Genomic DNA, 70,747 nt, shown 5'->3' on the forward strand with positions numbered 1-70,747 from the left:
ATCAACACTGGGCCTAAGTCCTCCATGATTGTATCAGGTGATTGTTCCATTGATTCTTTTAGTAATAACTGTAAAATTCGGTTGAAGGATTAGTGAAAAAATATTTCTGGAGGAATTCCTATCTTTGGAAAAAAAAAACTCGGGGTATTCCCTGAGGAAATAAATAGAGGTGAATCGTTGGAGTACCCAAGGTCTCTATGCATCCTTTGCAAAACCGCTGGAAGAATTTCTCAAAGTATTGGTAGAAGAATATCCAGAAAAAAATTAAGAGGGATCCCAGTATGAGTCTAGAAATTTCTGAAAAAAATCACTAGATGATTGCTTTAAGTTTTTCCATGAGACATGTGAGAGGAAATGTTTAAAGAACCTGCTGAAAAGCTGAATTAAAGTCTTTGATATTTTTTCTCTGGAGCCCATAGAATTTTGCATCAGGATTCACTGCAATCCGAATGAGAGAAAAAGAGACTCTTGAGAGCATTTTGATTAAAATAGATACCTTAGAGATCTTTTATTAAAAATAGAAACTATTAAGAGACTAGCTTACCCGCGTGGCTAGCCACGTTCCAATGGAATTTTAAAGCGAAAATCAATATATAATCTTTCAAAGATTGATAATGTCTATGTTCAACTGCAAAATGATGACATGGAAAAATAAATCTCCCTGCTTTTAAATATGCAAATTGTGTATGAACAATAGGCTGAGAAGCAGACTCTGTTCCAGTAGAGATGTAATGTTAGAAGTAGAGGATAATGGTTATAATTTCATTAACATGACCCTCAGTCGTCACGCATTACATTAATGAACAAAAAGTCGCCTAAATTTATGCTCCGCCCAGTGATGGAGTGAACATGTCAATGTAATGCTGTTGTAATATTCTGATCTTATATTACATCCTTATATGCTGTTGTAATGTTCCTTGTGTTGTGAAACATTTCAAAAGTTCCAGAAGCTTCTATGAATGAGAGAGACGAATGCTGGACAAACATTTCAAAAGGGCACATCGACATTGGTAAATATTGACTTTTCAAGACGCTGTCGAACCCCATTCAACTCGATCACGCTCACCAATACCACTATCAGGAAGAGTTAACACCGATCTTTCTGATATTGGTGTTAGTTTGTGTGGGCGGGCTATAAAGGGCTCAACAGCTACGTTTCTGAAAAAAGGCTCAAGACCTCTTGGGCCCATTTTCAAATGTTTGTCCAGAATCTTACAGAATATTCCGCTAAATAGCTGTTCCAGTGATCTATAATTTATTGTCATCTTTCGAAATCACAGTTTTAATGAAGGGACCATCGACCCATGGAACAGAAATGCTTTGTAAAGCCATTTCAGGGAACCAGCATTGTAAACATTGTTTGTTCACGAAATGATGAAAAATTCGAAACTATTTTACAAATCAGAAAGAACAATGTTCCAGATAGCTCTAGAATATTCTGTCAAATAGCTGTTGTAGTGCTCCACAATTTGCAATTGTAATGATCTAACAATAAAATTGACTGTCGTAGTGCTCTTAAATTACTGTTGTCGTGCTCAGTGAAACATTTCAATGAATAATTTCAAAGCGTTACTGACAGACAGACAACTCTGGGATTTTATATATATGATTTTCATTCATATAGAGACCTATAAGAAGAGAATCAACAAACAAATTTTATTGTTGACGAATAAGACCTAAAAAAATGAATTTAACCTGTTAACATGTAAAATCTACTAAGATGTATTATTATGCTTCTCGAGAATTTTTAGCATTTCGATCACTTTCTCTTTACTTTTTGTGTTGCGCGCCAGGGTCTGGTACTAGTTGGGCACTTTGCGAATCTTTTCTGAAAACCGCAGACCCTCGAAAAAGTTGCGCGCTTATCGATCATGCGCCGAGTTGTGATCAATCTAAACCATTTAAAACGGTTGAAACTTGAAAACAAGATGGTACGAACATTTTTATTACATATGTTTTTTAATGATTAATTAATTATGCTCGTTGTCCAGTTTAGGACTGAAGCCCTAAAAGTGATTCACTTCCTCGGCGAGATATTTTGACATTTCTTTATTTACTTTTTGGCTGGCGCACAACTCGGCGCATGTGCCACCGGTGCGCAACTTTTTGGACAGTCTGCGGATTAAAGGAAAGATTCGCAATAAGTTAATATAAAAAACATTACCTACATTCAGGCAAAAATCGTTGCAATCTTCTATTGCCACGATTAATGAGTTATATGTTTAGGTTAAGTTAGGTTAAGTATATTTAAAGCGTTTTTTTTTCTCTTATAAGCAGGTGAAATCAACTCACCTGTAAAAAATCTGAACTGCAACGGCAAATGAAATGTTATATGTTGTTAACAAAATGTTAATAAAATCTTAAATTTGTTTTACCAAATTAGGATGATAGTGTTGTCTTATAAAAAAAAAAATAAAATAAAATAAAAAAAAAAAAATAAAAATAAAAAACATTACCTACATAAATTTAAATTTAAAATTGGTTTACGTTCGTAGGCGATTTGAAGTATTTTTTAACGTTATAAAATAATTTGACTCTGATAATAAAAACCTTATTGTAGGGATCGTCCATCTTCCCGCAGCCGAATCACGCACAATCGCACCACTCACAACCGTACTGGTTAACATCGAACTCAAAACTGAAGATTCTCCAACGGTTTAACTTCCAAAGCCCATGTTTCCCATCCTTTTTCAATTTTCTCTCTATCTCTCTTCGTCAGTTCAAGCTAAAGTTTTTTAGACCAAGCCTGAATTTTTAGACCAATATAGGCTGTTGCAATTGAGTATATATGCACTCAACAAATATTGATAATACATTTTAACGCTTATTTGTAATTCATAATACCTACACTTATAAAAATATTACAAATATCCAGTCTATGCTAAAGTATCAAAATGTTTTGTTCTGGGAAAAGGGCCCCCACAAGATAATGGCCCCCGGGCCCCCACATTTGTAAATCCGGCCCTGTATAGGAGTGAGGTAATTTAATGGCAGAGAGACTTGTTGTTTGGTTAGCAGACTGCCTATGTATCAGGCGTAAGGAAAGGCGTTCTATAATGATGGATGAATGGAAGCGTAGGGTAAGGGTTTCTTGTCCGTCTCTAGTTCTAGCGATTCCTAAAAACAAATAGTTTGAGTGTGATATATTAAGAGAGGAAGATAAAAGCAAGCGAAAGGATATAACAACAAAGTACAATTAAAGGGACGGGAATTGAACCTATAACATTTTGCTGAAGGTATGCCCACAATCTCGCTCTTCTCATTTTGAGCTCTCTGCTGGTGCACAGAGCGGATAAAATGTAACACATCTTCTGTGTTTTTTTTCTATGAAGTTTTGATACAGTATTCTATGCTGTACTAACTATTTTCAACTTCGAAAAAATGCATTAGCTTTAACCGCGAACTGGTCTTTATGAGAATATTGTATCGTACAGAAATTCTCGTATAACAACATACCTGTATAGGGAAAGTGTACCAGTTATGGACATAGTGGTTCCCTATTTGGCCATATGCGAAATTCGGATAGCTTTCACATTTTTAATCTTTTTGAATGTTTCAACATCAAGATATATCCTCTATCTTACTGCTAAAACACAAAAAAACTTTTCAAAATGTTGATACATTCAAATTATCCCGTATGGCGAAATAGGGAACCACTATGGCCATAACTGGTACACCTACCCTAATTATCTTTTTTTTTTTTTTTTTTTTTTTTTATTTTTTTTTTTTTTTTTTTTTATTATTATTAAGGCACTTCGTGCTCGTGGCCACTACTGTGCCGGAATCAGTTTTATCTGTATCTGTATCTGTATCTTCCTTACCGATACAGTTCTATTTTTAACTAATCTATATTTACATTTGCTTTCACTCTCTTCTGCTCTTTTGCTCTCACACCGAGCAGGTAGGAGAGTGCTCTGCTGTTGGTCCAATCGATTTCCATAAGCCATAGTCCGTTGCTCTTTTGCGGTGGTTCGTTTTGCCGTTTTCCTGAGTCGTTTTGAGGCTAGCTGCCTGCGAAGTGGGTCAATTTGTCTCAGTCACCATCTGATACTGACAGATGATGGATGTGCTCCCCTATGCACGGTCCTCCGTGCGGCGTCTTCTGGTGGCTGGACGGTTTATTTTTTGGAGGGGCTGGGAATTGAATCCATGACCTTCCGCTTATGAAGCGAAAGCGTAACCTCAAGGCTACGGACCCCCCTCAATGTATAATTATCTTGATTGTCAAACAGAATTTAGGATCATCAAGAGTAATCTTCAGGTAATACGACGCTACATAAATTGTGCTAATTGAAATCGAATCATGGCTTTCTTGACAGTTTATAAATGTGGGTACGTCAATGATCAACTTCTTCCCACTGATCAACTACACCCCGATTTATTAATCTGGAATCGTCCCCCTGATACGTGATTCAAATATTTTAATAAGGACAAAAAATGTCTTCGACTCGCATATCCAAAGAATCATAATACAATAACTTATGAACTAATGAACTAATAATTATGAACATTTAAAAATATTTTCTTAAATATCGGTAACCTGGGCTGTAAATTATAATATCAATTTTAAAAATATCTTGCGTACATTACAAGCTACTGATTTAGTCGGTAAAAGTTTGGTCTAGTTTAAATTTAACAAATGTAATGTATTCATAGGCGACTTGTGACGTAGTTGGTGGCAAAGTTCTCCAAAACTGAACCAATTGCAATGTTTTCCAAGCAAACGCATTTATTTATACATGAATCTGTCAAATTTGGGTGAACTGCAATTATTCTGTTCGCAATTGAGAATGGTACACAAATTATGTCATGCTAAATTTTAACTTTTTCGATCCCCCTTTATCACACTTTTTGTATGAGTCCTCCGAAAATTTGGTAAGGCTTGTCACGGAAGGCTCGACCCCCCCTTTCTTGGAGCGTGACGTAATTTGTGCATGACCCCTTGTTCGTGTTTGAAAGAACTCACCCCGTGAATTGTGATTCATCTGCTATTTCTAAAATTACTTGAATAATTTTCAAAATTGTGAGAAATTAATGCCTGACGTTTCTTACGCTTTTCTTCATCCAATCCAAAAACCCTGAAAATTATATGAAAATCTAAAATGTTTTTAACTCATATATCAATTCAATTTATCAAAAGGGTATTCTTCACAAAGAAAAACTCGATTTTTTCGTGCGTTCTGTAGGTATAATACCAACGCATCCCTGACATTTCTTCAAATCTTTTTATAAATAGAGTTTTTTTGTCTTTAGCATCGCTGGAACGCGATTTTTGCGGGCTAAATTTTCTAAAATTTGTTTCTTAAATTATTAAAAACATCACAAATGCTATTGTAGATTTTTTTTTGTAAAAACTGGATACCAGAAATATTAACTTCCAAACCTTTAAGTTCTCATACAAAAAAGGTCCTTCTATATATTGGGCATCTGCAAAATCTCGTGAAAATCTCAAATGCTGACCATTCTTAAAACTCACATGATATTTTAAAAGCTCAATGAATAACACAAATATTTTGTGTTTGACAATCATGTAATGTTGTCTATAATAATTTAAAAATTACAATGATTAGAGATAAAACGATCTATGGTAAAATAGTCCTGGGAATATTTAAGTTTGGAATTGATTAGCCTTCAGATGTGTGTCCTCCAAAGGTTATGAGTAATTATTTTCAAATGCTCCCATGTTAGCTTTTTCGCCCCCTTTCTGGATTTTTCGCCCCCCAAATTCTGTTTTACAAATTTTCGCCCCCTTGAGCCTGAAAATCGCCCCCAGGGGGGCGAATTCGTCTACTTTGGGAAGCACTGTTCTAAGCTGTTAGGTTCCTACATGGGTTCCTAAGATATTCGCAAAACAAAACATTCATGCACACTAGTGCCACCTGGTGGCGGAATTTCGAAACTCAATAACTTTATCTATATTTAATCTAGATCGCGAGGAATTTCATGTTGAACATGAAGAACCAAGGGTATTGTACGAAGAACAATGCGCGACTACTCGTGTTATGAAAATTCACGCCACAACCGAAAGGTTAAAGTACCACAATCGATTCGTAGTCATACTGGTCATCTAAATATCAGTACATAAAAAAGTATTCAAAAAATAGCCATTGCATATCGTTACTTCACATGTTTTGAAGCAAATAAGAATCCTCCATTCTTCAAAAGCAGGATGTACCGTTTTGATTCATATTACGGACACTTAAGGCCTCTTCGAAGTGTTAGCCATCTAAAAGCATATAAATTAAATCAATCTTTATGATATCTCAGCGTTATTATGCTATCAGGACACCTACCTCTCGAATGCTAGGTGAAGATTTGAATTCCACAACTCCAATAAATTTAAATAAATAGAAATGTGTGTCCTCTTCATGATCCTTATTCCGGACACCACCTCACTTTTGCTTCTTATTCCGGACGCTTTGATTCGAATTCCGGACAGCTCGTGAAAAGCAAACTTGGAAAAGTTGAATTGTTAAATAAACACTACCAGCCGTTAGAAAAACGTCAAAACTAGTTGCGCATTGTAAATTTTCATGGATTGCTATGTAAAAATCTCTTTAAAACAAGTCTCCAAATTGTGAGCTTTTCAACGGCAAATTTTGAAACATTTCAATTGAAACCTTTCTCATACAAAGTTGAGTGTCCGGAATTTGAAGCTGTCCGGAATTTGAATCAGAACGGTATGAAAGCTTTGTCTGCAAGCTTCTGAAAGTTATTATAGTAAATGTAACTTTGGTTTGTTAGTAGAGGTATTAATTACTTCACAAATAATTACGCAAATAGTTGCAACGTATAACTAAATCTCGTTAAAATCTAATGAACTAGTCACTAAGAAGCAACGCAACTTAAAAGAATAGCTTATGATGAAAATAAGAAAGAATTGCTTGCGAAATCTTCCAAACCATAATTCCCTGTACAACATATATTAAGAAACTAAAATCGTACTAAAATACCATATCGCTGTTTGAAATCGTATGGGTAATAGCTCAAACGAACAGACGTCACACTCTTATCATAGCCCATCGACCACCCTTTTAACGGTTGATTCATATATATGGTAAGTGGTTAATCGACAACCCTCAGCGCTCGCAATGTTTTTGTTCGTGTACACTCAGAAATAAAAATAGTCACAGAATTACTGAAGTTTATGCATTATTTTTTTCTTTATCTGCCTCTCTTTCACTCCGCTGTGAATTTTTACACTAACTGACATTTCGACTAGGTTGAAGCTTAGTGATGCTTTAACCCAGGCGAATTGACAAATAGGAATAAAACTCCCTGCAGGATGGAAGTGAGGCAGATAGAAAATAGTCATAAATTATTGAAATTTAGCCATTCTGTGACTACCCGTGTTTCTGAGTGTATGACGGTTACACACTACCGCTATCTGTTGGCCTGTGGCCAAACCTATAGATTTTGGCATTGGGGGTACATGTCATAGTGACTATGATTTTGATCGTGATTTGTTCTAAGTGTTACGTCTGATTGTCTGTGATAATAGTTTCAACGTATATTGAAATCTCATAAATATCGAATAAACTAGACCATAAGAAGCAACAATACTTCGAAGAACAGCTTATGATGAAAAGAAACTTATTCTTTTGTGAAGGCCTTCAAACCATAATTTAGGTACCTGTACAATTCATATTTAAAAACCCTTTCTTTAGCATCCGTCATGCTGAATATCAAATCTTTACATCAGTAAGCAATATCTTTTATACATTGTGGAGCCGAAGACAAAAAAATTTGGGGTGGGTAATGTCTATTACATTACCGCGGGGTTGACGTAGAACTACGATGATTAATAATTTGATTTGTCATGTGTATGAATTTGTAAGTGTACTAGTTTTGTGTTGTTATTGATCGGATGAAGTTTTCAAAAGTTAACACTTTTTGGACTCATTTTGGTAGTCCTGAAAAGAACCATTTGTCGTTCTGTGGTTCCGAGAACCAGTCTTTGGTGTTCCAGGAATAATGCCAGATGATTGAATTTGTTTGTTTGGTTGTTGCTTCCTTGTGTTGCTTGGTTGGGTGATCGGTTTCTGGCTCCAGCTGTAGTTCGCCAAACTCCTCCAGTAGATTAGATGTTTGATAGCTCGGGTGCTTCGATCGTGATAATCGATAGAATCGGTCCAGTGATTTGGTCTGTAGCAATATCCATTGCATGAGCATTTAGGCTCTGTACATTGATACTCATCAATATGCAGGCTTGGCCGCTATGATCCAGTATTTCACGCAGTTCGTCTCAAAGCGTCACTAATCGATGATTGCCTAAGCGCTGCAGCTCATTCCTTAAGTCAACCCTCTTGGGAGAATTGCTGCCTTTGGCGTGATGGAACTTGAAAAAAGTAGAGTTTGTCAAAAATAGTCCTTGCAAAGAAGTAACCCACGACAAACCAACATATACCAATTGCTGATCCTGGCTTTTGTCATAGTCGTACACGACCTCGGGGAAAGTTCCACCTTGCGACTTATGAACAGTAAAAGCACAGGCACTAACCATCGGGAACTGAATGCGTTTGCATTTGATTATGCCGCACAGTTTGAAAGTAAAATACAAATTCTCTATACAGGAGTGAAATTGGAATTTCAAAACCAAGAGCCTTACGTTGGCATGAAATATTTTGAACTCTTATAACTGTTTGCTGGCTTAACGAAATTCCTTGAATGGCACCTCAATTGAAAGGCAAAACATCAAAGGGTCATGTCGTTTACTTACTGAATCCCACATACCTGTCCAAATAGTTTAATTACTGTTTTAAAAGAGAACGTTGATTTCAAGCAAATTTATAAATAGGGGTGCTAGAGAAAATTTGACGTCATTTGCTTTCCATTCTCCGCTTGGATCGCATCTCAGCAGGCAATAGATCGTCTGGCTCTGACCGGGCATGCTTCTCAGGCACAGACATCGATAGCGAAGGACCTCCCCGTTTGTCTTGCTTCGCTCAAATCAAACTGTCGAGCGAGCGAGAGAAGATGCCGTCCGAAGCCAAAGTCATCACCGCTGCTGCCGCCAAGAAGAAGGAGAAGGGGAAGCAGTCCACAGCAAAATTTGCGGTCGAACTGTGAACACGATCGGGCAAGTCATTCTCGCTTTGTGGTTCACCGCTTGTTTGCGTTCACCCAGCCATCGTCATCGCCGCCATCATCAGATTTCGACATAAGCCCGGTGATCCACTACCTGTTACTGTTGTGCGCCATCCACGCCACGAAACTTTCGGTTCGTCGTATAAGCAAATAACTTGCTCAAATTTATACATTTGAGTTGAGGATTCCCCGTTTGACCATGGCAATCAACTGATAACATCCCGCAGTGTTATTTATCTGTAAGAGCATCAAAGCTAACAAAGCCATCGGCCCTTTTCAGGGCCATCAAATTAGTGGAAAAGAGTTAAAAGAGAAATATTTCCGACTTTATATATGACTTCTAATATTCCTAAATCAATTTCACAGCTTCATACAAAATTTCATTTGTCATGAATAATTTATGACTAAACATTTTGAGACTGTAATCGCGGACGCTGCTGCAGTGCCGTCGGGGTGAGTGCTCAACATTCCACAACGATTGTAAAATAGAGTGGCATTTCCAACAGCGTCTTTGATGTTCCATATTTTAAGGGAACACTTTGATTAGGAAAATTATCACATGCAACAAAATTGCGACATATTTAGAATGCTTTTAAAAAGACATTCTCATTGAACAATTGTAATAATTTTGGCACCCATGGATCAGAAATTTACCGTCATAATAAAGAAAACTATTGATTATCAATAGCTCGTATTGAATATTTAGTTAATTTCAACCCTTCCAGCAATTCATGTTCGACCAATTTCTCACGCAATGCTAATTTGCCGCAATTTTCAAGTAATTCCAAGCCCAACACATTATTGGCACATACCCATTTCCCAGATTGGTCGATCAGAAAGCGAAGAGCACAAAAGGGAGGAGCATCATCTGCTATTCTGAGGTTATAAAACATGCTTCCGTTATAAACATGCTTGATCAGAAATATTTAAAATTTGCACGAAACCAAAACATGCGTGATTTTAATTTATTGTAAGCTGTTAAAATAATGTTGATATTTTTACTGTCCATACGAACGCACATGTGAATTTTCCAAGATATGTAAATCCCTAACCAAGACATCTTATCCTAGATTGGTCAATCAGAAGAAGGCGAAGAATACGAAAGGGAGGAGCATCGTCTGCAATTCAAATTATGTAAAACATACTATCTTCGACAGATTCGGTTCATTTAAGGGACGAATGACCTTCGGATTAAAATCCCTTTGTAACAACAACAGGATTCGGTTCATTTCATTTACACTTTCGAGCTAGTAAGAACTTCTCGTGATAAACACAGTATAGCTAGTAATATTTCTTAATGTGCTTACCACATACTTGCTATAATCTCTTAATTCATCTCGTAGCATCATACAATATCTGATTTATCACGAATAACCGATAATATGGCAATTTGAGGATGGTCCGAGAACGCTGCTGCAGTGCCGTCGGGATGCAATAACAGCATAATGCTCATCTTGTACATCCCTTGCCAAGACATCAATTTCATATAGTCTATTTCTCAGATTAACGCAATAGACAACATGTAGAAAAATCAATTCAGATCAATAGTTGCTCATTACAATTGGCCAAGAAACAGTTTATTGAACAGTATTGAAAATCTGTCGCAATTTTAATACATTTTCCAATTTCCGTACTCGAGAATTTTGGAAGCGGGGGCCATGACTGGTCCTGGCTGGAAATATTCGTGGGGAGAAACTCAACCCTTTGCTGCAGGAATTTCATTAACAACTCTTTGGTAAAGCATAAATTTTCCGAGGAAAATTCTGCTAAAAGTGAACTTTTTCAAAACAACTCTTTTGATTGGAATATTTATCAACAACTCTTTGTCAAGTAAAATCATCCTAAATAACTCTTTGCTCCATCGCCAAACCAAACCATTTCATTGAATTCATCAAGTACAAGAATATGAATGGTAAGGAGAGGCAGATGGTGTATATTTCGCTGGCGTTAGTTTCCAACAGGTCGCCGGTTGGCGCTGACTACTAATCCGTCCACTGAATGATTTTCAGTTGTTGCTTTCGCTTCGTTGCTCTCTGGTTCCGTTCGCTACTCGCACACTTCTGTGGCTTTCACGCGCTCTTCTTTGCTGCTCCGCTGCTTGATCCGTTCGTTATGCCGTTCGATTTGTGAATGAGCTGGGAGCAGAACAACCAGTGGTTTTATTTGCTCGAGCTCCGTTCATCGATGGCGAGTGGTGGGGTTCTCGCTTGGTTGTTTCGTCACTCCGTTCGCTACTCGCACGCGATTGGTTATTGCTTTCGCGCTATTTTCGTTGATGGTGTGATTCTTCGCTGAGAAAAAAAAACTGCAACTCTTTTGATTTTTCATGCAAAATGACCAACTTTGATAAACTATATCTCAGTTATTTATGGACCGATTTGAATGAAATTTTCACAGAATATCAGACATAACTTAAATTTTAACATATATTATTGAGTGATTTTTCCAATCACACGTTGAAAAGCAGTAACGGTTTGACTAAAGTGAATTTTTTGACGATTTTTTTTATAATTGACATAACTAAACATATTGAAGGAATAGCTTCATGGTATCTTCAGCAAAGTTGTAGATTTTGACGAGATGAATAAGTTTGCTGAAGACAGTTTTTGTGTAAGGCTATCAGATTTTAAGATAAAAAGTTTTGAATTTTTCTTCGAAAATTACAGTTTAGTCAAACCGTTATTACTTATAAACTTGTGATTGGGAAAATTATTCAAAAATATATGTTAAAACTCAAGTTACATCTGATGTTCTGTGAAAGTTTCATTCGAAAATATTTCCATAAATAACTGAGATCTAACTTACCAAAGTTGGTCTTTTTGTATGGAAAATTGAAAAAGTAAGAGGTTGTTTCCGAGATACGACCGCCAAGTTGACGTTGGATAACGTTAGCTTCTTCTATTTCTTGATTTAGGACCGTCACGAACTTATGAAAGATTTCTAGGTACTGACAAAAAAATCTAATCAATTTTCAAACTATTTGTTGCATGTCAATTCTGATCTATTATGGACAATGAGTGTTATGATTTGGTTGGTCCGGTTAACACTTCAACACCGATAGAACCGGTCGATGGAAGATGAAGCATGAGCGGTAACTTTTGCTCTCCAAACAAATATACCGGTTGAACGTTAGGTCCATTCATGATCCACTAAGATTGGTTGCTTTAGTGGATTCCGAAGCCAGTTTGAGGTTGAGGCTCTTGTCCATGAAGTCCGCTAACTCTGTGTTCTCCTCTTTGCTCAGATCGATGTTGAAATTACCTGTCACGATGAATGGCATGGTCTCCTTTTGATACTCGAAGAAGTTCCGCGCCATAAAGAACTTCTTCTGCTTCATTGTGGTATCCGGAGAAATGTAGAAGCAAACCAGTAGAGCCCGACAATTCATTATAGTGATCTCGGCAGCGCAAATATCACCATAATCATCTGACAAGCCCAGCTCCACATCATAACAGGTGCAGAGTTTGCGAATCTTGTGCGCCACAACAATCGTTGTTGCTGGCGGTGAAATCGATCAGGACTTCTTGATTAAGGCCACGGGACGGTGTTTTAATCACTCTCTCCATTTGAAAAGTTAATCTCAAGTACCACTCAATATATCGATGCGAAAAATGTATCACTAGCATTATATATATGTAGTGCACAACCCATTAAATTTTCAGTTTAATCGGTTCACTAAAACTAGAGATTTGCTTCTGCAAAGTTTTGATGATAATTGTTAGAGTGAGACAAAAGATAGGGAAAATAACACGGTCTCCCGTGTCACCTTAAGACCGATCTGCGATTCCAGAGGTTTGTTTGAGGATACCAACCTGTACGCGATCCACGCCAAGCGTGTCACCATTATGCCGAAGTAAATCCAGCTGGCTCGTCGTATCCGTGGCGAAGGCGCTTAAATTGCATTGAAGCACAATTTCAAACAACCCTTTACAGGGCCACTATTGAATAATTAATATTTAGTTATCAATTGTAATTTCGAATGATAAGTTTTCAACGGAGATAAATGTCAAACAAAGTTTTATCTAGGTTCCCGGGCAAAGTTTTATCCAGGTCGGGCGGCGGTAGCATTTTTGCAGTCTTCTCTGTGAGTGTATTTCGATTCGATCGACAATTTCTTACCAAATCAAAACGTTGCTGTTGCTGATAAGTTTTAGCTCTTTGTTCGCCAAGTTGATAATGATCGCTCTAGCATGCGACGACGACAACGGCATCATTCAATCATCACTAATTGCGAGGCAAACCGTGATGGATTCTTAATTCAAGTGCCGTTCGCGATTTACCTGACCGCGCGCACAATGGGAATTTTATTTCTTGACACTGTGATTCTCGAGAAGCATTATGTAGCCGTGATAAATGATTGCATGCAAATTACTGACCAAAATCTGAATCAATCACATCCAATCACCAGTAATGTCACTCTTCACGGTAGAAAATTCTCACAACTCTTTCAAAATGAAATGGTCGTCCTGAAAAGGACGGTTGGGGCTAGTCACCGTCGATCGAACTGGGTTGTCAATCCATTGTTAGACAGAAACACAGCACAAGATTACCGAAGACGATTAAATCGAAATGCGGTCGGTAATTTTGTGCTTCGTTGTTTTCGTTGGTTTGCTCACTCCTTCGACGGCAATTTTCAAGGTTTCTAGACGAGTTCTCCATGAATTTGATGGTCTAGCTGGATGCCCATGGCCATGATGAGCGATTTCACGGAACCCGCAGCATTTAGCTTGGGTTGAGAATAAACAAGAGCAGAAGCAGCGGCAGCGACGAATGTGTAAAATTTATTCCGATAGGAGTCCTTCTCCGGTTGCTGGTCGACGATTGACTGATGTGCGCGGGGCTCATTGAAGCTTGGTTGGCTTCGACTGAACACGATAGAATAAAGAGGAGTAAGAAGAAGACCGAAAGGGGCGTTTCCCTTTGCATGACGAAAGTGGCTAAGATATCGAGCAATGATGTCTGTGCTAGGAATACACAAAAAAAAGTGCTTTTCTATGGAAAATAAGACATGCCTTGATATTTATCGATTTTTCAATAGTTTATTCATGAAAATCAATAGTTTTAATTATTGGAGTCGATTCGTAGACAAATTTCTAATATTCAATGGTTAGCTATTGATAATCAATAGTTTTCTTTTGTATGAAGGAAAATTTCTGATCCATGGGTGCCAAAATGATGAAAATTGCTCAATGAGAATTTCTTTTCAGAAGCATTCTAAATATGTCGCAATTTTGTTACATATGTTCTCATAAAATATGGCAAGTCTAAGAAGCTGTTGGAAATGCCACTCTATTTTACAATCGTTGTGAAATGTTGTGACGGCACTGCAGCAGCGTCCACGAATACAGTATCAAATTGTCGTGCCATCAATTATTCCTGACAAATTAAATTTTGTATGAAGCTGTGAGATTGATTGAGAGATATAAGATGTAATAAGGTCGAAAATATTATTCTTTCAACTCTTTTCAACACATTTGATGGCCCTGAAAAGCGCCGATTTGCTTATACGACGAACCAGCTAAATGACGTAACGTGGATGGCGCACAAGAGCAACGGATTGTTGATTACCGGGCATAAGTCGAAATCTGCAAACGATGCTTACTTTTAAAATCTTGAGCGATTTCACAAGTCCGACGCTCGATTAGAAGCAGCTCCTCGGATCAGGAACTCAGAGGGCCTGTGGTATTTCGTTCCTAGCGGGCTTGCTTCTTGACCACCGATGCTGAATTCAAAGTCGAAATCTGTAAGCGCGGATAAATTTGCGGCGGTGATGACGATGGCTTGGTCGCTTTTCCGAGTGGCAGTAGTTCGCTGCTCGGAGAAGCGCCCAAGCCATCATCATCGCCACCGCAAATCAACCTTGCGTCTTCCTCTTCCGACGACACAAATTGAACTGTGACGGCGGGAGCAAACGCAAAGCGAAAATGACTCGCCCGACCGTGTAAATTGTCCGACCGCAAAAAGAAGACTGAGGGAAGAAGCAGGACCGGTGCGCTTTTATAGTGGGAAGCGGAACCCAAAAATGTGCTTGAACGTGATTGGTTAGATAAGAAAGGGGTCAACATTTTACGATTTTTCAATAGTTTGTTGCCAATAATCAATAGTGTCCTCCATTTGAATTGACGCGTAGATAAATTTCTGATCGATTGATGTATAAATATTGAAAATCTATCGACAAATGGCTGAGTTATTAGCGGTCAAAACCTGACCATTTTTCGTTACATGCTCAATTTTTCGTTTTTTGAAATTGTATAAATTGTATGTACCCCCATTTGTTGCCGAAGGACGTTATCCAACGTCAAAAGTTTCAAATGCATGTGAATAAGTTGGGGCCTTCCTTAGCCGAGTGGTTAGAGTCCGCGGCTACAAAGCAAAGCCATGCTGAAGGTGTCTGGGTTCGATTCCCGGTTGGTTCAGGATCTTTTCGTAATGGACATTTTCTTGACTTCCCTGGGCATAGAGTATAATCGTACCTGCCACACGATATACGAATGCAAAAATGGAAACTTTGGCAAAGAAAGCTCTCAGTTAATAACTGTGGAAGTGTCATAAGAACACTAAGCTGAGAAGCAGGCTCTGTCCCAGTGAGGACGTTAATGCCAAGAAGAATAAGAAGATGTGAATAAGTTCTCAGTTTATTCGACAAACCAGCTAAATATTTCATGGGTGCACAACAGCAACAGGGTAGCGGATCACAGGGATTTAGTTGAAATCTGGAAACGTAGCTCAATTTTGAAATCTTGAGCGATTTCACAAACCAGCTTCTGGATTAACAGCTCAGCAGACTTCTAGCAGCGAGGTACTTCTCGCTAAGCAAGAGCTCTTACCAGCTCGAAAGCGGAAATGGAATGAAACGGAATCCAACGAAGGCAGCATGTTTTATAACCTTGGAATAGCAGATGATGCTCCTCCCTTTTGTGCTCTTCGCTTTCTGATCGACCAATCTGGGAAATGGGTATGTGCTAATAATGTGTTGGGCTTGGAATTACTTGAAAATTGCGGAGAATACTAATACGTGAGAAATTGGTCGAACATGAATTGTTGGAATGATTGGCATTCCCTAAATATTCAATACGAGCTATTGATAATTAATAGTTTTCTTTATTATGACGGTAAATTTCTGATCCATGGGTGCCAAAATTATTACAATTGTTCAATGAGAATGTCTTTTCAAAAGCATTCTAAATATGTCGCAATTTTGTTACATGGGATAATTTTCCTAATCAAAGTGTTCCTATAAAATATGGAACATAAAAGGCGCTGTTGGAAAAGCCACTCTATTTTACAATCGTTGTGAAATGTTGAGCACTCACCCCGACGGCACTGTCCGCGAGTACAATCTAAAATGATTGAGTTATAAATTATACATGACAAATGAAATTTTGTATGAAGCCGTGAAATTGATTTAGGAATATTAGAAGTTATAAATAAAGTCGCAAATATTTCTCTTTTAACTCTTTTCCACAAATTTGATGGCTCTGAAAAGAACCGATGGCTTTGTTAGCTTCGATGTTGTTACGGATAAATAACACTGCTCGGACCAGCAAAATTCAGGGGGCTTCTGGTATTTGCTCCTAACTGGATTGCTTCTTGACCACCAATGATGATTTCATCACGAGTCGAAATTTTGAAGCGCGGGTCAACAGCTCCTCGGCCGATGAAATTTGCGGCGGCGATGACGATGGCTGGGTGAACGCAAACAAGCGGTGAACCACAAAGCGAGAATGACTCGCCCGACCGTGTTCACAGTTCGACCGCAAATTCACCTGTGGACTGCTTCCTCTTCTTCTTCTAGACGGCGGTAGCGGTGATGGCTTTAGCTTCGGACGGCATCTTCTCTCGCTCGCTCGACAGTTTGATTTGAGCGAAGCAAGACAAACGGGGGCGTCCTTCGCTATCGATGTCTGTGCCTGAGAAGCACGCCCGGTCAGAGCAAGCCAATCTGTCGCCTGCTGTGATGCGAGCCAATCGGAGAGTGAAAAGCAAATGACGTCAAATTTTCTCTAGCCACCCCTATTTATAGATTTGCTTGAAATCAACGTTCTATTTTAAAACAGTTATTAAACTATTTGGACAGGTATGTGGGATTCAGTAAGTAAACGACATGAAGCTTTGATGTCTTATCTTTCGATTGAGGTGCTAATCAAGAAATTTCGTTAAGCCAGTGAGAAGTTATAAACGTTTAAAATATTTCATGCCAGCGTAACGCTCTTGGTTTTGAAATTCCAATTTCACTCCAGTATAGAGAAGAAAGACGTACTTCTACGTCAAAATATATGTTAAAATTCGAGTTACATCTGATGTTCTGTGAATGTTTCATTCGAAAATATTTCCATAAATAACTGAGATCTAACTTACCAAAGTTGGTCATTTTGTATGGAATATCGAAAAAGTTGCAAATGCATGCGAATAAGTTGGGGCCTTCCTTAGCCGAGTGGTTAGAGTCCGCGGCTACAAAGCAAAGCCATGCTGAAAGTGTCTGGGTTCGATTCCCGGTCGGTCCAGGATCTTTTCGTAATGGAAATTTTCTTGACTTCCCTGGGCATAGAGTATAATCGTACCTGCCACACGATATACGAATGCAAAAATGGAAACTTTGGCAACGAAAGCTCTCAGTTAATAACTGTGGAAGTGTCATAAGAACACTAAGCTGAGAAGCAGGCTCTGTCCCAGTGAGGACGTTAATGCCAAGAAGAAGAAGAATAAGAAGATGTGAATAAGTTCTCTGTTTATTCGACAAACAAGCTTAATATTTCATGGGTACACAACAGCAACAGAGTAGCGTACACAGGGATTTAGTTGAAATCTGGAAACGTAGCTCAATCTTGAAATCTTGAGCGATTTCACAAACCAGATTCTGGATTAACAGCTCAGCAGGCTCCTAGCAGCGAGGTACTTCTCGCTAAGCAAGTTCGGAGGAGCTCTTACCAGCTCGAAAGCGGAAATGGAATGAAACTGAATCCAACGAAGGCAGCATGTTTTATAACATTGGAATAGCAGATGATGCTCCTCCCTTTTGTGCTCTTCGCTTTCTGATCGACCAATCTGGGAGATGGGTATGTGCCAATAATGTGTTTTGCTTGGAATTACTTGAAAATTGCGGAGAATACTAATGCGTGAGAAATTGGTCGAACATGAATTGTTGGAATGATTGGCATTCCCTAAATATTCAATACGAGCTATTGATAATCAATAGTTTTCTTTATTATGACGGTAAATTCCTGATCCATGGGTGCCAAAATTATTACAATTGTTCAATGAGAATGTCTTTTCAAAAGCATTCTAAATATGTCGCAATTTTGTCACATGGGATAATTTTCCTAATCAAAGTGTTCCCATAAAATATGGAACATTAAAGGCGCTGTTGGAAAAGCCACTCTATTTTGCAATCGTTGTAAAATGTTGAGCACTCACCCGACGGCACTGCAGCAGCGTCCGCGAGTACAATCCCAAATGGTTGAGTCATAAATTATTCACGACAAATGTAATTTTGTATGAGGCCGTGAAATTGATTTAGGAATACTAGAAGTTATAAATAAAGTCGGAAATATTTCTCTTTTAACTCTTTTCCACAAATTTGATGGCTCTGAAAAGAACCGATGGCTTTGTTAGCTTCGATGTTGTTACGGATAAATAACACTGCTCGGACCAGCAAAACTCAGGGGGCTTCTGGTATTTGCTCCTAACGGGATTGCTTCTTGACCACCAATGATGATTTCATCACGAGTCGAAATTTTGAAGCGCGGGTCAACAGCTCCTCGGCCGATGAAATTTGCGGCGGCGATGACGATGGCTGGGTGAACGCAAACAAGCGGTGAACCACAAAGCGAGAAAGACTCGCCCGACCGTGTTCACAGTTCGACCGCAATTTCTCCTGTGGACTGCTTCTCTTCTTCTTCTAGGCGGTGGCAGCGGTGATGGCTTTAGCTTCGGACGGTATCTTCTCTCGCTCGCTCGACAGTTTGATTTGAGCGAAGCAAGACAAACGGGGGCGTCCTTCACTATCGATGTCTGTGCCTGAGAAGCACGCCCGGTCAGAACAAGCCGATCTGTCGCCTGCTGAGATGCGAGCCAATCGGAGAGTGAAAAGCAAATGACGTCAAATTTTCTCTAGTCACCCCTATTTATAGATTTGCTTGAAATCAACGTTCTCTTTTAAAACAGTTATTAAACTATTTGGACAGGTATGTGGGATTCAGTAAGTAAACGACATGAAGCTTTGATGTCTTGGCTTTCGATTGAGATGCTAATCAAGAAATTTCGTTAAGCCAGCGAAAAGTTATAAACGTTTAAAATATTTCATGCCAACGTAACGCTCTTGGTTTTGAAATTCCAATTTCACTCCCGTATAGAGAAGAGAGACGTACTTCTACGTCAAAAAAGACCTACATGTCCCTTGTAGTTGCCCAAATTTTTATGGCACATAAGGTGATAGAGCAAAATCTAGAATGCCGTGAAAAGTTTACTGCGATCTGTCAATCTAGGGTACCTTTTGCAGTTCCAAGGGACCAAATGCAGTACTAGAAGTAGTGTTCAATCTAAAGCCGAGTAGAACGGACCTGGTGGAGCAGAAAATTTACAATTGGGCTCATGGATGAAAAGAAGAACAACTAAAACAACTCCAAGAGACCCTGTACTTTTTTGTTAATATAGGCTGACCATAAGCTAAGCGGATAAAAACGGGACAAATGCTCATTTCTGTTTGATTGATACTTTGGAAACTTAAAACCAAACTGATGATTTCTGAGGATTGGAGTTTTTTTTTAAGTGAATTTGTTACAATTTTCTTTGTGAAATATTTCGCTTCTTTATTAGCAGAATTTGTTTTTATGGAAAGAAAACCACACATGTTTTTGTTATGTTGATCAAATCATAAACGTAGATTTTTCTAGCACCCAGGGTTGTCACATATACAGATTTATTCACAGATTTCCTTGAATGTTTTGTGATCAAGGATCTATATATACAGATTACAGATTTTTTAAAATATAAATATACAGATTCTGTACAAAAATAAAAATATATATTTTTGAAAACCTTCAAATTCAAACTTAGATGTGACAATTTTTCATTGTAGTTCATTGTACAAACTATTGGTACAGTAAACTCTCCCTTACTCGATATTGAGTTAGAGAACCATAGTGAAAATTGAGCTGAAGCTCAACTCAGAGCTTGGTCCCTTGAATGGCATTTGCATTGATTTTGAGTTCTGCAACTCCTTCCTAAATCTATTGTCCCTTGAACATTGAATTCTGGACAGTTCACTGTATTCCTAATTTAATTTCTATCTGATGTTTTAGGGATACAGATTATATATACGAATATTTTGCTCCAGTATACAGAAATACAGATAATTCGTGGAAAACACAGATTTTGATGTGGCAACCCTGCTAGCACTTTTTCTATTGAAAAATACACTCTTCAAAATTTAATTGAATCAATCAGAAAAAGTAATTCCATAAAATTTATTATTTATAATTTATACGTATTTAATGCTTAGAAAAGAAATGTTTGTTTTGACCCTTTATTTCTCAATATTAGTGCGTTAAGTTTTTTTTATTTTTAATGTTTAGGTAATACACGATATAGATGCATATTCCTCAATTTTATGGCTGTAATATCCATAGGCATTTAAAGAAGTTTTCTAATATTAATTTTAAGTTTAAAAAAAAAAAACTGCGGAAGAAGATTTATTATAGGTTCAATGGTAGGACTTAATTTCAAAATTGAATGTCCAAGGTTTAGAAAATCCGCTTCAATTCAAGGCTTTATTAATAATGTATTGAAAAAAAAAACTCTATTGAATCCGGATTATATCAGGTTTTAAATCAAGATGTAACAGCTCATATAAAATTCGAAGAATATTTATACAAAATGTGTTACGAAGGGGTGGGTGTCAGAAATGGTAATTTTTGGCATTATGAAATTTGTGAATGAACCCTTAATATAAAATGTTTAAAATAAAAAATGCTGTGCAGATTCCAAAAATAGAAGAGTGTTTTGAGAACTTGTTGAATAGTTGTGGCAAAAACAAATCAGTTATCACAATTTGAATTATTTCTTATTATACAAAAAACATGCTGTGAATATTCTCCATTTCCAAAAATACGGGATAATTTGAACATTTTCAATAAAACGATGGGACAGCTCTTCAAGGTATTGAAAACAGTACTGTCCCGTTAAATACGGTACGTATGGTAAGCCTATGTTAATACCAACAAAAATGTTAACGCTCTGGTTTGGTTATTTCTCCTACGATTGCAAATTATGCTTTATATAAAAAAATTAACAATAAAACTCTAGAGGATGTTCCATTCTGGGAAATGTAAAGGTTACCATCCGTCCTGATTTAGCAGGGCATGTCCTGATTTTGAGATTCTTTTGAGGTGTCCTGATTCATTTCTCATATTTTACGTTTTGTCCTACTTTTTCATGGTTGCCAAACACCATGAATTATCAGATTTGATTTGATTTTGGAAAGCCTATCATACTACAAATGGTAACAATCATGGGAACATAATAATGTTTTCTATTATCGCGTAATATTTTGATGCACCGCAAGGCATTTGAATGCAATCTTTTTGAAAAAAAGAATCGAATGAGAGAGCTTTACGATCATTGAAGAAAAGCATAATTTACCTTTTTTTGTGGAGATAATAGGAACTATAGCCGAAACAATATACTAAATGGGTTCCGGGTCATTTGGCCGAACGTCATTTGGCCGAACGTCATTTGGCCGAACGCCATTTGGTCGAATGCCGTTTGGCCGAACGCCATTTGGTCGAAAGGGTCATTTAGCCGAATGACCACTCATGACCATGACCACTCATAAAAGAGCAGCCTATGAGCAAAAGAAGGAAAAATCTTTTCGAAAATTTGAGCGACTGCCAATGATTTAAAAAAGCTAAACTTCCCAATAGAAATATAAGCTAAATTCTTGTCGATAGTGATAAAACCAGTATAACTCGAAAAAATAGCCTATGTTTGAAAGAAGGAAAAAATTCAGATGAAATCATCAAAGACGCTTGAAACCCTAGCACACCGTTGGTAACCCAGATGCGAATTAACCATCGGCTTAGAGTTTTGTGCAGCTTAGAGTCTTGTCCTGAATTGACGGGTCAATTTTATCGTTTTCTTGGAGCACTTATATAGTGACAAACATGGCGTCCCGTCACATCATGCAAAACAACAAATTAATTAGTTATTGGGCCACATTCAGCGTGGAGGCAATTTGATTTTTTTGTTCGTAATTCGGTCAAACGACCCGTTCGGCCAGATGGCGTTCAGTCAAACGGCATTCGGCCAAACGGCGTTCGGCCAAATGGCCGGACACCTGCTAAATGCGATGTCTAACCACGAGTCTTTTGAGAGATCCTTAATGAACGCTTCTCAGTCATAAGATCTTTTCTCCCAATAACATTAGATGTGTTTCTGTACAGACCCTTAACGAGTTTTTACAAGATCTTTACAAAAACATTAGGGAAGCTTCTTTAAAAAAAAACCATGATTCGAAGAAAAATTCGAAAAGATTTCAAGTGGAGTAGTTCCTGATCAGACACTAAGCAGATTTCATTAAAAATCATCGTTGAATTGCTGACGAGACTTTTGTACATTTTTTTTTTTTATTTCTAAATGATAGTTGAGAGTCCCTCGGCAAATATGGTTATTTAGATATACAGTCAACTCTCTCTTACTCGATATTCTGTATCTCGATATTTTCCCTAACTCGATGGAATACGCGGTCCCTTTAATCTAGCATGCTTTGATACCTCCGTAAGTCAATACCTCTCTAACTCGATGTTCCCTAACTCGATGCTATCTGTTTCAGTTTTCCATGCAAGTTTACCTCTCTTACTCGATATTTTCACGAAAAGTTCCAAATTTCCTCCATATGTTGGTAAATTTAATGAATTTGATTATTATGATTATATTGATAGTTAAATTAGGGTTTTCTGCCCATTTCTGGGTAATAAAACTTTCAATTTTTGCAGATTTTTAAAAAAGTGTCACATAGGTAAATGTGGTAAAATTGCATTATTTTTCACGTTAAAGATACTATTTTGAATATATTTTATCAATATATGAAAAGTTTAAAATTTGAAAAATATGTTTTCTGTATCTTGATACCTCCCTAATTTGACTGTTCCTATATTTTCACACATGTAAAATTAAAAGTGAAACTAGTCACCCACTTTACAAAATTTTTGGTTCGCTGGAACTACTTTTGAACGCGTTTGAACCTAGTATCCCGGCCAACCAGAAGATGATTTCCTATAGCGATCGATATCGAATCGTTTTGAATCGTTAGAGATCGCCATCGTTAGACAAAAATTCACGACTCGAGCTAAAGTGAAGTATGGAATGCACCCTAATATGAGTATAATAAAAATACTCAAATGAAAATTTTTAATAGCTTCGATAGCCTTAAGTTGTCCATAAATTTTTCGATCAATAGATATCATATCAAAGTGGAAAATTTGTTTTATGGTTAATGGTTTTCTGGCTAAAATCATTCTGGCGTATTGAAATCAATTTTATGCCTACTTCCCTTTGTCCATACCTGCAAGGTCGACGTTAGCACCAGCACTATTACAATATGTTCATTTGGTATAGATTAAAAAAGTTAAAAGACTGGCTGAGAGAGATATTTCCATACTTTTCGTACTATGGTTATCTTATGGTGAAAATAGTTTAAATCCACACCTGTAATTTTGAAGAGCACTTATCGGACGAACCATATCACAGATTTCAGGAAAGGAACAACCGCGTTTGATGAAACACCTAAATTTTACCTCCCATAACAAAAAAAGGAGCAAAACCACGGTTATTTCGCCGTTGTCCCTTCTTTCAGGGCTATGTCGCATGTAGGAGAACTAGGTGTAAAACGCGCCGTCGGGGTAAAAAGCGCCACCGCAATATATTCAAGATAAGAGGTATTTTAGTCCAATTCGTTACAGGTCCCTCAGGTTACAAAGAACAAAAGGTTAAACGTGAGTCGAAATTCGGTGATTTCGAGGTCCGCTGCTGGCCTACTACTCTTAGGGTGAATGGGATATTGGTTTCTTATTAGGTTTAAAACAGTTAACATTTCTTTTATTTTTGTAATAAACTCGTATGATTAAGGTGAATATGAATAAAAGCCACTGCTCAAATTTTCAAGATCACAAATCTAGAGAACCGAGCAAAGTTCTGTGCTCAATGTTTGATCTGTGATTAAAAGATCAAATTTTCAGCCCAGAATTGGCTGTTCCTCTAGATTTTAGCTCTTGAAAATTCACGATGACCTTAAAGTAAAAATGCATCGAAACCTAACCTTGAATTTTCTCGAGCACAAATCTATAGAACCAGACAACCGCACGTGCTCTATTTGTGTTAGCTCTGTTGGCTATTTGGACGATTTACAAATTTAAGTGTGTAATCGTTTGGAGATCTATTTACAAGAAATGCGACGTTTAATCAAGATAAACGAAACTCTCACTCCTTGATACCGTTTACATTAACATTCTATTCGAGCGAAACAACTCTATAATCACTCGAATGCCATGAGGTCGCCAATCGGAAGACGCGTGCCCAAATACACATCCTTGTTCAGGGGATCACATTCTACACGGATGGGATGAATGAAATCAATGTTGAACAATTTGGCGACTAAAGTAATGTCATTCTTCCGCATTGATAAGAGATAAGTCCGGTCACGAGCCGTCTTAGTGGGACGAGGAAAGTTGAGTAACCTACTTTTGAGATGTATTCTAAACAAACCTGGTACGTTTGGTTTGTTACATTGTCGTTGCGGAAATTGTTGCCATTTTTATGAGGCTCTCATCGCTATTCATCCATATATTTTCTGTAATTTAACATCGACACCATTTTCATGACAGCCATCAGACAGATGTTTCTTCAGGTCGCTTCAGTAATCGTACTTACATACAGACGGCGCAACGGATTGACCCTTCGCGGGGGTTAACTTTGTTTACTCTCTAGATGGAGCGTACCCTCCATTATCTCGTAGACTGGGTGCCATTCGTCGCGAAGGGCAGAGCAACTCTAGGTTATCTTGGTTGAAGGCGGGTAGGATGCTAAATGTTCCATTACAATAGTGTTTTCTTTATTTAACTTCTAATTAACATAAGTAAACGAGTTTGTTGCATTCGGAAGACAGACGTCGACTAGCTTTTGCGTATTACTGGTATCTGCTATTCCTGAGGACCGATCTCAAAGGAGGTCGGTTTTCGAAGGGATTCACCCTTGGCATCGGAGGGCTGTAGTTGGGCGTCGGAAGATCCGAGTCGTTATTGACGGGAGGCGGAGGGGCTGGGGCAAATGTCCGCAAACCATTACCCGGTCCAGTGACGTTAAAACTGTTGCGATAGTTCAGCTCCTGGGCAACCTTGGCTGCGGCAGCATCCCTTCGTACGACGGTATTCATGTTGAAGTTCTTCGGTGGTGGAGGAGGTGGAATCGGCTTTGGTGGATCGGGACGAATCTCTTCTGGTTCGGCGGAAGGCTGTCTGGCGAGAGGTTCGAAAGTGCGTGCTACGGAAGTGCTAGGCTGAGGCGTGTACGATCTGGATTGGTTGGAGTAGTCTTGCTGTGTCTGCTGTTGAATTGGTCGTTCGATGATTTCGGTCGGTTGCTCAGAGATACGATCCAACGGTCGACGGTAGTTAGTCGGTGGATTATACGGGCGGCGAACGTCTTCTTGGATGTGGCGTTGCGATTGACTGAAATTAGACTTATCAGCATATGGTGATTAAAACCTAAAAAAATTGCTGACTCACCTCATGTCATAAGCATCTATTGGCGCTCGACGCGGTCCGCCATTATCCCCGACAAATGCAGCGTTCGTGGAACCGCTCTGAAATGAGAATGAATCAATTAACCCTTCGTCTGTGTTCTGGGAGCAATATTACCCTAGAGAACTTTGAAGGGCTGTTGCTATTTTGAAATTGTTTTACATCGAATATATTACACTTTGATGTAGATGTTCTGTGAGTCTGTGCCATGGGGTTATATTGACCTCAAATTCAAATCTGGATAACTGTACGAATTTTTTATTTTTCAATTTAGAATGTCAACTATCCGGTAAAATATTACCCTTAACGCTAGTAGACCACCTTTTTGTGGTGCGTTATTGGGTAAATTTATACCAGTGAACCCTAGTCCTGACTGCTTAAAATGAAGAGAACAGGATGTTATAGTAATCAAAGGAAAATTTATTAATCCTTGTTACATTTTAAACCTTGTTGAAGTGACAATTCTCGGTTTTCCCAGTTGCCGAGAAAGATCCTGGCAAGAAAAAAATTGAGTCGAAATCATTTATTTGTTTTCTAATCTTTTTGTTATTTAGTTCTCTAGTTTGAAGGAGTAAGAACCAGGATTCTGATGCATGAACAATATCGGCTCAATCAAGAGATCCAATTTTGACTGTAAAGGAGCGCGCCTGTCGAGAGTACACACTTACCACACAGGCACAGGATGGTTCGGAGCTGAACTCATACAGATGGGCCCGGAGAGGCTGTCCATTTGTCTGCACCGGCTGATAGGCACAATCTGGGAAACAGAACAGCTACCGAAGGAGTGGAAGGAAGGGGTAATATGCCCCATCTACAAGAAAGGCGACAAGTTAGATTGTAAGAACTTTCGAGCGATCACCATTCTAAATGCGGCCTACAAAGTATTATCCCAGATCATCTTCCGTCGTCTGTCACCTGTAGTAAACGAGGTCGAGGGAAATTATCAAGCCGGCTTCGTTGACGGCCGATCGTCAACGGACCAGATCTTTACTGTCCGGCAATTCCTCCAAAAATGTCGTGAATACCAGGTCCCAACGCATCACCTTTTCATCGATTTCAAGGCGGCAGTATCGACCGCGTAGAGCTATGGAAAATCATGGGCAAGAACAGCTTTCCCGGGAAGCTCACGAGACTGATAAGAGCGACGATGGAAGATGTGCAAAATTGTGTGAAGGTTTCAGGCGAACACTCCAGTTCGTTTGGATCCCACCGGGGACTACGACAATGTGATGGACTTTCGTGCCTTTTGTTCAATATTGCGCTAGAAGGTGTTATGAGGAGAGCCAGGCTCAACAGCCGGGGTACGATTTTTACGAGATCCAGTCAATTTGTTTGCTTCGCAGATGATATGGACATCGTCGGCCGAACATTTGAAAAAGTGGCAGACCTGTACACCCGCCTGAAACGCGAGGGAGCAAAGATTGGACTGGTGGTGAATGCGGCCAAGAGAAAGTATATGTTAGCTGGGCCATGTTACGATAGACGGGGATACGTTAGAGGTGGTCGACTAGTTCGTCTACCTTGGATCCTTGCTGACGGCTGACAATAACGTAAGCCGTGAAATACAGAGACGCATCATCAGTGGAAGTCCGGCCTACTATGGCCTTCACAGGAAGCTGCGGTCAAAAAAGATTCACACCCGCACCAAATGTATCATGTACAAAAAGCTCATAAGGCCGGTAGTACTCTACGGGCATGAAACGTGGACGATGCTCGAGAAGAACCTGCAAACACTTGGAGTCTTCAAACGTAGGGTGCTTAGAACGATCTTTAGCGGTGTGCAGGAAAACGGTGTGTGGTGGCGAAGGATGAACCACGAGCTCGCCCAACTCTACGGCGAACCTAGTATCCATAAGGTGGCTAAAGCTGGAACGATACGATGGGCAGGGCATGTTGCAAAAATGCCGGACAGCAACCCTGCAAAGATGGTGGTCGCTTCGGAACCGGTTGGTACAAGAAGGCGTGGAGCGCAACAAGCTAGGTGGGCGGATAAGTGCATATCGATTTGGCGAGCGTGACGCAGAACCGAGGATGGAGAGATGCGACCACGAACTAAGTATTGTGGCGTGAAATTGTTGATTCAGTGTTATCTGTGTAGATGTTTACTTAATAAATGAAAAAATGTACACCCAAGTCGAACTCTAACTTTCTTACCGAAGGTTAGTCATGATCAAGGTTATTAATCGATAAATTATCGTTATCGCCGACTTAGTTAACGTCTTTTTACCGTTATCGTCGTCAACGATAAAGTTTTCAGACGTTCTCTTTATCGGCGATAAAACGATAACTTCTGATAACTATTGATTTATCGCTTGCTTATCCATGATTGACAGACTCACACTCAAATCCCGATCAAAAAGCTCTCCCGCGAGAGCAAATTCATTAGAGATCTGCTTCGAAAACCTCATGCTTGCTTGCAAAATCACTCAATCACACTCAAGCCATTATGAATGATTATGTCATAAAATCCCCTAAAATTCGTGAAAATCGAATGTTGCTGTTACGTTATAGAGGATTACTATAATTCTAGCGGACTAACAAGAAATCATTGCTTTGTGTGAGTAAACTGTGGAAATACGAGACAGTGAGTCAAACAGATGACTGCAGATTTACGTAATTGACAACTCAATCGTGAATTATGAGAATTTGAGTTTTTCGCAACACTGTGGTTGTCGTCAACTGAAGGTTTTCGAGAATCGTTGTGTTATCGGACGATAATATATCGCTTAACAACTCTGGTCCTAATGCCCAGAGCATTAATTTCTTTGGCGATATTTTTTAAAGAATATATATTTTTGGAGAACTTTCCGATGAAATTGTTTCCAGGATCTCAACAGGTTTTCTAAAATCACAGAATAAACCCTAACAAATCCAAGAGATACTCTATGAAAATTCTAGGAATTGCAAGACAAATTGAGCGGTTCCATTTGAATTCGAATGTCGGTTTACTTTTGTATTTTTTGATTTGGCTGAAATTTGGCATACCGTCAAACGGGGCTTCTTTTGACATTGTTTCCACATTCTTTAACTTTGAGGATTTGTAACTCTTAGAATTATTGATAGATATTGATAATTTTTGCCTATATTTAAGTTGTATATGTACGTACCAAATGTGCAAAGTATGAGGCAAATCCATCAAGAAATAACAAAAAAACTTGAATAGCGAAAAAAGTGTGTCCTTCAAGACAAAAAAGGGGCTACTTTGGACATTTTCACAATTTGCTAATAAAATGATTTTTCCTTATAACTTTCAAACTGATTCAATAGATTGTCGTCCGCTGTGATGTTATTGAACGTTTTTCATTTATTTATTTATTTATTTATTTATTGCATTTTTCACAAGTAGCGTAAGATATAAATCTTATAATTGCCACAAAGTAGTTATGGAGTGCGTCATGGTAACAATCACTTTTACTTTTACATATTACAGAAAAAAAATATACTAAAACTAATTAAAGTGTACTTTGCATTGCTTCTTAAACACTATAATTGAATTTATTTCCTTTAAGAAATTCGGCAGAGCATTCCATAAACCGACACCCTTCACGAAAAATGTACCTGAATATTGTGACGTATAATGAACTGGGATGGAAAAATTTCTGCTTCTATTACTTCTTAAGGATCTCAATTTTGTGTGCAAATATCTAGGATTTTTTGTAAGAATTAACTTATGGACTATGATACTAATACGTGCCTTGTAAAAACCATGAAAGGAGTTGTCCAACAGTGTTTGTTGAAGGTGAGAAACATGGTCCAGACGTTTTAAACCATATACAAAACGAACACTGAAGGCTGATTGGGCACGTCAGGAGTTAATCATCAATGTTAACTTCCTTTTCCCGATCAGCCTAGATAGCCGCGTAGTGTCGGTAGCGGTTGTTTCAATTGGCTAAGAATTAACACTACGGACTGCCTGTTCCGGTGGTAAAAGTCCACCTAACAGGTGACCCCTAATTCATGCGGCTTTAAGCTTACCGTGCCTAAGAATGAATGGTTAGGGGGATCTAAATAAAACCTAATCGCAAATGGAGCCTGTGGAGTACCAGGGCGCCCTCTACAGTATTATGCCCTTCCTGTGCTACCCGGAGCAATGGTGCAGGTGACCTTGTGTTTCTCCGAGATAATCGGCTGCCCTTCTTAAGTCTCAAGCCTGAGGCTAAATAAGGGTGGGATTATTAATACGTTGTAACTTAGTTTAAATTTTCACCTCTATGGTTTCGCATTATGCGTATTACACAGTGTGTTCTGTGCTTTTCGCCTTTGTCGACTTTTAAGAGATACCGATATGTTTTTTCGCTGCTGGTCTCTTTCGTTCTGAGATTGCGAAAAGCTTAATCCTGCCTAGTTTGGGTAGTGGCTACGGTTAGGATAGCTTTGTTAGACAAATCTTCAGCATAAAATATCAGCAATGATCAATCTTTGTAGACTCATGCAAATGCTACAGCTCAAATGGCGCTTGTTCAAAAACCTTATTTTTGTGATCATTTATCTAGGTAACCTTGTGGACCCAGTTTTTGCTACTTTCGGAAACATGAAATGGCAAACTCGCGTGACATGCCTCGTGCATGCGTGCTCGTAAATAGCGCTATCGTTGCTACACTCATTTCTGAGTTAACAACCAGAGATGTATGTGCTGTCACAATTGATATTTCTGTTGGTGACCTCAATAGGAAATACGTCTTTCGTTGTGTGGTGTATTTACTACATGATGAACCATCCCTAATGGATGATTTCAAACGAGTTGTCGTTTACTGCCTATGAAGAGTCCTTCTGCTGATTGTGGGCAGTTATGCTAATACTCATCACATCATCTGGAGCAGTTCAGCTATCAATTTGAGAAGCTCCAGTCTGATAAAGTGCTTAAGTAGTTCAAATCTTGGATTACTTATTTTTAGGGAATCGCCCAACCTTCATGGTATCTGCTAGAGAAGAAGTGTTAGACATGATGCTCTGCTCGAACAGAATCAGTCACAAGTTGACGAATTGGCATGTATCAGATGATGAATCATTATCTGATCATCGCTACATACACTGGGAATTGGTTGTGACCAAATTCCATGGATTCTCTCCGTCCATTGGAAATCCTGGTGATTCGGATGTTTCCACTTCCGGTGAGTTGGGACACAATTGTCCTTGCTTCGAGTGATCTCACAAGCTTGTTATCGCATGTCGAACTCAAATTGAGGAACTGAATTCAGTCAACTCTGTAAACCTTGTATGGGTACCTGGCCATTCTTCCATCGTTGGAAATGAATTGGCTGATGAGCTAGCTCGCGATGGAGCATCGCATGACTCCATTGGCCCTGAGCCGCCTATTCCAACTTCGAAGTGCTGGGTGAAGCTTCAGATTAATTCTTGGGCGGCAACTCAGCACAAGCAATATTGGAATAGTTTGGAGTCGTGTCGTCAAACAAAATTGTACATTACTGAGCCATCTCCAAGGGTGGCGAAGTATTTAACAAATCTGTCAAAGCAGAATTGCAGTCTCTTGGTCAGAGCGTTGACAGGCCACTGCCGACTCAACTATCACATGACAAATATTCAGCGTGTTGACTCATTTGTGTGTGATAGTTGTGACTCCGATTATGGAACTTCGTATCACCTGATATGCAACTGTCCAGTTTTTGCGCAAATGCGATTCCAATTACTTGGTAAACACTTATTAAGTGAGACTGAAATCAGAAGCCTGAATCTTCAGGACATTCTATTATTCTTAACCCGCTGTGGTAATGAGCTATAGGCTCTCTTTACGCTCTTGCGTTTTGCAGTGCCCTTTTTAGGGCGCTGCTCGAACCCATTGTGGTATGGAGCTACATGCTCTCAATTCGCTTATGCGATCTTCCCTCTTCAAGGGACCCCACTCCTATTTCCTCCCATCTTTCCCTTCCCTTTCCTCTCCCATCGGGTAGATGATGAAATAGGCTCAAATATGGCGATGGCACAAATCTCCCAAATGGCGGGGAACGTGCCTCTGGAGCCGGCCTTCTGATACCTGATACTTTGCATTGCTTCTTAAACACTATAATTGAATTTATTTCCTTTAAGAAATTCGGCAGAGCATTCCATAAACCGACACCCTTCACGAAAAATGTACCTGAATATTGTGACGTATAATGAACTGGGATGGAAAAATTTCTGCTTCTATTACTTCTTAAGGATCTCAATTTTGTGTGCAAATATCTAGGATTTTTTGTAAGAATTAACTTATGGACTATGATACTAATACGTGCCTTGTAAAAACCATGAAAGGAGTTGTCCAACAGTGTTTGTTGAAGGTGAGAAACATGGTCCAGACGTTTTAAACCATATACAAAACGAACACATGAATTAAGCGCTACTCTAAGTTTTTCTTGAGTTCTAGACGTTACACTGAAAAACAAAAAATCACAAGATATAAAATATGGTAAAATGAAAGTTTTGAACAATTTCAATTTCATATCGAAGCTGAACAGATTAGCCTTTGAATAAAGAGATCGTAAAACACTATAAATTTTACCGCACTGACCTAAAACGTATTTGTCCCATTTGAAAGAAGTTTCAACAGTGTACCCTAAACTGGTTGCACTATCAACAAATCTTACGGGGTCAGAACCTATTTGAATTTTTGGACATTCACAGCAATTTCCACGATTTATTAAAAGAGCATTGGTTTTTCGAGCATTCAGTTTGAGAGAGTTCAGTTCAGACCATTTCCTGATAGATTCAAGATCTTCATTAATGAAACATGCAATAGTCTCTGCATCATATTTTTTACAATTAAAATACAACTGAACATCATCAGCGAATAAATGTATAGAACAATATTTAATAACAGATGGGAGATCATTTATGTATAAACTGAACAAGATAGGACCTAGAACAGATCCTTGCGGAACGCCCGAGCTGACATTAAGAAAACTTGATAAAATACCATTAGAAAAAACGGCCTGCTTACGATTCTGCAAATATGATTGAATCAATTGCACAGATTGCCTACAAAATAAAAATTGTTCTGCAAGCTTATTACACACCATTGAATGTGATATGGAATCGAAGGCCTTTGAGAAATCCAGTAATATCATAATGACTTTATTTCCTTTATCCAAGACGATACCAATGTCATCGCAGATCTTTATCATTGCAGTTTTGGTACTGTGACCTGGACGATACCCCGATTGATAATCGGAAAGTAATTGCTTATCGTGCACATAAGCACAAATTTGCTTTTTTAAAATTCGTTCGAAAGCCTTGGACAGTGCGCTAAGAATACTTATCGGCCGCAGATTCTCAAGCGTATTGCAATTATGCTTCTTCTTAATAGGTATTACTTTCGAAAGTTTCCATGCATCGGGATAAACTGATGAGTTGATTATGCAGTTGAAAAGGAAAGTTATTGGCTGAAGGAGCAATGGTAAAATGAATTTGATGAATCTTATAGGTAGTTCATCGAGCCCGACAGCGTTGGAATTTACTTCAAAAATTGCATTAATTGTGTCGTAGTCATTGATGTTCTGAAATGTGAAACCATTTTGTGCAACACTGTGACCTCCAGCTATATCTTCAGAGGGTGAAGAAAAGTGTTGATGAAACGACTTGTTGATTTCATCTGCACTGAAGTCAATTTCAGCACTGGAAGGACGAGTGGAGAAACCTAGCTCACGTAGTTTTAACCAAAGTTGTTTCGAAGGCATTTTTACATCTAACTGACTTTTAAAATAATTACGTTTAGCTCTTAAAATCAATGTGTTTGCAGCATTTCTTAGTTTTTTGAATAGCTTAAAATCATCTTCAACGTTTGTACGCTTCCATTTCTTGTATTGTCGATCCCGATCAATCATTGCTCTTTGAACTTCTGCATTGAACCATGGATTGTGCCTAGCAACAGAATTTTTAACACGTCTCAATGGAACACATTTGTCGTGCAAAGATTTAATGTACTGATTAAATATGTTTATTAATGTAATGGGATCTGTATTCGAATAAAAAATATTCCAATTAAGTTCATGGAATTCAGCAATCACAATGTTTGGATTGATATTTTTATAATCACGATAGTAGAACTCATTTGTTTCAGAAGTTGTGTTAAAATCAACAGAGGCAAAGATGAGATCATGATGGGAGATAAGAGGGACGCTAATTTGTCCAAATTTAAGGATTTTATCTGGGTTATTACTGATAATTAAATCAAGCTGTGAGGCTCCATGAGAATGAAAAAAAGTTGGTTCTTGACCGACATTCCGAAGACCAAACGCGTTTAAAGTATCCAAAAACCGATCGGTTTTTCCACACTGTTTCAAAATATTGGTGTTAAAATCTCCCATCAGTATAATTTCATCATACAGTATCCCAAATTCAGTTAGTTTATGGCTGATTAAATCGGAACATTCCAAATCTGGATGGTTATAAAAATTACCAATTAATAACTTACTACCGTTGCACAAAACTTCACAAAAAATAAACTCGATGGTATGGTTTCCAATCAAAACTTGCGACGCTTCAATAGTTTTGTATTTCAACCACTTTTTCAAGTATATTATTAAGCCACCACCAATTTTCCCACAACGATCATTCCTTATCATGTTGTATCCATCGATATTAATAGTTCCCATACCAGTTTTGTCATTCAACCATGTTTCGTTCACGCATGCAACATCTACGTTGGATACACTCATAATTTGGCGCAGTTCATCAAACTTAGTCATATCCCTAGCGCATAGACTTTGAACGTTCAAAGACATAATGGATAATTTTTCAGCAACAAGCATAGATTTCATCACAATCCCAGGTAAACATAAATCCGTTGAGGTGTCAGAATTATGATGACTAGCCATAATCACTGGAGAGAATGTTTAAGAAGCAATGCATTGTACAAAAACAGTCTAACCAAAACATAACTCGAATCAATTAAATTCATTCATAATGACGCAAATAAAACTCAAAAAATGCTTGATAATTTCATGTGTAGCAATTTCAATAGATATTCAATATTAACATCGTAGTAGCTTCAAGACAAATGAAAGTAACTTCCCAGCAGTTCAGCCAACAGCAACAACGACAGCAGCAACAGCAACATCACGCAGTCCGCCCAGCAGTATCCATTGATGAGTTTCGTTGATAACTTTTAGGAGAGGATACAAGGAGTAACTGCAGGAAGGAGTGGAAGGACAGAGAGCTCTTATTGGATAGGTATCATGTTGTTGACTTTCAGGAAAGAAATCACGGGAGCAATCAGGAATGGAAGCAAAGGAAAAGAGAGCACTAACTAGGAAAGGTTAAGATTGATGTATTATGTTGTTCAGATGATCCACAGACGATATATGAATCACTCCAGCCTCCACCGTCTTCTTGATGCATATTTCACCGTTTCTGGAGAACACAGCTTGCAACTTGCCATCCTTTCTAGCCAGTAGTGCTTTATTTTTAATTTCTCTTGCGATCGGTGTGAGATTCTCGTTCACAAAAATCCTATCGTTGCTCTTGAACCCGATCTGATCAAGCGTTAGCGTTCTCGTGCGAATGTACTTGTAATAGAAATCACATCGTTGATTTGTTATTGCAAATTGCAGAAGGATTTTGTAGCTTTTGCCAACGGTCATAGGTTGCTTTGAAAGTCGACGGATATCCACAAGAGGTGTGCTGCTATATCCAAGCTGATTGCACCATATATCGAAGTATTCCATTAGGTTCTCGGCTTTCGTGTACGGAACGCCACTCACGATGAGATCGTTCGAATACTGAGAGCGCGAGAGGGTAGATGCTGTAGAATGTATCGCCTCCTTGTTGGCTTGGACCGATCGGTTGAGATCGCTGATCGATTTGTCCAGTTGAGAGCGCATAGAGTCCAGCTCAGATTTAATCTCCATCTTCACACTCAGCATCCCATCGTTGATTTGTTTTGCCAACTCATCTTTTGTACTGTCTAACTTGTTAGAGATCCACTGAGCGAGTTGAGCGACAGACATTTCATCGGTACTGTTGGATGTCTCGTCTGGCTTAGTGCGTTTTGTAGATACATCTCTTCTTGTGTTCATTTCGATGAATTACACCGCCAACCGGTACAGACGAAGATGATGACGGATAGATTATATCACCAGTCCTCAGACAGACAGCAATTCCGAGTTTTTCACACCACAGAAGAGTAATTGAGAAAGAATATCACAGTTCACGATTAAATAGGTTGGTTATCGAATATTTGTGCACTACACTTCAGTTTTAACATGGGTAATTATTGCATAATGGACTTATCCACGGTCTTCTTTTATTGTCGACTTTCTTTTTTTTTCGCTGTAAATGCGGGTCGTGTTTACATAAAATGACATCCGGACCAACATTCAGTGAATGAATGTTCACCGAATGAACATTGAGTGGATGAATGTGCAGCGAAATTGTTCATTTTTTGTAAACACGGCCCGCAGTAAAGGTTTTCTTCCCGGTGGAAGTTGCAGCGTGACGTCATCGTAGATTAGTTCATTCGAGTATTATTGCGCCAGCACTATGTTACTACAACTGCTCCATTTGCCAGTGTTGCCAATTATATGTTATAATTGTTATTATATATGATAAACTTAATGTAGAAAATCGCAAAGCTAGAATCAATTACACATATATAACAAATTTCAACGAAACATGCCATTCACTATTCTCAGTTTGAAGTATGAAACTTAAATTTTCAACTTCCTCTTAAATGGAACTATCAGTTACGAATGCGCGATTTTCAAGTTGACATAAACGAACGACGAAACTACTGGGTACTGCGATGATGAATGAGTTATGTTCAAAAACTCTTTTTTTTACTATTCTTACTGTTATATTAACGATATGTAGAAGGATGTACCGGTAACTAATTTACTACCAGTATGTAATTTTCATTAAAAACGCAATCTATGAAGTAAAGTTTTGCAAGATCGTAAAGAAGTAAGTTTGCTTTTGTAATATGCTTTTAGCTTCTTAGCAGTTTAGAGCTGGCTTAAGAATAGTTTAATTTAAGCATTTGAAAGATGCGACTGTTCTGTACTACAAATTCATGTAAAATATGACGAAAAATAGTTTTTAAGAGATTATGTTGTGAATTTGGCATTGGTACGTATTGAAATATGTGTGTTTTATGTCTATTCACTTTAACAAACATTTATTTTATTTTTTTTTCATGTTGTAAAATACACAAACCAAAACATTATAATAAAATAAAAGTCGCAAAAATTAGACCTTTGATCAATTATTTTAATAAAACAACAATTTTAAGCAGAACAAATCATAAGATTTTCATGAAACATGACGATTCGATAGTTTTGTGATGCTCCCAATAAGTTTCCACGACATGGGTAAAATTCAAACAATGTTTGTATAGCCAATGTTTTATACCTTGTGAATATTTATTCGAGCTTTTTTGGAATGTTTTCTTGTTCATCCTGTTATTGTTGATGTTGTTCCAAGAAAAAATCATGCCTAGTGGTAGAGCATATATGGGTTAATAAAAGTGCTGAAGACACAAAATTGCTCAGATTAATATTTACGCTGCTAATAAATACAAAAGGTGAGTGTCCAAAGTAGCCCCTGGATTTAAAAGTAGCCCCGTCCGACGGTATGCTTTCTTTATACCCAAAAATGCCTATTTGCATCATCGGTTCGCCATTTTTACCCTAGCGTTACTTTTGAGAAGGGCCTAAGAAAAAAAAGTCTTAACAAAGGTGAATTTGTTGAAAATGGTCATAATAAACTTTTCAAATGTTTCGGTAGCAAAGAGCAAAATTTTCTCATATACCTTTTTTTGTTGAAAATTTTGCGTACTTTCATAAAATCGGGTCGAAAAGCATTCAAAAAGTTTATTTAGACCATATTGAAAAATCAACCTTTTTTTAAAAAATTATAACTTTTCAAAAAATATAAAAATGAAATTTGGGAAAAAAGTCGTCATTTTCTGTGGAACCGCTCAATTTGTACACGAATTATGCAAAAATTGTCCGAGGAATTTCTCCTAGGGAAAAATATTTTAACAGAATTCTGAATTATACATTATAGAACTCTGAAGTTTTTTTTTTTTGAAAAATTTCTTCACAAGAATAAGTTTTCCTAAAACTATTTCTGTAGGAATTTTTGAAACACTACTTTGAGATGGTTGTGCTACTTTTCCTCGAATGTCAGTTCCCCGAATGTCGTTTCCCCGAACGCCAGTTCCCGAATACCCCGTTTCTCCGTATAGCCCATTCCCCCCGAAAAGTGTATGGCACTTATATTTGTCATGACTTCAAACATTTCAGAGTGGTGAATGAACCGGTCATCTGATGTGCACCCTTCTTTGTTTGACTGGCGGTTCTTTCGATTTTCACCGTCCTCGTCACCTTTGGCATTATATGTTTAGACGAGAATGACCAAATATCTCTTTCTTTTAATTGCTTAGCGTTTTTTGTAGTTTACTACACTAACATTGAAGACAATTCTTGCACCTTTTTGAGCCGTATCATTTTTCGGGGAAACGGGTTATCGGGAAAATGGCATTCGGGGAAAAGGGCCATTCAGGGCACTGGCTTTCGGGGAAATGACATTTGGTTTTGGATGTATGAATACGTTACTATATGTTTGTGAAAGAAGTCCTTTAAAAAACTAACAAACTATATTCTTGCAAATAATTTATGAAAAAATATTTATGGAATCTCTGAAGAAATCTTTACAGCTATAATTGAATAATTTCTAGAGGATTTATTGAAGCATGACATTCATAGAAAAATGTTTGGAGGTATGCCAAAAGAAATCAATAGATATTATATTGGGAAATCATTTGTACAAATTGTTTAATGTTTTATAAAACTTCATTAGAGGAATATCTGAAACAAGTATAAAGCAATAGAGACATTATCTTCCCTAAAGATTTTCTGAAGAAATCCCTGGCAAAAATTTCTTGGGGAACTCTCAGAGGGATTCTTATGGAAAATCATCATTTGACTTCAGAACCGTTTCGAAACATACTCAAACAACTGTTCTAAACTGACCTTATGAGATTCAAATTTTGCAGCATTGCTACAGTATACAGTAACCTTCGTAATACTAATATTAAACCTACATGATGTTGGAATAGAGGTAGTGTCGCACCTCAGGTAGAAGAATCGTCGGTTGAGAAGCATGCGTCGTCGTAGGTAAAAGTGTGGAAGATTTGTTGTGAGGTATAATATTTGTGTAGGATGTTGAATTGTAAAAATAGATACCTGGTTTGAATAAAGAGAGTTGCAGCTGCTGGTTGAGGTATCAGTCAGTTAGCTGCCCAGTTGAAGGAGACATCTACTGTATTGTATTTCTTTATGATTTGTAATCGGATGTGGACGGGCTAGCCTCGCTAGGATCTGAGTGGTCTTAGCGGACTAGCCTTTAAACACATGATAGTTGAATCAGAAACTGAATCTTAAGGGATCTGCATTTCGGATTCACAATGATGTTTGTCGCGAACCTGGTAACCCTAAACATTCGGGGCAAATGGAGAAGTTCTGGGCAACGCCCAAGTTCGAGGAAGTACTGTACACGGAGAAATCAGACTACCCAAAAAATAAGATCTTTTTACTCAAATTTGGGTAAACTGCATTTAGTTTTTACCCACGGTTGGGTTGTTTTGCCTCTCTCGCAACAGCAATGTTGTCAAAAACAGAGAGAGACGCACCGACCTATCGTCGAAGTTCAATGGAATAAGCCAAATTTGGGTTCTTTCGAGTTTACCTAACGTTAAGTTGTTTTTACCCATCACGGAGACTTCAGAAGCTAACGCTGGGTAGAATTTTGTTTTGCACTAAGTTGTTTGTTTTGCCGCTGTCAAATGGAAACAATCTAATGATAGATAGATATATATATATATATATATATATATATATATATATATATATATATATATATATATATATATATATATATATATATATATATATATATATATATATATATATATATATATATATATATATATATATATATATATATATATATATATATATATATATATATATATATATATATATATATATATATATATATATATATATATATATATATATATATATATATATATATATATATATATATATATATATATATATATATATATATATATATATATATATATATATATATATATATATATATATATATATATATATATATATATATATATATATATATATATATACCCTATTTGTATATAAATTGCAGCTTCAACGGCATGGTTACTTGGTTACAATTTTATGATAACCTGTTTCCGAGATACAAGCGTCCATCATTTCTAAATGTTTAGAACTTTTTTAACAATAACCTCTTCCCGCGATGAATTCTCTTTTCGAGTTCTCTTATATTTTTTTTAATAAACCTGATTTAAAAGAACTAAAACAGCAAAAAAATCTTAAATCCATTTGAATTTGAAACACCGACCTAGAGGGTCACCGAATTCCGTGAAAATTTGCTATTTTGTTCCTTTTCCAAAATAAGGATACCGTCGTTGGGGGTGAGAATGGGTCAAAAGGGATATGTACGATTTATTTATTGATTAACTATCGCAATTTAACTCCAATAAACTTCAAATTTGGTGAGTATGTACTTTGATAGTACATTAACAACTGTTAAAAAATAAAGAAAAATATTTTTAAACAGCGGCACCACAACTGAATGAAAAATTACCCAATCTTACCCCATAGAGGGGGTGACATTGGGTCACTGTAATTGAAATAACTTGTTTTCGAGAATATGATTGCAAAACCATTCACAGCTGAAAAATATTGATGAAATACGATGCAAACAAGATGAAACGATATCTAACATGTTTCATAGGTATGATAGACTTAAAAGAACGATTAAACCAAAAAATTGAAGATCTATGAGAAAAAAATGTAAATCCAACATTCATCGTCAAGTTTACATAAATTTTCTTGTTTTTTCCTCAAATTGACTTCAAAGTCTCATTCCCATTGCCATAGAGCCTGTTCAGTTTCCCTAAAGGTGTACTGAAACAGTGATTTTTTCAACCTTCGCAAATAGTTAGATTTTGGTGCGACATTCCACGATCACTACACTTCAGGCAGATGTTGACGTCATAATCCCAATATTTCAGCGATCCAACTCATTTGAACTTCCGTGAGATATTTCTATGATATGAAAATACTGATAAATAATTAAATAACTAAAAATAAATCCATTTGATAAAATTTTACGATGTTGCTGCGCATGAAACACAGTTGCTGGTTTGAGTAATGACTCACACTGTAGTGCTGATAAAAAATGACTGAATTTTATTTTCAAAAATGTGTATCTCAAAAACTAAAAAACATACATCGCTGAAAATTTGACAGTAAACGTAAAATTTTCTTAACTTTCAAGAAAAAATGAGAACAGCAAAAACCCCCTTTGGCCTTGAAAACAAAGAAAAACGGAAATTTCCGATTTTTTTTCATGTAAAATGCCAATTTTTGTGAAATTTTATATTTTTCTTCAAAAATCAAAATCATTAGCTTTCATTTCGTCCAAGCAAATCAAGCGTAACAATTTTTTTTAAACAAAAAAATTGCAAAGTCGCGATTTTTCTGGTCACCCTATTTCGGAAATGGTCACCCTAACCAAAAAATCCAAAAACACGTGTATCCTTATTTCGGATAAGGAACAAAAAAGCAAATTTTCACGGAATTCGGTGACCCACTAAATCGATTTTTCATGGAATAGCTGCAATAAGACCCCAAGACACAGACAACGTGACTATTTCCTGGCACAGACATTAGGTTAAACAACCAAATCGTATTAGTCAAACACTGGCCGTACAAATGCTTCCAATTATTCTATCATGTAGATAACTTGCCCAGTCAACTGAATGATTGATGATCATCGGTTCTACTGATTTCCCCCAGTTTGCTGCACATGTCATACGTCACGTTAAGTTATCGCTTCGAACCCGTTCACTGACAATCGCTCTAGTCAAAACCATCCCCAAAATACATGTTCGTTTAGCTTACCTTTTGCCGGAACTGATTGTAGTCGTAGATGGTGAAGGTCTGCGTGAACAGGTACACGACCAACGTGACGTTGATGATCCAAATGATGAAACCACGGAAGGCCATTACCAGCATTATACCGGAGGCTGTCGCTGCCGTCACGAGGACCTCATCTGCTGGGGTCGGAGCTGGGTAGGCGCGTAGGAACAGAGCGCTCTGAAAAACGGAAATCACAAGTATAACAGTTGTCGATAGAGAGTATAAAACTCACAATTATAGTGTCATAATCTACGGCGAATTGAATTCCTAGCGCCAAGTCCAGGACACTTATCGTCACCGTGAAGGCGATCCAGATGTACAAGAATATGTTGATGTATCGAACGTACTTCTTTCGAGCATCTACAAAATTGAAAATCCGATTAACAGGTCAAATACCGGAATGAAGATGAGGATAATGTCGATCATACTGGTGAGTAGTGTGAGAGAGCTGACCGCCCAAAATATATGGAGGATGAGGTAGACCCAAACCCAGGCGTGTAGATCCCCTGGTGAAAGCAGGTTCAACTCCCGCACGACTGTCATGTCGATGAGAGGGATATCAATTTCACATGTTCCTGGAAGTAGAAAACAGAGACAAGCAGTTTTAATTATTTAGGTACGTCGATAGTCATCTTAACCTTCACAATTCTTTGAAAACAAAATTTATTATTGGCAATGCTCTCGAAACTGACATTATCTAAAGCAGCGTGCTGCCTTTCCCTTGCGAGGGAGCGAAAAAAATTCTAAGCAGAAAGGCAAAATGAGCGAGGAAGATGGAGCACAAAACACAATAGAGTAAAATTCCATTAAAAATGAGTACCATCACAACTCCCCGAGGCCTGTCTTGTTCGGGAGGGACACTCAAGAATGCTTCTGAAGCATGGCTAAAGGTGAGCATAGCAACAAGAGAGGAAGAGAGTGTTCCAGAAAAAAATCCTCGCATTTTTTTACACTCTCACTCGAATTGTTTGATGATATGTGTTGTAAATTTTGAGGTCAGTTTTGACTCCCCAGAAAAACGTCAAAATCGCCTCATTTTTGCATCACAGAGGAGTTTTAATCAAGCCTGCCTTTCAGTGCATCGAAATAAGTAATCAGTTCGATGTTTTAGAGGAATTCTCAGATCACCAAATCGAAGCAGCCTCTAGCCCAGGCTCTTTGATTCAAGCGAGGAAATGCCGCATATCCAAGAATATCCTGTACTCCATTAGGCGAATCAAGGCGTGTATCTTTCCAAATCGCAAAGAAAAAACACTATTGCGTTTTGCCAGAAACCCTTAACCCGGATAGAAAAAGGCGTTTTTTCGGGACATGCCAAGTTATCTTAATTTATTTCCAATGGCAATAATTTTAATTTGCATAAATCATTAAGATCTGATATTCAACATTATAAATGAAGAGTATTGCACCGTTTAAAATGTTCAGGATGTGGCCACTCGGACTTAATGCCCCGAAGAACCGGCTCTAGATTTGTTAGGTACTAAACTGGTTCATCGCTAAAAGTATGGATCGAACATAATAGTTCACTAAAATGCGTTCCCATAAGCTTGTCACAAAATTTGAGATTCAAAGTGTGCATTTTATCATAAATTTGAGGCATCCCGGGCATTCGGAATTGATCATTTGTAGGATCAATCAAATGCAGTTGACATAATTATTCAGTTAACCGATTATCAGAAGGTTTACGTTGATGCGTTTTTCTTAAAACTCCTTGATATAGTGGCCACATTATAGTCGATTCTGGAAATAATCTGTGACTTGAAATTTGCCTACCGCTAGGGGCACAGAAGCACAGAATCCTTGTCACCCAACCTGACCCAGTAATCCACCACAATAACTCCGGCCACAGGAACAATCCCGAGATCCTATGACCACTTATAGAAATTAGATATGTGTACCAGTATACTGACAAAAAATAATTGAAATCCTTTAAGTATTCGCTGAGCGGTGAGAGTTTTAGTAATTTTTCTTCCACTCAGGCCTATACGGGTTAAAGATCGCGAACTTCTTCTCAAACATCTTGGATCAAAATAATTTTATAAACATTTTAAATTGGAATGCTCGTTCTTTGAATGGTAAAGAGGAAGAGATGTTCAATTTTCTAACAATTAAGCATGTAGCTTATTTGAATCCTGCATTCAAACTGAAAAGAGATCCAAACTATTTTGAAATCGATCGACTTGCCGGGGCATGTGGAGGAGTTGCCATCATCATTCATAGGCGTATATAACATCAACTTTTTTCGTCATTTGAAACCAAAGTTTTTGAAGCTTTGGGTGTTTATTCTGAAACACAGCTTAGTGAATATACTTTCATAACTGCCTATTTGCCTTTTCAATGCACTGGGATAAATGTTAATTAACTGAAAACTGACTTGCAATTAGTCAACATTGTTTGTCATTGGTGACTTTAATGCAAAACATCGCTCATGGAATAATGCTCAAAGTAAATCCAACGGCAGAATTTTATTTGAAGAGTGCTCTTCAGGATATTCCTCAACTCAATACCCTGATAACCTTTCTTGGTTTTCGTATCCTAGAAACCTTTTTACGATTGAATTGGTCTTGACCGAATCTAGAAACCTTCGTAATCAACTGGTTACTCACGCTGATTTTGGTTCTGATCATGTCCCTGTTACATTTCAAATATCCCATGAAGCGATTCTAAAACCTATCAGCTCCACTTTCAATTATTTCGGACTGGAGTATATATGATATGGAACATACATCGATCAATGTTAGCATTTCTTTGCAAACAAAACTTAATATTGACAATGCTCTTGAAACTCTAACTAATTCCATTGTTGAAGCAAGAGGCATTGCAAAATGTGAAAGTAAAATATGAATCCGTGTTAATAGACGATGACCTTAAACTATAGATCCACCTGAAAAATTTAAGGCGAACGCAATTTCTACGCAGTCGCGATCCTGCTATGAAAATTATATGACAGGATCTGCAAAAATACGTGTTTCGGTGGTATTATCGGTATTCCTCTCGTAGTCCTGAAATTATGGTAGTATACTTTCTTTGTATTCGAAATAAATTCTGGAAGGAATTCTTAGGTGCAAGTCGAAATCTTTAGATACTCAGTCATAATTTTTGGTGTTCAGGAAACTAATGATTCTAGTATGATCTGTGTGTTTTTCCAAGAATACTTATGATTTCAATGAATAGCCTCATATTCCAATAGTTAATCAACAACAACAGTTCGTTTGTCCAATCCAAATGGTGTTTCTCACATGTTGCGGGAAAGGTTTAGCAAGGTTGTGTTTGATCTGTTGAATCTGTTGCATGCTCCTTTGAGGGCGAGCGATGGAATCCGGATCAATTGTGCCCGGTTCACGTTTTTCGGAAGAAAAAAAAACGAAAACAAAGTGTGTGGGTGAAAAAATGTATTGACGCGTCAGTAGTGTTTGATCCGTTGAATCCGTTGAATCTGTTGCATGCTCCTCTGAGGGCGAGCGATGGAATCCGGATCAATTGTGTCCGGTTCGCGTTTTTCGGAAGAAAAAAAAAGGAAAACAAAGTGTGCGGGTGAAAATTGACGCGTCAGTAGTTTTTGGTCCGTTGAATATGTTGCATGCTCCTTTGTGGGTGAGCGACGGAATTCGGATCGTGTCCGGTTCGCATAGTAACCGCACTATCGGTATCGGTATCCAAAATCGTTTACCAAAACGAATCCTTTCCCATATTCGAGCTCCCAGTGTTTTCTTGTGGAAGTGCAGAGGACTCCTCGGCTTCCATAAAGCAAGTAACACGTCAACATTTCCCTCCCATTTCAAATTGACCTGCATTCGGACGCAGCCGGCGCCGGTATTATTTGTTATAATAATGAGAGCACCAATACTTACACATTGAAGATGCTACTGATCCTGAGTAGCATCTGTTGGTTCCCTCTGTAAGTAGAGCTGTTCTTGCAATAACGAAGTAGCAACTGCGGGAGGTCAATCATGCTCATGCTCATGCTCATGCTCATGCTCATGTTGCGGGAAAGGTTTTGCAAAAAGTTCTGAAGATGACATATGACGAAATCCAAAAATGGCCGTCACAATGACCGGCTTGTGCTTGTACTCACGATATCAAAGGCACTAATTTGCAGAAATATTGAACGTAAGAAGTCTATCTTTTCATTTAAAAAATAAAATAAAAATTTCACTGTCGTTTGATGTTTCTTTCGCGAGATCTGTGCTTTCAAAGTGTTGGTATACTATTGAATTTGGATTCCAAAGTGTTTCATCTAAAGGGTGCAGTAAAGCAATAAGCAACCAGCTTTTATAACTAGGCAATGCAGTCACATTCAAAGAGTTGGTGAAGTAGTAAGCAGAGAAGACAATTTGTGATCTTGAGGTCGGAAGTTCGATTCTCGTGAAACGGAAATTCGTTTTTATTTTTTCTCATAGGTATTTTACAACAAATAACAGGGTGTCTATTACCTGAAAAAAACCTGGAAAACCTGCAATTATCAACGACTTTCATTCAACCTGGAATTCTCAGGGAATTTCGGCTACACTCAGGGAAGTTATTTTTAATAAGGTAGAATATGTCGTTTTTGCGATATCGACTCTGCTCCAAAAATCTTTCAGACATTGATCGATGAAATCTTGTATTCAAATTTCCAAGAATTCCTGTATCAATTTTATTTATGATTCCTCATTAAATTCCTCCAAAATATTATTGCTACGGTTAAAAAAAATCTCTTAATCGAACAAAATTTCCAAATCTTCGTGGATTTTTCAAAGTTTTCACCCTCATTCTTGTTTACGGTGGATCCAACTTCTGATTGAATTCTGTTCGTTCCACGGCCCACTTTATTTTGCTGGCGTAAACTGGAATACAAAACGGTTTTCGATCGAAAGAGCATTCGAACGTAAATAAGAATAGGGGTGTTTATTCAAGGTTCCACGTAGTTCCACATTAGTTAGAACTATGTCTAACAATTACAGTTATTACTTAGATAATTCATAGGTAGTTGTTTCAGGTATTCTGTCCGAGTTTATTCAAGCAGACTCGTGGGATATAATTCAGAAATTTTTATGTCTTTTTTCAGTTATCTTAGCAATTCATCAAGAAAATTCCAGGAAGAATATCATCAAAAATATAGGAGTTCCTTCAGAGACCCTTGTAGAAAGGCATACAGGTATGTTCCGTTTTTGTCACGTTCCAATTTTGTCATGCTACGTTTTTATCACGTTCCGATTTCATCAACAAATTATTCCGTTTTTATCAACACAAAAAAAAATGAAAATTTTTATTTTCTTGAATACTTAGAATATAAACTGAAGACTTATTTTGAAGCAAACCAAATGATTTTCAAATGCCTAAGGGTTGAATTTTTGACATTATGTTGGTGTTGAGCAGTGCTCAATGAGCACATGTACTGTAGGTGTCAAGCCCTATACCATTCAATGAAGGTTATCTTGTAATCGACCGATATCCAATCAGAGGTTTTAAGCTTATTTGGGGCTGCTAGATAAGACTGACACATCCTTCTACAGTCGAGAGTTGTCCTGGTCACTTGCTAGAGACAGCTGGAGATTGTAATTAGTTGAATCAAATAAATATAGAACTGCAGATTTTATTTTATTTTTTCTTATAAAATATGGCATTATAGAATTTGCGATGTAAATTATTAGACATATTCATTCAGACAATGTTCAATTATATGTTATAAAGAATGAATATGGAAATGAACTCTAGGTATTTTTTTCTGAAAGTAGAAGCGGTATCCTTTAGACCAAAGACAAAATACAGACGTTGTAATGAAGCTCAAACTGGGTACCTGTTATAGTACTAAGTTTGTTACCCAAGTTAGGCAGATTACAGTACGGAATACAGATTCATGAAAAGTCTCATACAAACTGCCACACAGTGGTCCAAATTTCAAGAATCATGATACAAATTTTGCATGTTTCATATTTTACAATTTTTAGTCATTAAAAGAGTTTGGATCACAGAAGATTTTATTTTGAGCATAGTCACTATTTGTTGGTTCTCATAGAGCAAAGATCTTACAAAAGTACCGTTTTTCACGCATTTTTGGCTCTAAGTTTTTTTTAAAAGATATCGTTTAGGCAAACTAAGGTAAAAAAAACATTTTCAATAGATTCCTTAGTATTTAAAGCGCGTTTGAGCAAGATATCTCCACGGGAAGTGGTAGGGAGCGATTTAAACGGTATAAAGTTCTCCTTAATTATTTGATGCACCTACAATACTAAGTTCTAAAGAAATAAAGTTAACGACACTCGAATATAAAATTGCATCCGGGGAAGCTGAATCTATATAAGAAATTATATAAAAATAAAATGTAGCCTAAATTGGCACGGGTTTTGAAATAAATAAATACGCAACTGATTTGAAGCAAAAAATTAGTTAATTATCTCATAACGCGTGGTAAAAATGGATAAATTATAAGTGAAGTTATGAACTAAATCCACGTGCTCGGCTGGGATTCGAACCCAGGACACTTGTATGCTACCCATGCTACAATCCCAGCCAAGCATGTGGATTTTTTTTTTTTCATAATTCACCGATAATTTACCCATCTTTACATGCGGATTGGATTACCGAACATCTCAATATATGTTTCAATCAGGCTTTGCAGAATTCGCTCTCATTTGAGTATGAAGCACGATCAAAGCAAGCAAAGAAAAACATCCCATCTGTTGCGGTCCACGATCGTCATTGTATCGCAAGGTGTAACAAGTCTGATAAATGGAAGCAGTGAGCGAGAGCCCCAAAGAGAGAGCGATGATAAAATCCATTTTTCTCGCTTATTTACCGTTGGGGATAGGTGTTTTTCTCCACTAGCACGATAAACAATCCACGAACTTCTAATAGCAATAGTGTCCCCCAGGCTTGGAGCATGTTTAGAGGGGTTTTATCATGCACTACTATCCCCCCAATCTGATCAAAGTTGTAGCAGTATACGATAAACAGTCTCTCATAATGTGCAGCATGTTATGATAGTTACAGAGAGCGATACGTGAGAGATTCTCTCAATTTTTTCAGGATTCAATCCCTGGTTTCAATACAAACATTAAGGTTTTTGAACATGAGCAACTATTTAACGTCCGCACATGTAGAAAAACAGTTTTCTTTTTGAATTATCGTATGTGTTCTTAACTATCTAAAATTGTATATGAATTTTTGACTTTGTATTTGAACTTGAAATTAAGTTTGGAAAATCGGGTTTTCCAGCTTTTTGAAGAACTGAACCTCTGTGTGCCATAGGCTTATTCATGAAGCTAATTTATTTATACTAGTAACAAAAGATTTTCCAACCTAAAAGCTTAAATTTCAACATTAGTCTTACTGAACAAAAAACAATAGCTTTTGTTATGTTTTTCGTTCATACATTTTATCGGTTAAGGTATTTCATCGTTTAGTTGGATTTCAAATCCCGGTCAGGCGAGAATAGTTTCGAGTTGGAAGTTCTCGACTTTACAGGGTGTAGGGCATCTTCGTGTGACTAAAAATGCAAATAACAGTGTAGACAATCAGAGCTCTCAGCTGATGTCTTGATGTGTTTATAAGCACACTAAGCTGAGATGCAGGCTCATTCCCAAGTTGGGATGTAATGCTATAACAAAGATGAGAAAGATTAAAAAAGAAGAAAAAAATAAACTGTTGAATAATTCTTTACAAAAAAAAAAAATGACTCACTTTTGCGTTTGCGATTGCACTATGGTCCAGGAATCAGTTTTACGCGGAAAGATGCATTTTGAGCTTTAGAATGAAACATTAGACAAAAACGGTCTTCTACAAAGTTGTTTGTATTAGTAAGGTCCTTTGTTTGGTGTTATTTAAAATTAGGGTGGACCACATTTTCATAGAAATTGTGTAACTAACTTTCTTATTTGTAGAAATTATACTATACATACTTCAGCAAAGTTGTAGACCATTCAATTTTAAGCAACTTTGCCAAAAAAAGTTTTTTTATATCTCTTAAATTGACCGATTTAGAGCTATTTTACTACGGTGACATAGGGTGGTCCGAACAAAATTGGTTTTCTGGCTCTAGAGTTTTCAATTCAAATTTCTCATCAAAGTAGTCTATGAAACACTTTTAGAGCTTTGAAAAATTCGTAGTTTGGTGAGTGAAGAAACTCGCTATCTCTTTCCGTTTGGGAGTTATTATTGTTTTTCTCTCAAAAACATGCCTACTTCGATTGTGAATATTTCTGATTGGGGTAAACATAAAAAATATCTTTTGAAGGCATTTGAAAGACAAAATAAAATTGTAAATTATATAAAAAAATTACAGATGTGTTATTTTTGTAACTCTAATAAAACACCTTGAAAATCAAAAATTTTTTATCACAAAAACTTTAATAACTTTTGAACTAAAATAGATATCAGCAATATTTTTGCATGAAAATTTGCGTTTTGTTAAGTTCTAAAAGTCGTTCATAGACGACTTTGACGAGAAACTAATATTAAAAACACTAGAATTGAAAAACTGATTTTTGTTGGACCACCCTTTGATGATTAGGCAAAAATGCTCTAGATTGGTCAAATTTTGAGCTACAGAAAAACTTTTTTTGGCAAAGTTGGTCAAAATTCCAAGTTCTACCGCTTTGCCTAAGAGTATATACCAGTATTTTTGCAAATAAAAAAGTTGATTATATGATTTGTGTGAAATTGTGGACCACCCTAGTTTTGAATGACTCAGTATGAAAGCCTACATTTTTATAAACAATTTTGTAGAAGATCATTTTTGTCTAAAATTTTATTTTCATGCTCAAAATGCAAAATAATAAAGAAATACATACTATGAAAATCTTCAAAATAGTTTTAAAGCCCTATCTTTCTTATTTCAGATTTCTCGTCAAAGCGGTCTATGAACGACTTTTAGAACTTAACAAAACGCAAATTTTCATGCAAAAAGATTGATGATATCTTTTTTAGTTCAAAAGTTATTAAAGTTTTTCTGCTTAAAATCATTTGTTTTTAAGGGCATTTTATTAGAGTTACAAAAATAACACATTTGTAATTTTTTGATATAATATACAATTTTATTTTGTCTTTTGAATGCCGTCAAAAGATATTTTTTATGTTTGCCCCAATCAAAAATATTCACAATCAAAGTAGGCATGTTTTTGAGAGAAAAACAACAATAACTCCCAAACGGAAAGAGATAGCGAGTTTCTTCACTCACCAAACTACGCATTTTTCAAAGTTCTAAAAGTGTTTCATAGACTACTTTGATGAGAAATTTGAATTGAAAACTCTAGAGCCAGAAAACCAATTTTGTTCGGACCACCCTATGTCACCGTAGGAAAATAGCTCTAAATCGGTCAATTTAAGAGATATAAAAAAACTTTCTTTGGCAAAGTTGCTTGAAATTGAATGGTCTACAACTTTGCTGAAGCATGTATAGTATAATTTCTACAAATAAGAAAGTTAGTTACACAATTTCTATGAAAATGTGGTCCACCCTAATTTTCAATAACACCAAACAAAGGACCTTACTAATACAAACAACTTTGTAGAAGACCGTTTTTGTCTAATGTTTCATTCTAAAGCTCAAAATTCATCTTTCCGCGTAAAACTGATTCCTGGACCACTGTGGATTGTCACAGATATGACCAATCTCAAACCGCTTAGTACATTTATGTGAATATCGTTTTAACATTCCGTAAACAATCTTTTGGAATACTTACTAAAAGTAAAACTATAATCATTAAGGTTTTATCGCAAAATCATACGTAGTATACTTATTGATTTAAGACTGTAATCAAATTCCATTACAAACCTATACGAATGAACGATCGAAAGGTTCCCAACAGCCCCTAAACATCAATAGTAAGCATGTATCTGACGTAAACGTGTATTTTCTGTGAAATCTGCGATTTTCTATTCAGATTTGTAAAATATTTTATCTAAAAAAATTATCTGTTCCGTTTTTGTCTGTTCCGTTTTTGTCAACTGAAAATAGCCGATCGTGTTGATAAAAACGGAACATACCTGTACTTAGAACTCACACAAGTTTCATCAGGTGTTACTCTGCTTATTTCGAAATTCGCGGATTATTAATTTTCTCCAAAACAATCTGAAAAATTTCCTAAACATTTCCATGAAGACATCCCTGGATGGATGACTGGAAAAAAATTGAAAACTTCCTTGAATTACTTTTCCAAAAATAAAATTGGAGGAATTCCTTAAGACATTCTAAATTCTTGAAGATGTCCTTATCAGAAATATTGAATGAAGTCCTAAGGAAATTAACCCCTTAATACCCATTATCGATCTTAATATCATTTTAATTTATGAACATTCCTATCATTCTTAATTTTTCTTGAAGCCTCTCCTTATTACTGATTTTTGGTAATAACAGAAATTCAAGTTTTTACGGTATGTACTATTAAAAATATTAAATTTTAATTTTGTTTTCTAGAGTATATTTTAATTTCCGTGTAACTAATGGCAAAACAGGTTTGAAATTATGTTAATACCATCAGCAGTGCTGGGAATGGTAATAGTAGTAGGCTTGAATTTCGCGAAAATCACGTGACTCTCTCACTACAGTAGTTAAAAATCGTGAATCTCATCTAGTAGCCTATATTGGGTACATGAATTTCTTTAAATCAGTAGTGTCATTGAAGGCTCTAAATGCGGGAAATAGAACATTTTTCTACAGTAATTTTGGGTTACCCTTAGCAACGAGTGTTTTGCAATTTTCAAGGCTCTTTGCCTACAGTAGCGATGGGCGTGAGTTTCACTGGCTTCGCTGACTGTGATTGGCTTTGTTTGACTACTGTAGAGTGAATTTCAGTTTTTTTCCCAACCCTGACCATCAGGCTCTTCTTCTGTGATACAGAAAAGTTTCAAAAGTCATAAAAAAAACTTCCCTTTTATGCGTGTTATTAGCCAAGGTTTATGCCAACAATAAAATTATTTTGATTTCCGAACTACGAAAAATTACACAAAATTGCAAAGTGTAACATGTCTCAAGGCGGAGTTGGGTATTTGAGGGTTAATAGAAAAATTCAATGGAACATTTTTTGGAGAAATTGAGAATCCGTTGAAAAATGTCTGAAACCATCTTTAGAAAGATTCATTATGGAACCTCCGAAGTTATTTCTATAGTTATTCTTGGTTTTCGCAAAAATGAAAAATCATAAATTTAATTTGAATTTTTCCTTTGCTGTTTACAGATTTTTTTTATTGAAGTGAAAAACATTTTGCAATTTATCGTTAGATATTTTGTTTTTCAAGGATACCTATACCTTGGAAATACATTTGGGGCAGCAGGGACGACAGTCCAGGGGCTTAACGGACCCCCCCCCCCCAGGACCTCTGCGAGTTGGGGAGTTGCCCAGGATGTGGTGAAGTTCGCAGTGGGCTCTGATGAACCTTCATAAAAACCACAAAAATCCGAATGCAACTCTGTCACAGCGACCGGTGCCGCTTAAAGTACCCTAGCCCAAACTAACAGGAGTGCCAACCGGCACATCAGGATTGATACCAGTGAGATCCTGATTATGGCATACTGGTCGCGATACAAACGGACAAGGCATGGAATTACGAGTAGGAGTGCTTCGAGCACATTGGGACCAACGCCAGTACGGCCCCAATTATGTATACTGGCAGCGCACGACAAAGGACAAGTAACGGTATATGTACTGGATAATATGCTTTGAGGCTGACAGCGGCGACATTCTACTCCCTTAGTAGGGTCGGGTGACACTGGCCCGAAACGGCGAGTGGGTTGATGGCGCAGGCTGCCCCCGTCCCGTAAAACCGTGGCAGGCCGTAGAGTACGTTCCAAATCCGTCGCCTGGTTGTTCCAACTGGGCGGGAGTAGGCTCAGATGCCATTACCTGACCTGCGCCGATCCGGCTCTGAACATAGTACCCCATAAAGGACTATGTCAACCCTAGCATGGCCTCCCTGCTTGCATAGATAACCATGGGATTATAAAGGCGACTATTCCAGCGGAGATGGATAGCGGCTCTTAGGGGGACCCATAAGAGATGATCAACCAAAACAAACAACTAGCGGAATGTGAAGGAGAGGCTTCTGGACCTATCAGTATCCGGCTAAGGTTCCCGCCAAGGAAGGAGGCGACCAACTTTATTGAAAACAATGTGGGCAAAAGCCTAGATACTGTGACGACGGCAGGCACTGGCCGCTCCAGTGCAACATGTGTGGTGACCGATGGCCCGGGACTAATCGAGGCCATGGATCGCAATAGGGAGTACCTCCCTAAAATGCAGGTAGCTGCTGAGCAACTTGATGTCATTATCGAATATGTTAAAAACAAAACAAATATCAGCAAAGACTTGAAAACAAGTCTACTGAAATTGCGACAATCAGTCCTAGCTGCAAAGCAGGACTACGAGAAAGCCAAGGAACAACTGGGCAAGGTAGAAGGCCAAAAAGACACTAGGTCGTGTCAGACCGAAGTGTTTTCCTTCACAGGCAACGCGAATATATCTGATGATATTATTCGATACGCGATGCGGAAGAGGGAAGCTTCCGGGGATGAATACGTGGCGAAAAGACGTATGGTTGCTAAGGGAAAAGTGACCTACGCGGCCGTCCTCCAAAGCGGAAAAGCTGGCACGAGCCAAGCCCCGCGATCAAGAGGACATGGCAACAAAGGAGAGACCAACACCAATCCTAAGGCCAAGAAAGCCAAGAAAAAGGAGCCACCAGGCAGTGCATCCACAGGAACCACGGGCGCAAGGCAACAGCAACCCGTGGATACGAGTTGGAAATAAGAAAAAACAGAGGAAACCGAAAACGGAGCCCAAGGAGAGCGCTAAACCGAAAACAGCGAAACGTAGGAATTTAGGCGAAGCCCTCGTTATCAAAACGGAGGAAGCAAAATACGCCGAGGTTCTGAAGGCGATGCGAAGCACAGAGAAGCTATCGCCATTGGGCGCAGACGTGCGAAGCATAAGGCGAACTAGGATTGGTGAAATGATCCTAGTCTTAAAGAAGGACGCCAAGGAAAAGGGTGCAGTCTATAAGCAACTGGCACAAGAAGTACTTGGTGACGAGGTTGATGTAAGATCCCTTACTGCTGAAGCGACTCTCCAGTGTAAAAATCTGGATGAGGTCACCGATGCAGCGGAGGTCTCGGCAGCCCTCAAAGAGCAGTGTGACATCGACGTAGCCAGTAAGGCCATCCACCTTAGAAAGGGCCCGCAGCAGGTCCGTCACACTCGGGCTCAGATTGTGTACCACTTCTAGTACTGCATTTGGTCCCTCGGTAGTACAAAAGGTACCCAAGATTGACAGATCGCAGTACACTTTTCACGGCATTCTAGATTACCTTATGAGCCATAAAATTTTGAGCAACTGCAAGGGACATGGAGGTCTTTAATTTGTCTTTGCCCGCAGGGCACCCAGGTGGCGGCGATCAGGCTGCCGGTCGCAGAGGCCAACAAAGCAAAGAACTTGGGCATACTCAAGGTAGGCTGGTCGGTTTGCCGGCTGAGCATACAACAGCCTCCTGAAGTTTGCTTCAAGTGTTTCAGGAAGGGCCATAAGTCGTGGAATTGCAATGGTCCCGACAGAAGTAAGATGTGCAGAAAATGCGGCGCTGAAGGCCATAGGGCAAGCGATTGTAAGCAAATCGCTAAGTGCCTAATATGTGTCGACAGAGCAGACAACGGACACTTAACGGGCGGACCCAAATGTCCGGGCACAAGCGGAGTATCAAAGCAGCCAAAACGGAAGTAACACAGTTAAATTTAAACCACTGTGATGCAGCCCAGCAGCTGCTTTGGCAGTCAGTCTCGGAAACCAAGACTGACGTGGTGTTATTATCGGACCCATACCGCATACCAGCCAACAACGGGAACTGGGTGGCGGATAGGTCTCAACAGCTAGCAGCTATAGGGACGACAGGACGATACCCAATCCAAGAAGTAGTCTCTAGCTCAAATGACGGTTTTGCGATAGCAAAAATCAACGGCGTGTTCTATTGTAGTTGTTACGCGCCCCCAAGGTGGTCGATTGAGGAATTTTCCCACATGGTTGACAGGATGATGGCCGAACTAGCTAATCGGCAGCCAGTAGTGATAGCTGGCGACTTTAATGCATGGGCAGTGGAGTGGGGTAGCCGCTGCACCAATCAAAGAGGCCAGCTATTGTTGGAATCCCTGGCCGCATTAAATGTAGAGCTGGCAAATGTGGGTACAGTGAGTACCTTCCGCAGAAATGGTGCAGAATCGATCATCGACGTGACGTTTTGTAGTCCTAACCTTTTAGGTACCATGAACTGGCGCGTTGATGACGGTTATACTCATAGCGATCATCAATCGATTCGCTATAGTATAATACCAGGCGGGCAGAAGGCAGCGCGATGTAACTCGACCCAAGCCCGAGGATGGAAAACAGCGCGCTTCGACGGCGAAGTATTCACTGAAGCCCTGAGGCGCGAACGAAACACTCTGGACCTAAACGGTGAAGAGCTAGTTGCTATGATATCACGAGCGTGTGATGCTTCCATGCCGAGAAAAGCCCCTCCTAGAGAGAACAGGCCGCCAGTGTATTGGTGGTGCGAATCAATTGCAAATCTTCGAGCAATCTGCCTTCGGGCTAGACGAAGAATGCAACGCGCACGCACAGAAGCACAAAGAGAGGAACGCGGTGCAGCATTCAGAGAGGCAAAGTTGGCTCTCAAAAAGGAAATCAAGAGTCGAAAACGGGCATGCTTTGAAAGTCTATGCGAGAGTGCCAATTCTAGTCCATGGGGTGACGCCTACAGAGTGGTAATGGCTAAGACCAAAGGAGCCATAGCGCCCCAAGAGAAATCGCCCGAGTTGCTGCGATCGATAATCGATGTACTCTTCCCGCACCATCCCATAAGCCCATGGCCCCCAGCGCCGTATGCGGCAGATGAAGGAGAAGAAGTGGCGAGAGTGACGAACGAAGAGCTGGCAGAAGTCGTGAAATCATTCGCGTCAAACAAGGCACCGGGACCCGATGGTATCCCGAATGTTGCCTTAAAAGCGGCAGTGAACACGGATCCGGACATGTTCAGAATCACGATGCAACGCTGCATTGATCAAGGAATCTTCCCGGATGTATGGAAGCGACAGAAATTGGTGCTACTACCAAAGGCGGGGAAACCACCAGGTGACCCGTCGGCGTATAGACCTATCTGTCTACTAGATACGACGGGCAAGTTATTGGAGAGGTTGATTCTCAACAGACTAGTACCGTATACGGAGAGTGCGGACGGCCTGTCCAACAACCAGTTTGGATTCAGAAAAGGTAAATCTACTCTGGACGCCATCCAGTCGGTCGTTCAAACAGCTGAGGTGGCAATCGAGCATAAAAGGAGCGGCATCCGTTACTGCGCGGTTATCACTCTGGATGTGAAGAATGCGTTCAACAGCGCAAGCTGGGAAGCAATAGCACACGCGCTTCACCGCCTCAAGATACCGGTGCAGTTGTGTAAGCTTCAAGAAAGCTATTTTGATGGTAGAATTCTACTGTATGACACAGAGGAGGGGCAGAAAAGCGTTCGAATTACCGCGGGAGTACCTCAAGGTTCAATCCTGGGCCCGCTGTTATGGAATGCGATGAACGATGACGTACTGAGGCTGCCCCTTCCGACGGGTGTTAAGATTGTTGGCTTCGCCGACGATATCACCCTAGTGGTCTATGGTGAATCGATGGAGGAAGTAGAGTTGACAGCAGCGCACTCTATTTCCCTGGTTGAGGAATGGATGAAGTCTAGGAAACTAGGACTGGCCCGTCACAAGACTGAGGTGGTGGTGGTCAACAACCGCAAGTCCGAGCAACGGGCGCTTATCTCGGTAGGTGATTGCACCATAGAGTCCAAGCGATCCCTTAGGCATCTTGGGGTAATGATCGATGACAAGCTGAGCTTCGCTAGCCACGTTGAATATGCCTGTAAAAGGGCATCTACGGCTATAGCGGCGCTTTCGAGGATGATGTCTAACAGCTCTGCTGTAATTGACAGCAAACGCAAGCTGCTGGCACGCGTGGCGCTATCCATAGGTATGGAGGACCAATCTGGTCAAAAGCGCTTAGAACGAACAGAAACCTAAAGCGGTTGGAAAGCACGTACAGGATAATGTGCTTAAGAGTAGCAAGTGCATACCGGACGGTATCTAAAGAGGCCGTGTGCATCATAGCCGGGATGACGCCCATCGGGCTCATCATCAAGGAAGATGTTCAATGCTTCAACCAAAGGGGTACCAGAGGAGTCCGCGACACGTGTAAAGAGGAAACGCTCAGAAGCTGGCAGCAGGAATGGGATAACTCCACTGAGGGTAGATGGACCCATCGACTAATACCAAATGTGTCAGATTGGTACGGTAGAAGCCATGGGGAAGTGAACTTCCACCTGACGCAGTTTCTGTCAGGACATTATGTTAGAATTGCAGCGTCTATGGCGCGCCGACCACGAGTTGGCTGCAGAGGATTAGCCCTGCCGAGGCTGGTCCCTTGTAACATTGTTTAAGTCGGCTAGGAGAAGCAGTTTGCCTAGGCTACTTCTGCTACACGTGTTGTGCTATATGCACTGGTCCCTTCCCGAAGAAATACCGTAAGGTGGTTCCGGGGAGATGAGGGTCTGAGTCCAAGGGTCATGTCGATGCACTGTTCACCACTTGAGCAATTCTAAATGAATTGCTCATGCACAGTGCATAGGCTGGTTTTAGCGGGTCGTCGTTGTTGCGTCATCCCCACATTCCCTGAGTTATCTTCTCAGGGGATCTGTTTGCAGATTTCCCCCTTGTAAAAAACAAAAAAAAAATACTTGGAAATACATGTTCAGTCATCTAAAATTAACTATTCGTCCATTTATGTATATTTGAGAATTTCTTAAGCCTGGATATTTTTTAACCTGGAAAAAAACTTGGAAGTATCAGGGATTTTCATTTCTATAAATGAGTAGACACCCAGAATCAGCAATTTCACTATAACAGAAATACATAGCAAACAGGTTTTCCGCCTCTTGCGTTTTTTGCGTTGCTATTCAATGCAGTTGTAAGTTATATTTTCAACTCTGATTAGTTTCAAGAGATATGTTTATTCAAGAGTTAAACAAACTATGCTGCTTGAGCGATATTACTAAATCAGATTGCAATGTACGAGAATCTAAGCGGTTCTGATTTAACATAACTCAGAAAATGGCAAACACGTGCAGGGAAGGATTGTGGTATATTTATTTGAATTCATCCTCAAACTGCTCAGCTAACCTTCATGGATCACACATGATCTCGATTTTTTTCCTTATCAACATTCCTCAAAAATCTCAGTAGAGGGATTGATAATAGCATGCGTTCTGAACGGAACGCTTGGAATCTTCAAAAGATATTTTGTTCATTCGCCCGATGAAATTGCCATTCCGCGATAAGCAACCAGATTTGCCGGTCTTATCAATCGTAAAAACGCGATTCACAGCCGTTAGATGTCTAAAGTTTTTGACGCACGCGTAAATAGGATTACTTCTGTTGTTTTATCAGCAAGAATCCCGAAAAGTTTTGACATGCTCAAATGTGAGGTGTCTTCAGGGAACGGCCCAAAGGTTTGATTCATCGCTCGGTTGGGCTTTTTTTTATCTAAAGCCGAAAATGAATAATTTGTTTTACTCATGGTGTCATGAGTAATTAGAAACACCTTCGCAGTTGTACCCATTTAGATATAATTAATCACTCACCTTCGAAGTACTGGCGGAAGAACGTTAGGGTTAGCAACGAACCAAGTGTGTTTGTTTGACCAGAGAAGTCCATATCGCAGTAGAACGCCACTATTCCGGTAATCGCAAAGCCAATCCAAATGAGCGATTGAATCTGTGTCCAACGATGAACGGACATCATTATGTACTCTATGCTTTAAATTATTCTAAGGACATCACGACTACTCACGATTCCGAAAATTCCCGCAAATATGGCGAATGCCCTGAACACTCCATAGTTTTGGAATACCATCTTGCAACGGTTGAGCAAAAGGATGCTTCCAATTCCGAATCTACTTTATCGACTATGTTCTACATTCACTGTAATCCGAAAGCAATATCCATAAACTGCTACATGGTCATCGACATCGCGATCCACACTTTCAATCCGAGCGCGTAATTATCAGTTCCGCGGTTCAATCGATACTAAACGATACGGTCTGGAACAAAATTTTTACGCCAAAAATTTATCAATACCAAGAATTTAGGGGAGCTTTGGGTCAAACTGCGTATTGCATAAAAATCTTTGTTAGGCACACATATGTAGTAAGCTTATCTAGCTTAGCTTAGCTAGGATGCAGATAACGAAGCAACTCAAGCGAGACAAGTAGGTCAATAAGTATTTGCATATATTCCGGCGCACGTTAAGTCATGGAATAGATTTCCAGGATGAATAGATAGGTCTTCAGCTGAACAGAAGTCACTTGACATCCCACACCTCGTTCCCCTAACGTAACCGTTGATGTTTGGCAATTCATGATGCGGAATTGACAACACATCACATCGCGGCCAAGCAGGTGAAGCAAGACGTCTCCGCACGCAGCCCCCCTGATATTATCCACCCTCTGATGAATTCTGGCAGGGTATAGGGGCAGTACCTGTGTAGTTTCCGCCGAAGCTACCACTAGCTGATAACGACATAGCCATAAAATGATTCCGCCTTCACGGTATCCAACTTTTTATCAACAGTCGAAGTCCGAATAAAGTACATAAAGTTCACACTGAGTCAATACCATCGCAGTTTGTGTGTATCGGGAAGCCTCTAAGTGAGAAATGGCATATTTCCCCTTCACAAAGTTCGCTCAATTTAGATCGTCACAGGAGAACAGACGCAACACGAATCGAAGGATGAATTGTGCCTACGTCAGTTCTGATCAGCTCCAGAAATGAACGATAAGGCTTATCTTTCGAACATTCGCCGTCAGCTGTAAATATAAATAACACTTTTCTATCTACCTAAATGATGCGAAAACATTTCTTTGAATTTCATTTTGATACTATATTCAAAGTGGAATGAGCACGACCCTTGGCCTCGGAGGAGCAATTCCCCGGAACCACCTTACAGTATTTCTTTGGGGTGTTCTGGTTTGATGAGTACTGGTTTTGTCGAAATTTATTTGACAATATTTGAATTCCGAAGGACAACACAAAAAAAAGTTGTAAAATAGTGATCAATTTACCCCCGGGTTACGGTACGCAATAACCCAAGTAGCACGTGAAACATCTTTCAAAAAAAAGCGCTCTAAAAATGCTTTCAAAGATGTATCAATCAAAGTATCAGTAACTTATCTAGTTCTAGTTCCGTTGCATATTAATATCAAGAGTTCATATAGTTTCATTAACGTTCCAATGAACTTGCATTGGGGCCCAGATAGCCGTAGCGGTAAACGCGCAGCTATTCAGCAAGACCAAGCTGAAGGTCGTGGGTTCGAATCCCACCGGTCGAGGATCTTTTCGGGTTGGAAATTTTCTCGACTTCCCAGGGCATAGAGTATCTTCGTACTTGCCACACGATATACGCATGCAAAAATGGTCATTGGCACAGTAAGCTCTCAGTTAATAACTGTGGAAGTGCTCATAAGAACACTAAGCTGAGAAACAGGCTCTGTTCCAGTGGGGACGTAATGCCAGAAAGAAGAAGAACTTGCATTTCATCTCGCGTCCGACGTTTACCTTTATCGAAACAGCTAGATTTACTGCAAATGTTCTCTGCAAACAGCAATAAAGTCAAGTTTATCTAGATGTATTTAGAAACTTTTCAAATAAACTCTTGCAACTTCTCACATAATGCCGATTTTATTGTTATGTTTCAAATTACTTTCAATTAAAGCACCCGCAACTTGAGTTTAAATGCCCGCTACACAAGAGTTTCATCACAGTTGCACGAAAGTTGCACGTAACTACGTGTTTGGCAGCTAGAAGTTTGTTTGTTTCAATCCAGTTGTAATATAGTTGAGTTTCATATTAAGTACCATATAAGGGGCGATCCATTAATTATGTAAGACAATTTTCGGGGTTTTTCAACCCCCAAATAAATTGTATGGCGCGTAAGAAATCTCAAACCCCCCTTCCCCCCATAAACCCTTACATAATTAATGGACAGCCAATTTCAATTTCACTATAATATGTTGCAAATAGACTCTTAGCAATAGACGCCTCTTGCGTTTTTTGTGTTGTTATTCAGTGCAATTTTAAGTCGTATTTTGAACAATTGACAACTTTAATATTAGAGATATTTTTATTCTTGAGTTGAAACAAACTGCTTGAGAACCTTCCTTACAAAATGAGTGTCGATTTGTATCACCTTTTTAAGGCATAGCCTTCTGTATCAGTACACTAGGCTATACCGCAAACAGAAATGTGCAGAGATACAGACGAGAGCATCCAGTCGAATGAACGCGAGGAGATTAAAAGGTAGAAGGGCCACTACGACGAACAACTGAATGGCACTGTAGTCTCAGCAAGATGGGCTCGAGAAAAATGGCCGCTTGTATGATGTATGCTAGAATTCAAGAGTTGAAACAGCTACCGGAGGATTAGAAACAAGCTATCAGGTATCAGAAAACCAGGTCCAGAGACACGTTTCCCAAAATTTGTGCCATCACCATACTTCTTCTTCTTCTTCTTTCTGGCGTTAGGTCCGTACTGGGACAAAGCCTGCTTCTCAGATTAGTGTTCTTATGAGCACTTCCACAGTTATTAACTGAGAGTTTTCTTTGCCGATTGACCATTTTTGCATGTGTATATCGTGTGGCAGGTACGAAGATACTCTATGCCCTGGGACTAGAAAAAATTCCTTTTTACGAAAAGATCCTCGACCAGCGGAATTCGAACCCACGACCCTCAGCATAGTCATGCTGAATAGCTGCGCGTTTACCGCTACGGATGTCTGGGCCCCTGGGCACCATTCATATTCCACAATTAGGGGGATTAGGGGCATAATGAACACACGGGGCGAAATGGACACCCCCTTAATCTCTGAGAATATGCATACTTCATCAAAAGTTCACACACTGCATGTAATCTATAATGAATTTGAAATGTTTGAAGGTATAAAAGTTTATTTTTTGCTTCAATTGTCCTTTGAAATTTGACTTTAAATTTTTCTCAATTTCATATTGGCATATAATCAAGGCGGTGGGAGAATCTAATTTACGAGCAAAGTAACGAATCCAGAAAAGTTTTTTTTAGCTGACATGATTGAGAGAGAGTCCTTTTACATATCGGAACGACTGACAGTCATTAAATATATTGGAATCACAAAATTTCACGTAAGTGTTCATTTTGCCCCGATACCTTTTTACCAGCCTCGTTTTCGACTCAATTTTCTATCTCGCTTTTCTGACATATGATATGATTTTTATTACGATGAATGAATGTAGCACGTCGTACTAACATCAAACTTGAAAACTAGTCGAGCGTCAATTAAAAACATAGCCATTTTATGGTCCCAAAGAGAACATTTGCTTAACGTGTCCATTATGCCCCTAATTCCCCTATGCCTTTTTTTATCTTCTCAACTATTCTGATGGACTCGAAAGCAATGGATGGAAGATGGATGGAAAACAATGGGGATAATCAGAACGCATCGTACTCTTGTAGTAAGCGTAGGGTGAAAGCACCAGTTTTGGCCAGCCTAAGAGAAAATGTCAATAAAAATTGAATGGGAAGCCGTATTTATACAACAAATATGTCAAATGCAAGCTTTCAATCCATATTATATGTGTAAAATATCAAAACTGAGCCAAAACCATCTTTTCGCTTTGAAAATCCCGTTGGTCAATATAGGCCAACGGAACCAGTTTCGGCCATAGATTTAACTTGGGTTCCTAAATTGGCCAATTGCATTGATTTCTCATGAGGGTGGCCATATTAGGAGTTATAAGGAAAATTAATTGTTTTTCTTATGTTTTGAATCAATTTGGACAAGTAAATGAATGTAGCTCTATCATATGAATGTGATCTACTGCACACAAAAGGTTTCATGCTGATTGGCTATGTAAAACGGTGTATAATACACTATGGCTACAACTGGCGTATGGCCAAAACCGGTGCTTCTACCCTATGTAATTTCTTTCTGCTGACGCAAATTTTGAAACTAAAAACCTATTGCAATAAAACAGTACTTTTCAGTGCTTTTTTATACCTATTGATCCCTTTTCTATCCTTTTTTGGACCCGTGCCTTCAATTTTTCGCTGGATCAGTTAGCGGAAGCTAGCGGTGGTAATCCTTCTTGGACACCGTATAGGAAAATAATTCTTAGAAGGTCACACCTTTTTTTTTTTTGTTCATTCACTGAACATAGTTGCAACCATGAATAAAGTGAAGGGTGAATCTCTGGATTCACAATTTCCTTCCAAAAAGTGGGGTGTACAACCTACAATAAACGTAGCAAAATGTAAGAAAAGACGTTTCTCTGAAAGGAGCGAGTTAGCAACGGAGCTACCCGGGCAATTCCAGAAACCTGGAGAAAATTTTGAGAACCCCACCCAGTGCCGTCGGTGCCAATTTTGACAGATACTGGCACCGTTGTTTTCAGACTTCCCGAAGGAGGGAAAGAGAGTGATTTTCTGATGACGTCACTATGCAAAGGCAATCATAAGTCTAATTTTAAGGATTGCCCTTCGTGCAAACGAATGCAACTTTCAGTTACTTCACCTTGTAATCTATATAAATAAAAATGGAATGGTGTTTGTATGTCACGAAATGGCTCAAGAACGGGCCAACGGATTTACATGAATCTTTCACAGTTGAATTCGTCAAGGACTCAGACGTGTTTGTGTGAAGGAAAAGTTTAGGAAAGTCTTCGGAGTAGTCAGGAAAACGGGAGACAACTTACTTACTTACTTATTTGGCTTTACATCAATTATCTTGATAAAGCCTCGCCAACAATATTTCGCCAATTCCCTCGATTCATGGCCGCTTCTCTCCATCCTCGACTGTGACCCACGCTCTCCAGGTCCTGGTGTACCTGGTCAATCCACCTAGCTCGCTGCGCCCCACGCCTTCTTGTTCCGACCGGATTCGTGGCGAACACCATCTTTACAGGGTTGTTGTCCGGCATTCTTGCAACATGCCCTGCCCAGCGTATCCTTCCAGCTTTAGCTACCTTCACGATACTGGGTTCGCCGTAGAGTTGAGCGAGCTCGTGGTTCATCCTTCGCCGCCACACGCCGTTCTCCTGCACGCCGCCGAAGATCGTCCTTAGCACTCGGCGTTCGAAAACCCCAAGAGCTTGCAAGTCCTCCTCGAGCATAGTCCACACCTCATGCCCATAGAGGACTACCGGTCTTATGAGCGTTTTGTACATCGTGCATTTGGTGCGGGGGTGAATCTTTCTTGACCGCAGTTTCTTCTGGAGCCCATAGTAGGCACGACTTCCGCTGATGATGCGCCTTCGTATTTCCCGACTAACATTGTTGTCAGCCGTCAACAAGGATCCGAGGTAGACGAACTCGTCCACCACCTCGAAGGTATCCCCGTCTATCGTAACACTGCTTCCTAGGCGGGCCCTGTCGCGCTCAGTTCCGCCAACCAGCATGTACTTTGTTTTCGACGCATTCACCATTAGCCCGACTCTTGTTGCTTCGCGTTTCAGGCGGGTGAACAAATTTGCCACCGTTTCAAATTTTCTCCCAATAATATCCATGTCGTCCGCGAAGCAAACAAATTGTCCGGATCTCGTGAAAATCGTGCCTCGACTGTTAAGTCCGGCTCTCCGAATGACACCTTCAAGCGCAATATTGAACAACAGGCACGAAAGTCCGTCGCCTTGTCGTAGTCCTCGCCGAGACTCGAACGAACTGGAGTGTTCGCCCGAGATCTTCACGCAGTTTTGCACACCGTCCATTGTTGCTCTGATCAATCTTGTGAGCTTCCCGGGAAAGCTGTTCTCGTCCATGATTTTCCATAGCTCTACGCGGTCGATACTATCGTATGCCGCCTTGAAATCGATGAACAAATGGTGCGTAGGGACCTGGTACTCACGGCATTTCTGGAGGATTTGCCGCACCGAAAAGATCTGGTCCGTTGTCGAGCGGCCGTCGATGAAACCTGCTTGATAACTTCCCACGAACTCGTTTGCTATAGGTGATAGACGACGGAAGAGAATCTGGGATAGCACTTTATAGGCGGCGTTTAGGATGGTGATTGCACGATAATTTTCACACTCCAGTTTGTCGCCCTTTTTGTAGATAGGGCATATAACGCCTTGCTTCCACTCCTCCGGTAGCTGTTCCGTTTCCCAGATTCTGACTTTCAGCCGATGCAGACAAGCGGCCAACCTGTCCGGGCCCATCTTGATGAGTTTGGCTCCGATACCATCCTTGCCAGCGGCTTTGTTGTTCTTGAGCTGTTGAATGGCATCCTTAACTTCCCCCATCGCTCCCACGATTGATTTCCGCTGTCCGCTGTGCTGACGTAGCCATCGCCTTCGCTGTCCTGACCATCTGTGCCTGTGTTCTCTGCGCCATTCTGGTGTTCATCGTAGTGCTGCTTCCACCTTTCGATCACCTCGCGTCCGTCCGTCAAGATGCTCCCATCCTTATCCCGGCACATCTCAGCTCGCGGCACGAAGCCTTTGCGGGATGTGTTGAGTTTCTGATAGAACTTCCGCGTTTCTTGAGAACGGTACAGCAACTCCATCTCTTGGCATTCCACCTCTTCCAGGCGGCGCTTTTTGTCCCGGAATAGGCGGGTTTGCTGTTTCCGCTTCAGTCTGTATCGTTCCACGTTTTGCCGCGTACCATGCTGCAGCATTGCAGCCCGCGCTGCATTCTTCTCCTCTAAAACCTCCTGGCACTCCTCATCGAACCAATCGTTTCTTGAGCTCCGTTCCACATATCCGACAACGCTTTCGGCAGCGTCGTTAATGGCTGCTTTGACTGTCCTCCAGCAGTCCTCAAGAGGGGCCCTATCGAGCTCGCCCTCATCCGGCAACGCTGCCTCAAGATGCTGCGCGTACGCATTGGCGACATCCGGTTGTTTCAGCCGCTCGATATTGTACCGGGGCGGGCGTCGGTACCGTACATTATTGATGACGAATAGTTTTGGGCGCAGTTTCACCATCACCAGAAGTGCCGTCCATCGATCAAAACGTGGTCGATTTGCGATTCTGTCTGCTGAGGTGATCTCCAGGTGTACCGATACGGGAGGCTGTGCTGGAAATAGGTGCTACGAATGGCCATGTTCTTGGAGGCGGCAAAATCTATCAGTCGTAGGCCGTTCTCGTTCGTCAGTCGGTGGGCGCTGAACTTTCCAATCGTCGGTCTGAACTCCTCCTCCTGGCCAACCTGAGCGTTCAAATCTCCTATGATGATCTTGACGTCGTGGCTTGGGCAACTGTCGTACTCGCGTTCGAGCTGCGCGTAAAATGCGTCCTTGTCATCATCAGTGCTTCCGGAGTGTGGGCTATGCACGTTGATTATGCTGAAGTTAAAGAATCGGCCTTTGATTCTTAACTTGCAAATTCGTTCATTGATCGGCCACCACCCGATCACGCGCCTTTGCATATCACCCATCACTATGAAAGCTGTTCCCAGCTCGCGTGTGTTGCCGCAGCTCTGGTAGATGGTATGATTACCTCTAAACGTTCGCACCAATGCTCCTGTCCAGCACACTTCCTGCAGCGCTACGATGTCGAAACCGCGGGTCTTCAGTGCATCGGAGAGTATGCGAGTACTTCCAATGAAGTTGAGAGATTTGCAGTTCCACGTACCGAGTTTCCAATCGCTAGTCCATTTTCGTCGCTGTGGTCTTTGCCGATTGTTCCGGTCCGTATTCTCTCGTTGACGTTCCTGTGCTGATGTGTTTTTACGGTTGGCTTGCAGGGCCTGACACCAACCCCCTAGATTTCCGGAGGACCATTCCCCCTAAATGTTCGGAGGGCCATAGTGCGCAGTTTAGCTTAGAGTCCTTCTCTGGCACTCGGACGATGATCAGCCGCCCCTGACATGGGGAACAGACGCTGTTGTGAGCCGCTCCTAACGTGGAGTACAGACGCTCCAGGTTTGCAAAAGCAAACCCCCCCTTCCCTGTCAGCATACGACCAAAGTTCTCACCGGGGGTTGGTTACCCGATCTTCCCCAAGGTTACTCGTACCCCGGCCAGTACCACGAGGAGGTAGGGATAGGTGTTGCTGGGCAAGAGGCTAAGGACCGCACAAAGGGGTCTATTTTATTCCTGCAGGTACGCGAGGTACCAATGGTACGCCATGCCCAGCCATTTACCGCGCCTGTTTACCAGAAGAAAACTAATCTGCAATTTTCTATGGGGGATGGACATGACGTTTAACAACAGCCTCCTTGATGGCAAGACGAAGTTTGCCGGGACCACTAGTTTCAATATAAATTTTAAGAATAATAATAAGAAGATGAAAAAGAAACTAGACTAGAAAACTAACACTAAGGAAAACTATAAGAGAACTTCAATTCAAAATTCAAAAACTAATTTATGGGATACAATTTTCAAAACTATTTACATTTAAGCCCTCTCAGAATCTATCCGGGAGAATCATTACTGGGGTGGACTCACTTCCCACACTTGTATCGCGAATTCAATTTGCACGATATTAGAGGTTGCGGAAAGGGGATTGCCCGTTAAATAATTATACTCTAACACCAAAATTCAATTTATCTTTCACTGATTAGTTTTATTTAATATTAATATGGGGATTTCAAAGGGTTAGAAAAGGGATTACCTGCACCTTATTTTCAATTGAATGCGGTGGTTGCTGACAAAACTGGGAACCTGGATTTTCAGGTTTCGTCCTTGCGCCAATCGACGTAGAGCTTGCTTCCACTGCGTGTCGTCTGGGCTCCACCAGAGGGGCGTATCTCACGCTGGGATGTCTTTCCCCTCGTCCGGGTTAAAGAGACCGGAAACGCACTAATCTCCGGATGAACGGGTCACTTCACCCAGCACTCACGGCGCGAACTATTAATTTTTGTTCCTGTGGAATATATTGATTCGGTTTGAAACCGCGGAACACTTTAACTGTCTGAATTGTTGTTACCAAAAGGATCCTTTCCTTGGCCTGCATATCCTTTTTATATCCCTTAGGATGATGCAGCAAACCCCATCAGTGGAACATTTCCCGGGAGGGATTTGCCTTCGCACAGTTGGTATTGGGCATGATGCATCAGTGCATATATGGTTGGGAAGGATTTTGATGGTGGGATACCAGGGGTTTATTCGGGAGGATTTCAAATTCAAATTTACATTGTTTATATTACATTTATAAGGTTTAATCACCGTATGACTTTATTATTATTAAAATTCATTGGCTTTTTTCGGTGAATACAATATCTATACTCAGAGTGATAGGGAGTAACGAAAGTAATGAAATGACAAGATGGATAGAATCGCAAGCGAGCGACGAGAGAAATGAATAGAATTTGAAAATTTGTTTTAACAGAGGGCCATATGTGTGAACAACACAATCGAAACGACAAATCGTTGCCTAACGTCCTGGTCTTGAACGGCTAGATGTTGTAGTGTTGGTCACTACTAACACTAGACAGGCAAAAATATATAAGAATATAATTGGCAAAGAAATCTAACTTCAGTTCGAATGATCACTTGGGCAAATTAGGGGTATGCGATATTAGACGCGGAAAATCCAATAAGTAACGTCAATTTCGTATCAATCTCCGAAAATATGCCAACGATCGTAAGAACTGTTACATACGCCGAACAATATAGTTAACAGGTCGAGGCGACAAATTTTTGCCTGTCTAGTGTTAGTAGTGACCAACTAGGGTTGTCGCAAATTAATCGATTATTTCGATTAATCGATTAATCGACTCACTAATCGATTAATTTTTCATCGATACCTGGCTCACTCAATAATCGATATAATCGATTAACTGCGGTCGATTATTTATCGATTTTTCCAAAATAAATTGTCCAAGTCAAACTACGGTGATGTTTTCCTGTAAAACATTATGTTGTGTGAGGTTGTGCACGTAAATTTATCGCACAGGCAATCATAAAACCACGAATATGTTAATAGATCTAGCAGTTATTCATTTTGATATTCTCTGTGCATTAGCATCAAATTGTCGTTTTCCAAGATCATCGGTGCCAGAATTGTTCGATAAACACAGTCCTAGTCCTATACTGCCGTGAATCGCAAGGCAGTCCCATCTGCATTTTTGTCTAATTTTAGTTTATACAAGTTTTCAAAATATATTCCTATGATCTTTCAGCTACACTAGCGAGACTACATATTTTGTTTGGTAAAATTTGTAAAAAAAATACACCAAGTCGAATTGTCCCTTATTGAAATGTAACCTCATTACAGCCCCACTGCATAGTTTTGTTACGTGTTATACAAAAGTTAACGGTGTTTTGATCATCTTAAGGTTAAGATGCATCGAATCCAAACTTCAAATTTTCAAGAGCACAAACCTAGAGACCTAAATAGCCGTTCAAGCTGAAAACCTAATCGATTGGTCACCACCTGAGAGAGACTCGCGAAGAGGAAAAACATCAACGTCATATGCAACCCAGATTTAGCTGTCACGAAACGTCAAATGCAGCCCCTCGTTTTCATGGCTGAAAAAGTGAAAAGTATTGTATTCAAAATAAACTATTATTAAAAACCTCAGTCATCGGAGCAGGTTTTCCAAAGATGCTGGTAAATCTAAAGACAAGGCTAGTTATTTTTAATGTCTGCTACGTTTTCTGGTATGAAATTTCACTCAAAATGCCGTTTATGCTTCGATGTGATGCAAGCTCAAAAGTTTTTGCCGAGATGTTCATGTGAGGGCTCGAACGGCTTGCGCAAGATTGATATAAACACAGAGTGGAATAAGAAAAAACTCAGCAATCGCAGAAAAAAAAGTAAGAGGTTGTTTCCAAGATACGACCGCCAAGTTGACGTTGGATAACGTTAGCTTCTTCTAATTCGTGGCTTGAGACCGTCACGAACTTATGAAAGATTTCTAGG

At 39.3% G+C, this 70,747-nt stretch overlaps 1 protein-coding gene across 1 annotated transcript; it reads right to left on the minus strand.

Annotated features, from left to right (window-relative positions):
• Window positions 1-25,170: 25,170 nt before the first annotated feature.
• LOC5575145 lies at window positions 25,171-59,956 on the minus strand. The gene is made up of 7 exons (XM_001655472.2): window positions 59,707-59,956; window positions 59,499-59,631; window positions 42,277-42,423; window positions 42,081-42,208; window positions 41,831-42,025; window positions 25,866-25,942; window positions 25,171-25,808 (listed from the first exon to the last, which is right to left on the minus strand). The coding sequence occupies exons 1-7, from the start codon at window positions 59,767-59,769 to the stop codon at window positions 25,268-25,270; spliced, it is 1,284 nt and encodes a 427-aa protein (XP_001655522.2). The 5' UTR covers window positions 59,770-59,956; the 3' UTR covers window positions 25,171-25,267.
• Between the last annotated feature and the right edge of the window lie 10,791 nt (window positions 59,957-70,747).

This window comes from Aedes aegypti, chromosome 2 (assembly GCF_002204515.2).
Source record: "Aedes aegypti strain LVP_AGWG chromosome 2, AaegL5.0 Primary Assembly, whole genome shotgun sequence".
Lineage (NCBI taxonomy): Eukaryota > Metazoa > Arthropoda > Insecta > Diptera > Culicidae > Aedes > Aedes aegypti.

Coding starts and splice junctions, on each gene's coding strand:
- LOC5575145 (XM_001655472.2), bottom strand. CDS start 59,769: ATGGTATTCCAAAACTATGGAGTGTTCAGGGCATTCGCCATATTTGCG. Junction 59,632..59,706: donor TTGCGGGAATTTTCGGAATC/GTGAGTAGTCGT, acceptor CGTTGGACACAG/ATTCAATCGCTCATTTGGAT. Junction 25,809..25,865: donor ATAGATGCTTATGACATGAG/GTGAGTCAGCAA, acceptor GTCTAATTTCAG/TCAATCGCAACGCCACATCC.